Below are 60,948 nucleotides of genomic sequence, written 5' to 3' on the forward strand. Positions count from 1 at the left end.
CCAAATTGTCGTGTGAAGTCTGGGTCTCTGTCCCTTGCAAATTTCCAGCTTGACTCCACTGTGGTCAGAGATATTGTTTTGTATGATTTCGATCTTTCTGAATTCATTAAGCCTTTCTTTGTGGCCTAGCATATGGTCAATCTTGGAGAATGTTCCATGTGCGCTTGAGAAAAATGTATATCCTGCTGTGTTTGGGTGTAATGATCTATATATGTCTATTAGATCCAGCTCTTCTAATATACTGTTCAAATGTTTTGTTTCTTTAGTGATTCTCTTTTGAGATGTTCTGTCCAGAGTTGATAGTGGTGTATTAAAATCCCCCACTATAATTGTAGATGCATCTATTCTTTCACTTAGTTTTTCCAGCGTTTGCCTCACATATTTAGAGGCGCCCTTGTTAGGAGCATAAATATTTATGATTGTTCGATCTTCTTGACGGATTGTCCCTTTCACTAAAATATAGTATCCTTCTTTGTCTCTCACAATTGTTTCACATTTAAAGTCTATTTTGTCTGATATTAATATAGCTACTCCTGCCTTTTTTTTGGTTGTTGTTTGCTTGTATGATTGTTTTCCAGCCATTCACTTTCAACCTCCATGAGTCTCTGGGTCTAAGATGTGTCTCTTGTAGGCAGCATATAGATGGGTCATATTTCCTTATCCAGTGTCCCAGTCTGAATCTTTTGATAGGTGAGTTTAATCCGTTGACATTCAGTGTTATTACGTTTAGAGAGTTATTTATGGTAGCCATATTTTGGTTGGATTTGTGTTTGTTATATTTTGTTTGTATTATTTTATTTTCCACTTCTATTTTTGTCTTTCTTGTTACTTTTACACTCTCCTCCATCTCTGACTGTCCTGTTTTTTCCTTTCTTCCTGCAGAATTCCCTTAAGAATTTCCTGAAGGGGAGGTTTCTTGTTGATATACTCTTTCAGTTTCTGTTTATCTGTGAATATTTTGAACTCTCCATCATTTTTGAATGCTAGTTTAGCTGGATAGAGTATTCTTGGTTGGAGATTTTTTTCCTTTAGTACCTTGACTATATTATACCACTGCCTTCTTGCCTCCATCGTTTCAGATGAGAAATCAGCACTTAATCTTATGGAGTTTCCCTTGTATGTGATGGTTTTCTTTTCTCTTGCTGCTTTTAGAATTTTTTCTTTGTCTTGAGCATTGGATAATTTGACAAGTATATGTCTTGGGGTGGGCCTGTTGGGGTTTATGACCAGTGGAGTGCGCTGTGCTTCTTGGATATGTACATCTGTCTCTTTCAGTAGATTTGGGAAGTTTTCATTCATTATTTCCTGCAACACTCCTTCTGACCCCTTTCCCTTCTCTTCTCCTTCTGGAATGCCTATAATACGTATGTTTGAGCGTTTTGTGTTATCATTCAGGTCCCTAAGTCCTATCTGGATTTTTTCTACCTTTTTATTGGCCACTTCTACTATCTGTTTGATTTCCAATGCACTGTCTTCCACATCACTAATTCTCTGCTCTGCCTCTTCTAGTCTGCTGATATTTGCTGCAAGTGTATTTTTGATTTCTTGAATTGTGGTGTTCATTTCCATCATATCTGTTATTTTTTTGCGCATGTCTGCAATTTCCCCTCCGAGTGTTGTCTTCACGCTGTTAACCTCTTTCATTACTTCATCAAATTTGTCGGTGATAAATGTTCTGAGATCTTTCATTGCTTGTGCGAAGTCCTGCCCCCCTTCCTGATTTTCAGTTTGTTGATTGGATTCAGCCATGTTTTCCTGATTACTGGTTTGGTTTGTAGATTTTTGTTGCTGTCTTGTCAACATTTTTTCTTGACGGGTTTAATCAGTTCCTTAGCTTCTTTGTCTAGTCTTGGAGATTAATTAGCTGTTGTTTTTTCGTAAGTGTTATATCTTCTCTTTGTCACTTTGTTCTTCTTATTCCAATTTCTTATTGCTAGTTAAGCTCACTTTAAAGGAAAGTATTAGTGCTGGGGAAAGTCAATTGTGTAAGGAAGGAAAAAGTGTGAAGTAGTATTGGTGATATATGTTTACAAAGCAACAATATGAGTTCTGGGAGGATGGAGGTTAGATCATGTAAATTGTGTAGAGTTATAGTAGTAGGAAAGTACCTATAATGAGGTAGACGACTGAATATGGGAGGAATGTGGTACGTACTAAGAGGCTATTGTTTTCGTGAGAGGGGGAAAGAGAAAAGAAAGGTAATAGTTTCAGGGACGAATACCAGATGGAAAACTAAACAAAGGTATTAGAAATTAAGAATTAGACACTTTGTGGATCAAAGAAAGGGAGATGGAATATAGGAGAGATAGCAGATGGTGGAGGATATCAAGTTGTAGGGGAAAGGGGATAGTGTAGATAGGCTAAATCTATTCACAGAGAAATGAGGCAGTGGAGGGTGAGGAAACCCAGCAAATGTGAGGTATTTCCTGTAGGACCTATTGTATTGTTAAGGTAAAATAGTATAAGAAGAATATTGGGGACAAGAAAGAGAGGATTGAAAAAAAAAAAAAAGAACAACAACAACAAAAAATAAAAATTAAAAAAAAAATAAAAAAATAAAAAAAAAAAAGAACAGAAACCCCGCCGCCAGGCTCGGCTGGGCTCAGCTGGGCTCCGGTCCCCCGCCTGCCGCCCGCCGCGGCTCGGCTGGGCTCGGCTGAGCTCGGCTTTCCCGCCCGCCACCCTGCGCGGCGTGGCTGGGCTCGGCCCCCCCGCCCGCTGCGGCTCAGTCGGGCTCGGCCAGACTCGGCTTCCCCGCCCACCGCCCGCCGCCGCGGCGCAGCACGGCTCGGCTCTCCCGCTCGCCGCCCGCCGCGGCATGGCTAGGCTCGGCTGGGCTTGTCTCCTTCGCCCGCCGCCTGCCGCGGCACAGCGCGGCTCGGCTCTCCCGCCCGCCACCCACCGCGGTGCTAGCTGCCTCGGCTCCGCCTACCCAAGGAGGGAGTCCTCCACACGTAGCTGGGATCTCCGTGTATATTTCACAGATGGATCCTCTCTGTTACCTTCCCTCCAAATCGATGTCCAGACACCTCCGGACCAGGAAAAATCCCGAAACAGCTGGTCCCAAAGAGTCTCCAACGCCTCCCAGCCGATTCCCCCCAGGAGCTAGTAACCGGGAAGTTCACTCAGCCGCCATCTTGCCTCCCCCTCCTGAAAAGTCCCAAATTATATCTTATAGACCAGTCCTTTCCGTTACCTTCCCACCAAATCGATGTCCAGACACCTCCTGCCCTGAAAAAATCCTGAAAAAGCCTGGTCCCGGAGAACCTCCAGCGGTGCCCAGCTGCCTCTTCCCAGGAGCGACGGCAAGGCAAGCTCTGTGTTTGTTTTGTAAGTTCACAACTATTACTATTGTTTACATATGTTTATGTATGAGTGGTATACTTCAATAATTTTTTTTAATTTTAAAAATATATATGGTTACCATCATAATTCTATATTTTAAAAAAACACTACAGTGGCCTTGCCATGATTTTATGACTTTTTCCTTCCTTTTTCTTCTTAAACTTTTTATTTTGAAATAATTTCAAACTTACAGGAAAGTTGCAAAAATAATACAAACCAATACAAGAACTCCAACTCCCCACCTTACCCATTATTACCCAAATCCAACAATTTTAACATTTTGCTATACCTGGTATTCCCTTCTTTCATTCATTCTATCTCTCTCTCTATTTCTATTTTATAAACATTTGAGAATAAGTTGTAAACATCATGTTCCTTGAACATGTAATTTATCCATGTACATTTCCTAAAAATAATGATGTTCTCTTATATACCCATCCTAAGTACAGTTATCAGGTTTAAGAAATTAAACATTAATATAAAATTTATAGTCTATTTTCCAGTTTTTTCATATGTCCCAATAATGACCTATTGAGACTTTTTCTCTTCCATTAGAGCCAGTTCAGGATCACATACTGCATTTACTTGTCACTGCCTCTTTAACTCTTTTGGCACTTCTTTTTTTTTTTAAACTGTGGAAACATATGTACAACAAAGCTTTCCCATCTCAACCACCTCATCCACTCCCAAACATACCATCCAGTGGATTCATCTCATTCACAATGTTGTGCTACCCCTACCACCATCCATTACCAGAACTTTCCCACGATCACTGTCAGTCTTCCTTGGCATCTGGTAAAGCCGTGTTTTCTGAACAGTCCTGCCATGGTCCTTTATACAATGCATCATCAGCTCATGTTCTCATGAGGCTTTTTAGTAACTCTCAGGGTTTCATGGATAAAGTAGATCTTCTCATGAAATGCATTAGCTTTAGAATGATGGGAGCACATGTTCACTTGGAATTTACTTGCTTTGGTGAAAAAGTCAGCAATGTGCCACTTTTTGCCACACTGTTTGAAGACCTTGGTCATTGCTTCAGTCATTACAGAACCTTTGCGGGGATGCTGAAAAGCAACATGATCTTAAAGGAAAACAAAAGTATTCTGTCCATTTCTCTCCTCTGTGTACAGTTAATTTGTTTTTCTACCTGTGAACAAAACCCAGAAAATGGCTTTGGGCCAAGAATACAGAATGAGCAGGAGGGTGTCTGAGGAAATGAGATGAAAGCACAACCAAGAGGCACCTGAGCGCCACTCTCTAGGGCTTGGTGGATACAGCTGGACAGCCCTGAGACCACAAGTACACAAACCCCTCCAGAGAGTATTCTTTTACATGACTTCTTTTAAAAAGAAAAATATAACAAACCCCCATCTAATCATCTCCCAGAATCAATAATCACCAATATCTCACTATACATGCTTCATTTAATACTTTTCCATTTTTTTTAATATCACTGACCAAGTGACTTACAATTCAAGAATTTGCTTTTCAAATTGTGTCTTTAAAATGTAGCCATCCATGTATTTGGATTAAATTAAATTTATACATCAAAAACATTTTGCTCAGAATACTAAAGTATAAACCATAACTTATCAAAGCATCGTCCAAATACTATACAGTAATGCTACCATTTAGATTTACATGCTTCATTTGAAAAACTTTTCTTACAAAGAGGAGTTTTGCCCTGTTTCTCCAGAATAAACGTCCCTATGTCTAAAACGTTAAATGATAATCAAAAAAGACAGATTCAAAAGTCATGCTATGCAGTTTCCTTCATTGGACTTTGATAAAAACAGAGGCATCTGGTGTCGGAGCACCATGTTCCTTCTCAGGTACAGTCTCTACAGTCCCAGAGGCAGACACTATAATCATTGTTTTATTTGTAGAAGGTATCTTCTGTTTCTCAGTAATAACTGCACAAACAGCAACAATCTCATCACTTTCAAAGTCAGTGTCAGGAATTGACTTTGGTGAGAAATCTGTTACTTCTCACTGATGATTCGCTCTTTTTAATCTTCTGTGCCACTTTCTGCTGCTCCTAGAGTGTTCTTGCCCAAGAAAAGTCATCTTTCCCTATTTCAGGGTTCATTGCATAGATGGGAAGGGCTACTTGATAATTTCAAATTGCTTCATCCATTTTGTTCTTCGGCTCTCTGTTGTCATATTGTTCTATTGTCTGTCTTCTTACCCTGCTGAATAATCTTCATTTCTAAACTCTTCTCCAAACCTTTCACCTTTGTTTTTTTTCCTTTCAGGCTGCAGCACCACCTTTAGTATCTCTTATAAATCTGGTCTTTTGGTAACATATTCTATCAACTTTTGTTTGTCTGTGAAGACTTTGAACTCACCCTCATTTTTGAAGAACAGTTTTCTGGATACAGAGTTCTTGGGTGGCAGTTTTTCAATTTCAGTATCTTAAAAATATCATACCACCTTCTTCTCTCCCCATGGTTTCTGATGAGAAGCTGGCACTTAATCTTATCAAGTTTCCCTTGTATGTGATGCTTTGCTTTTCTCTTGCTGCTTTCAAAATCCTCTTTTTATCTTTGATATTTGTCATTCTGAATAGTAGGTGTCTCAGAGTAGGTCTATTCTTGTTTATTCTGTTTGTGGTGTGTTGTACTTCTTAGATATTGACATTTATGTCCTTCATACGAGTTGGGAATTTCTCAGTCATTATTTCCTCAAATATGCTTTCTGCCCCTTTTCCATTCTCTTTTCCTTCTGGGACACCAGTAATGTGAATTCTGTGCATTTTGCATTGTCATTCAATTCCCTGAGTCTCTGTTCCATTTTTTCCATTCTCTTCTCTTTCTATTCTTCTGTCTTTTCCAGCTCAAATGTTCTGCCTTCAAAGTCATTAATTCTGTCTTCAAGCAATTCAGATCTGCTCTTATGTGCCTCTAATGTATTTTTAATCTCATCCTTTGTGTCTTTCATTCCCATAAGGTCTATTACTTTTCTTTGCAGACTTTCAAATTGTTCTTCATGCTCTCCCAGTGTCTTCTTAATATCCTTTATTCCTTTAGTTACATTTTCTTTCTTTCTTTTGAAGTAATTTAGGAGAGCTGTGTGATTATCACTGATTAATTGCATTAAATCCTATATCTCTTCAGGATATTGGACTTGTTCTTTTGGCTGAGCTATCTCTTCCTGTTTCCTAGCATAGCTTGTAATATATGCTGATGTCTAGGCATTTGAATGTGTTGGTGTATTTACTCTGATGGCTAATTTCTCTCTCTTGCCAATTTTTTTCCCACTGTTCTTCTTTGACATTTGGTTCAATTTACCCTCATTCTTTAAAATTGCCTGGATTAAGTTTTCAAAATCAGGCCAGGGACTCACTAGCGGGACACAGATTTTCTCCCAGGAGTTGGATACAGAGAGCATGAATAGTTTTTGTCCATGCAGTTTCCAGACCAGTCAGCAGATGGACTAGTCAGCACACCTTTCCAGGTGTTTCAGTCTGGGCTTTCCTGTGTTCCTGTGTTGAGTCTCCAGATCAGAGATTCAAAGTGCTCACTGCCGGCCAAATTCACTGAAGAAACACACCCCAACCTCTCCCCTCCCCATTTCCCTTGAGACAGCTGACAGGGAGGAAGGTGTTTGTTCCTCTTTCAGTTGGCCACAGAGAGCCAGGGGTTTTACCTGCATAATAGCTTGGGGTGGGGGAGGGAGGACATTCCCGGCTTTCACTGGGGCTGGGTAACTCATGTTTGTCTTTTTGGCTTCTTCATCTCTCTGTCCCTCACCCTCTCTCTGGGAGTTGTGCAGCACTGTTCTGGTCTGCTGACCCCCAAAGCAGGTCCCTGGGACAGCTTTTGGCTCCTTCCCCATAGTTTTTGTGAGAGCATTCAGCCCTGCCTGTTTGTTGGTCGCCATCTTCCCACAATCCTCCCCTTTCATAACTTTTTAATTAAATAGTAAATAAAGCAGCCATCCACCTAAATCTTGCCATCCCTGCTCCTTGCTCTCCAATGTTTTGCCTGTAGCTGATATGTCGGTTAAACTGACCCAGCTCCTAAATTTGACAGTCTCTAAATCTGAGGGATATGGGACGCTGACTTGGCCCAATGGATAGGGCATCCGCCTGCCACATGGGAGGTCTGCAGTTCAAACCCCGGGTCTCCTTGATTCATGTGGAGCTGGCCCATGCACAGTGCTGATGCGTGCAAGGAGTACCCTGCCACACAGGGGTGTCCCCTGGGTAGGGGAGCCCCACGCGCAAGGAGTGCGCCCCCTAAGGAGAGCCACCCAGCGCAAAAGAAAGTGCAGCCTGCCCAGGAATGGTACCGCCCACACGGAGAGCTGACACAACAAGATGATGCAAGAAAAAAACACAGATTCCCGGTGCCACTGATCAGGATAGAAGAAGTCACAGAAGAACACACAGCGAATGGACACAGAGAGCAGACAACTGGGGGGAAGGGGAGAGAAATTAATAAATAAATCTTTAAAAAAATAAAAAAATAAATCTGAGGGATAATAAATTTTAACTTTGTCTGGTTTATTTACTGCTGTATCCCCAACACCTAGAACAGTGCCTGTCACATGGTAGGTGTTCAATCAAATATTTGTGGTTTGAATTCATAGTGACCTACAGAGCGAAAAGACAAAAAAAAGCTGATAGAGTTTAAGAACTACAGAGTCATTTTAGCACCTGTGGAAAAGGCTCTATCAGGGCCTGCATCCCTAAAAAGCAATAGGTATGTCTCATTTGGAGATCCTTGAAGTTCCAAATGAGAACTCTGAGTTAAGGTTCTGTTTCTTGCTGATTAAAGGAAAATATCCTTATCCTCCTAAGTGTTCCAGCCACAACAGCCAGAGAGCACAGTAATGATTTGGCCGCAGGGAGGTATGCAGCAGTGACTCACTAGAGAATCTCCATTGCATCCACAGGACATGCAGCACATGGCAGATGCTGGCTGTAATTACAAGGATCAGACACTAAAGCTAAAGATGCCTGCTCTTCCCCAACTCCACCACCCCTGCCACACCACCAACCACAAATCCAACAGGAGAAATTTCTACTCCTTGCTGTAGTTACCAGAGTCTGCACATAATTTACTGGTTTCCAGAGTGATCTCTTTATTCAGTGAAGAGCCTTACAGGACATTTTTCACAGCCCAGATAGTCAAAAAAAAATTTTTTTTTTTAATCTGTCAGTATCTAGTACTGGTAAATATATGGGGCAATGGGAACTGGTAAGTGTTTGACAAAACCGCATAAAGTTGAACATGTCCATATCCTATCACCCAGGAGTTCCCCTCCTAAGTATATACAGTGGAGCAACTCTATACACTAGTAAAAATGCACGAGAATTTTCATTGCAGCCTGCTCTTTATATTGAAATATTCATGGGTATTGTAAGCATTATTATCAGCATTCCTGCACCCATGATTGAATTATAGGAATGGCTAACATTTTTAACTACTGACCATTGAGTACTGCTCTGCATGCCTAAATGCATTATAGCATTAATTCTCACAAGAGGTAGGTGTTGTCATTTTCATGCCCATTTTTGAGGTGAAAAAACATGCTTTACAATGCAATTTAGTAAAATCATCCACTGTCACAAGTGGCAGGCATAGGCCTAATTATCTCCAAGCCCAGCCCTTAGCCAATAAGCAATTCTGCCTCAATAATTTGTTCCTTCTCCCACCAACCTCTCCACGTAGAAAACAGAATATACAAGAGTTATAGTAATGTTAAGCATTCCTGAGTGGCTAAGAGCATGGCTCTGAAGGCCAACTACCTGGTCCTAATTCTGCCATTTATACAGAGGTGTAGACTTGGACAACTCATTAGACTCTTTTCATCTCGGTGTTCTTTTTGACAATGGGGTACAAACAGTAGTGCCTATTTCAACATAGAGATTCAGTGAGCATTAAATAAAATAGGGCCAATGAAGTGCTTAGTACAGGTCCTGGTAGCTATGTCCTCAGTGTATACTTTATTACTACTGTTGAGTAATTTACAAGGAAGTTACTGCTGCCTTGGTTTGCAGAAAACACCACAGCTTTGTAGGAAGCTTGAATAACTTAGAGTTTTCATCTATCTTCTAAAAAGGTCCAAGAGAAAAAAGGAGTGGCATTTCTTATTTCGGATTTTGTCTCATAACTCCAACTAGTACCTGATTTGATCAGTGAACAAGCAGTTGCAATACTCGATAGAAACTGAAACTCAGGCATTAAAATTCAGATGGACTCCCTTCTACTTTCTGGCTTAAGGCTATAGATGATTCATGTTAAGCAGCAGCTAAAATGTTAAGTATTTCTCACATATTTAAGAGTACTTGTCACTGTTTGGTGAACCAACCATCAGAATTCCCCCACTCTTCAATGCATGTCAATTGTGAAAAAAATGTAGAAAAGGAGACAAAGCTTTTTTACAAGTATTAACGTCAAGAATTAAACCTCCAAATTCCACCTAGAATGAGTGACTCCATGCTTTGCGCTGTTTGCACGGGGTTTGCTGTTTTCGTGGCATTAGTGTAGAATGATCACAGTTACCTAAGTTTAGACTGTCGTGCAGCAGGTCAGGCCCTCCCCTGCGCGAGTAGATGTGGATGTACTGCCTGTACCTCTAGTAGAAGTGGCCTGCTGCCGTGGGGGAAGCAGTCTTGCTCCCGTGGGCGCTCATGCCCTGCCTGGAAGGGATGTGATCCGCAGCCTCTTCGCCTCCTCCAGCCGCCTGCCTCTGTCCACATTGCTGAATTAGATTATGTACACTTTTACCACATTATGTAAATTCTCAGTCAGTCTGTCTTGTCCTGTCTTGCTTGGACTATATATTTCTTTATATCTGACACTCTGGTAAAGTACTGTGTGATCAATTAAATTCCTATAAGAAATACTGCTTTAAAAAAAAAAAAAAAGCAAAGAACAAATACCATGCTGGGAGGGGTGATTTCTGTCTATTTGCAACCCTTTAAAAACAAGGACGTTTTTAATGAACTAAGGTACAAGGAAAAACTATCCCAAAAATACTAATTTACACTGAAATAATAGTTGCCATGTTTGTTTAGGTAAAACATTATTGATTTAGGTAAATCATTAGCACTTATTGATTTTTAGTATTTCAGAAACTAACCAGCAGAGATCATAATAACTACAATGTAGTTATAATTCAAACATCTTTTCTCCCTAAATGGCTGGCAAATGTGGTATGATCTGAAAAGAGTATGAAGGAGCATTTCATCTGAAATGGGTGTGCTTATGTGTCATCACCTTTTTTTGGCCCATGTTCTAATGCATATGAAAAGGGGGGAAAAGGCAAAGGAGAAAGGAAGAAGAAGACATTTCCTAAATAATGCACAAATAAGATAGTCAACTTACAAATCCATCCAAATTTATTCAAAAAATTTCTCAAGATCCGCATTTATGAGTGCCATCTACTCTTTCATAGCCCTGTGTCTTGTCCCTCAAGAGTACTTCCTGTGACTCGGTTAGATTGGCTGAGTACAAGCTGAAGCCTTGTCTACTTTAGGATTCAGTGAACTAAAGTCACAAGGGGTGTTACTAAAACCTGTGCCTACACCCAGTTTACTTTCTTGTCAACCTTGGCTGTCCTAGATATATACTATAATAAAAAACCAATAACCAATAATCAATAGAAAAATCAAAGCTTACTAAATTTTCTTTAAAACCCTCAGATTTGGTTGATTTATTTCAAGGCCCAAGTATATGTGTATAGGTCGATCAGATATTTGTTATTATGATGGGATTAATTCCTGCTCTCCGCCCCTCTTTTTTTATACTTTTCAACTCAATTGTTTTAATTCCTGGTTTACTTTGTTTTTCTGCTAGTGTTCCTACTTAGATTTTTAACTATAACTGTGTGCAGAATTATAATTATATAGGGAGGAGAGCTATCCCTATAGCATCTGCATCCTTAAGGGCCATGAATGGGGATTTGATTGACAGAAAGGATGTGACTTATCTTTGGGAAGGGAACAAGTCTATAAATTATTTGCTACATGTCTAAAATGGGAGAATGGTTAAGATCTAATAGGCAACTAGAATCACCTTAGTTTTTTGTTTTTTTGGTTTTTTTCTCTCCCCTTCTTCCCTCCCCACCCCCATGCCCCAGTTGTCTGCTCTCTGTGTCCATTCACTGTGTGTTCTTCTGTGACCGCTTCCATTCTTATCAGCGGCACCGGGAATCTGTGTTTCTTTTTGTTGCATCATCTTGTGTCAGCTCTCTGTGTGTGTGGTGCTATTCTTGGGCAGGCTGCACTTTCTTTCACGCTGGGTGGCTCTCCTTACGGGGCACACGCCTTGTGCGTGGGGCTCCCCTATGCGGGGGACACCCCTGAGTGGCACGGCACTCCTTGTTCGCATCAGCACTGCTCATGGACCAGCTCCACACGGGTCAAGGAGGCCTGGGGTTTGAACCGCGGACCTCCCATGTGGTAGGCAGACACCCTGTCCACTGGGCCAAGTCCGCTTCCCAACCACCTTAGTTTTTGACATAATAACAGCCAACATGGTATTTAATACAAATATCATGTTGCAGTTGTGTTGTAACATGGTATTTATATATAAATCTGAGTGTAGGCACAGGTTTTAGTATGATTTGATTATAAAAATGTTGGGGGACAGCAGATGTGGCTCAAGCAATTGAGCTCCTGCCTACCACATGGGAGGTCCCAGGTTTGGTTCCTGGGACCTCCTGGAGAAGGCAAACTGGCATGATGGGCAGGTGTGGCCAGCAGATGCAATAAGATGATGCAACAAAGAGACACAAAGAGGAAAGACAATGAGAGACACCAAAAACCAGGTAGCTGAGGTGGCTCAAGCAATTGAGTGCCTCTCACCCACATGGGAGATCCAAGGTTTGATTCCTCGTTCCTCATAAAAACAAGATGAGCAGACAGGGAGTGCAAACAATGAAAGGGAGGGGGGAATAAATAAATAAATCATAAAAAAAAGTTGGGGTAGCGGACGCAGCTCAAGCAGTTGCACTCCCACCTCCCACATGGGAGTCCCAGATTTGGATCCTGGTGCCTCCTGAAAAATCAAATCAAACAAACAAGCAAAACAAATGAAAAAACCATTTCAGGGAAGCCAATGTGGCTCAGCGGTTGCACACCAGCTTCCCACATACAAGGTCCCAGTTTCAATCCCCAGCTCCCAGTACCACAAAAAAGAAAGAAAGAAAAAAAGTGTTGGAAAGACTAGAGGAATAAAAGGGAAAGAAGATGGTATTATTTATATATCAAAAAACTGCAGGACCAATAAACACATGAAAAGTCACTCAGTCAGTAGCCATCAGGGAAATGCAAATTAAAACCATAATGAGATACCATTCCACATTCTCTAGAAGGGTTACTATTTTAAAAACAGAAAATAACAATTGCTAAAGATGATATGGAGAAATAGGAAGTCTGGTACATTATTGATGGGAATGTAAAATGGTACAGCCTCTGTTGAAAACAATTTGGAGTTTCTTCAGAAATTAAGTATAGAATTACCATATGACCCAGCAATACAACTTCTAGGTTATATCCCCAAAGAATTGAAACCAGGGACTAGAACAGATATTTGCACACAGATGTTCATAAACGACATTATTCACAGTTGTCAAAAGACACAGGCAACCCAAGCGTCCATCCATGGAATATTGGAGTTTTATTTGGCCTTAAAAAGGAATGAAGTTCTGCTACATACCACAACATGGATGAACCTTGAAGACATCATGTGGAGTGAAATAAGCCAGATGCAAAAGGACAAATATTGTATGAACTCACATATATGAAAAAAGTAGAATATGTAAATTCATTAAAGCAGAAACTGGTAACTAAGGGGTGGGGAATGGGGAGTTAATGCTTTAGTATGGAGTTTCTGTTTGGGGCAGTTGGTGGTAGTAATGGAGGTACAACTTTGTGAATGTAATCGACATTGATATATTCAATTGATACTACTGAATTGTATATATGAAAGTGGATAAAATGGGAAATTTTAGGTTGTATATAAATTACCATAATAAAAAAAAAACCATAAAACTGTGTAACACAAAGAGTTACATCCCTAATGCAAACTATGGTCTATAGTCAATAGCATAATTAGAATAACATTGTTTCATCAATTGTAACAATGATACCACACTAATACAAAAGTCTAATAATCAAGGAAACTGTGTGTGAAAGGGATATATGGGAACTCTACTTTCTGCCAACTCCCCCATAAATTGACTTTTGGTTTGTTTTTGTTTTATCTTTTTTTAATTCATTTTTCTTTTTTTTTCCCATTTTTTTGTTTGCTTTCTTTCATAAATTTATTTTTAATTCTCTCAGACAAAATAGATTAGAGATTCTGTGGTGTTAAAATTTTTACACTGAAGGGAAGTGGGTATAGCTCAGTAGTTTGAGCACCTGCTTACCATGTACAAGGTCCCGATTTCAATCCCTAGTAGCTCTTTAAAAAATTGTATATTGATATTGGCCAAACAAACTCTAATACAAATCCCCATTATTGAAAATGTGTAATTAATTAGTAACTCAGAAAAGGTTTTAATATGACTGCCTATGAAATCTATATTTAAAATTGCTCTGGGAAGCAGCTGTGTCTCAATGGATTAGGCTCCTGTCTACCATACGGGAGACCCTGGGTTCACGTCCCACAGCCCCTTTGTGAAGGCAAGCTGGCCCATGCCTGGGGAGAGCTGCCAGCCCGCTCCCTTGGAGAGCTGGCACAGCAAGATGATGCAACAACGGGAGACAAGCAGACAAGCAGAAGAACGCACCGCAGCAAACAGACACAGAGAGCAGACAGCAAGCAAGCTGCAAGGGGGGGGGGCAATAAATAAAAATAAAAATAAATCTTTAAAAAACATGGCGTTTTCTGTGATCCATAGATCTTTTAAAAATATATAATAAAAATAATAATAAAATTGCACCTTGCAGAACAGATGTGGCTCAAGCTACTGAGCACCTGCATCTCAGATGGAAGGTCCAGGGTTTGATCCCCAGTGCCTCATAAGTACAAAAAGCAAAGAAACAAATGAAACAACCAAGTCAGGGGAGCGCTGCTTCCCACATACGAGGTCCTGTGTTCGATCTCCAGTCCCTGTACTTCAAAAAAAAAAGAATGCATTTTTACCGAGTGTTTGGTTTCTGCTTAGAAATTTATATCCAGATATTCAAAAAGGAGCAGACTAAACACTAACTACATAAATTCCCCAGAATTTTCCCATTTAGACCACAAAATAACTAGTACTTTATAAGAAGGAAGGCAGTGATCCAGAAAGAGGAACACTATTCACAAGATGGTGCTTTCAGTCAAGCTCCTTCACGACATGGAAATATAACTGGAACTTCCCAAACTGACTTGAATTGCTTGATAGTCTTTAGAGACAGATGAATCAGTGAAAGTGAATCTTTCAACTTTAAGGACTCCAGTTAACTCCTTGAATTATATTCAGAAGTCAACACTCTTTCAGCTAAACATTCATGTTCTCATTTATTAAGCCCCAAACATGTGTCCTAACCAGCACAGCAGCAGGCACTGGAGCTATAAAGATATTCATGGTCCAGTGACGCAAAAGACAATAATCAAATTATCTTACAGCATTATCACTGCCTGCCAAATTTCTATCCATCCTGAAAGCCCAGTTCAAGTACTATCTCTTCAGTGTATCATCTTCCTGTTTGCTTGTGTAAGAATTAGTCTTTCCTCTTTCCAAGGTGGTTTTGTGCCCTCCTGGAGATCATTCTCTACTATAGCTAGATATCTCATTGCATATCCACCTCCTACAGCACAAAGCGTAATGCCTACAGCAAGAGACAGAATATAACTATGATACTGAACTGAATGGCAAAGGCCTCACCTTCGCAAGTAGAAACACTTTCTTACCACTGTTGACTGGAGTGTAAATTGGTGGAGTCTCTGGAGGAAAATTCAGTGCCTTTCTTTTTTTTTTAATGGAAACATCTTTTATTTAGGTAATATGTCCCAAAAGAAGTCAGTTAGTAAAAGAGATTCTAGATATTATGGTCCTTATGCACAACCCTCCCTCCCCAAATATAACCCCAGGGTGGGCCTCCCTTTCCCCCTTGGGCTCTTCTAGTATAAAAAAACATCTTGGCAGCGCAGTGTTTATCGTCTGGGCCGTGGGCACCCTGTTTCGTGTCCCCAGGGTGCCGGATTGGTAGGAGGCCGCAGTTCTGCTAACCCTCCCCTTACCCAGCCCAGAAAACACTTCTGCCCTATTCCAGGATCTGTGACCAAAATCAAGAGCAGACAGGCCCCTGCACTGAGGGGCCAGGCAGGGCTCAGTGCCTTCACTGTGTTTGGAGAAAGGGGAGGACTCTTATTTGGCTCTTTACAATTAGAGGAGTGAGAAGGGTTTGAGAGACCAGAGAAGGTACCAAACTTACAGGGAGAACCACTTGGCACTAACCCCCTGGGAGAAAGTACCTTTCAATCATCTAAATCCACATGCTCTTTGATTTAGCAATTCCAATTCTAAGAAACTATTTTACAGAAATATTCACAGATATATAAAATACAAAAGCGCCCATGAAAGCATTGTCTATAACAGTATGTTTTAAGATTTATTGATTTAATCTCCCCACCCACAGCCACACCCCCGTCGTCTGTTCTCTGTATCCATTTGCTGTGCATTCTTCTGGGTCTGTTTGTCTCTTTAGGCAACACTGGGAACCGATCCTGGGACCTTCCAGGGTGGAAGAGAGGTGCTCAGTCTCTTGCACAATCTCAACACCCTGATCTGCTGTGTCTCTTATTGTCTCTCCTCTGTGTCTCTTCTTGTTGTATCGTCTTGCTGCACCAGCTTTCTGCTCGCGCCAGCTTGCCATGTAGGCCAGCACTCCCACACAGGCCAGCACTCCACATGGGCCAGCTCACTGTACGGGCCAGCTTGCCTTCACCAGGAGGCCCCGGGAATCAAACCCTGGACCTCCCATATAGTAGCCAGGAGCCCAATCACTTGAGCCACATCTACTTCCCTGTAACAGTTTAAATTTAGATAAAAAATGAATACCCATCAATGGCAGAATAATTTATTAAATTGAATAATAAGGAGTATGATATGGACCAATATGTCCTGATATTGAAAAGATAAGTTTAAAAAATGTAGAATAAAACAGTGTGTGTAATGGGATTACATTCATGTTTAGGAAAGCAGTGAAAGCAGGGTAGCTAAGTGTTTTATTTATTTTTTCACTTTAATCCTTCTATACTTATTTTTTTACCATGAGAATGAGTTGCTTTTTTAATATACACACAGTAATGCTGTCTATCTTTTGGATTCTTTTGTATTGCTGCTTTCTCAATGTCTTCATTATTCAATGTTTCCAAATATTGGAGGGGAACTGTGATGGTTTGAGGCTTCACGGACCCCAGAAAAGTAGGTTCCTGTGGGATTTGGACCCATTGTAGATGGGAGCTTTTGGGGAAAGGGGGAGGGAACCTTCTGATTAGGTTACTTCAGTTAAGGTTATGCCCAGGGCAGTCTTAATCCACTTATCAGAGTCCTTTATATAAGAATGAAATTTAGACAAAAGAGTAAGAAAGCCATGGAAACAAGAATCTGGAAACAATGAAAGTCAGAAGAAAATGGAGAGATCAGCAGACGTTGCCAAGGGCCTTGCCAAGTAACAGAGGAGTCCAAGATCACCCGCAGCCAGTCTTCAGAGATAAAGCATTGCCTGATGATGTCTTGATGTGAACGTGTTTCTCAGTCTCGAACCTGTTAGTTTGTATATTATTAAATCCCCCTTGTAAAAGTCAACCCATTTCTGGTTATTGCACTCAGCAGCCTAGTAGAATAAGACAGATTTTGGTACCAGGAAAGTGTGACGCTGCCATTGCAAATACCAAAAAAAATGTTTAAATTTTTTTATTTTTTTAGGGTTTTTAAATTGACTAAATAGTAGAGGGAGGAAGAATTGTGACATGCTATAAAAGGCCTAGATTGTTTTGAAGAGACAATTGGTAGAAATATAGACGATAAAGATACTTCCAGGGAGGCCTTACACAGTAACGATGAATGTGTCACTGCAAGCTGGAAAAAAGACAACCTTTGTTTTGAAGTGTGGAGTACCTGGCAAAATTGTGTTCTGATGTTGGATGGAAGGCAGAATTTGAAAGTGGCAAGGTTGGCTATTCAGCTGAGATTTCCAAGATAAATGTGGAAAGTTCAGCTTGCTTCTCCTTGTAGCTTATAGCAAAATGGGAGAGGAAAGGGATATGCTGAGAACTGAACTCCCAGAAAGAAACCAGAAATGGATGGTTTGGAAATTTCTGAGCTTCTGGAAAACGAGTCTCCAGAGACTAGTGCTCCATGTGAGGATTTAACTCACCGTGGAACCAGTCAGCCTCTTCAGTGCCAGTCAAGTTTGGAGGTGCGGATATCCAGGAAGGAGCTCTTGAAAGCCTTAATGTCTGAGAGGTTGGACCCCTGTGTACTACATGCAATACTAACAAGGTTTTTGTGAGATCTGTATGAACAGAACCACTGCCAGTCTGGGCTAAAAAGGGCAGAAAAGGGACAGACTGAAAGAAAAATTACTTCAAAGGCAGAACCGTGGATGCTGAGGTCTGGACTGAAGATATGTTGTTGGGCCAAGAGAGCCGACCCACCCTGGTACGTGGAAAGGGTGAGTATGCCCTAGAGGCTGGAGAAGAGGCACCTTCTGCCCCATTGTTCAGGAAGAATGTTACACCACAGGTGTATTCGTCAGCCAAAGGGGTGCTGATGCAAAATACCAGAAATTGGTTGGTTTTTATAAAGGGTATTTATTTGGGGTAGGAGCTTACAGATACCAGGCCATAAAGTGTAAGTTACTTCCCTCACCAAAGTCTGTTTTCACGTGTTGGAGCAAGATGGCTGCTGACATCTGCAAGGGTTCAGGCTTCCTGGGTTCCTTCCTTCCAGGGTCTTGCTTCTCTCTGGGTGCAGGGTTCCTCTCTTCCTGGGGCTTGCTTCTCTTTCCTCTGTGAGCTTACTTCCTGGGGTTTAAGGCTTCAGTTTCAGACTCCAACATCAAAACTCCAACCTCAAAACACTCAACGCTGTCCTTTGCCATTATCTGTGAATCCCTACACACCGAAGTGTGGGGACTCAATGCCCTACTGGCACAAGGGTTTACCTAATTACTTAATCAAGTAAACCTATGAATCCAATATAATCTAATATGCCCAGAGGAAAAAAATCAGTTTACAAACATAATCCAAGATTTCTTTTTGGAATTCATCAATAATATCAAACTGCTACAACAGGTTTCTCAGATACTTGAGGGATTGAGGGGAGACTGGATGCCACCCCAATGTTTGACAAGGCTGTAGCCAAGAGCCTGGCTGTCTCCCCAATGCCTGAAGATGTTAGAACCTTCACCCCAATGTTTGGGATGAGCGGGCCTCTGTGCAACCCATTGGATAGGGCGAGGCTGCCTTCATCAGGCATCATTCTGTAGATGAGTCTCAGACCTCAAAATCCAAAGGAGTATACCTTGCAGGGTTTTGGAATTGTTTGGCACCTGTGACCCCTGTTTTCATTCCAATTTTTCCCCATGGAAATGGGAACATTTATCCTATGGCTCTCCATCCATCTTATATTTTATTTTTTTAGGAGGAACCAGAGATTGAAACCTCATTTGTGGGAGGCAGGCACTCAACCCCTGAGCTCCATCTGCTCCCCTCCCTCCATTTTATGTTGCAGACAGATAACTGTTTTCTAAGTTTCACAGTTCTACAGTTGGAGGGGAATTGTGCCCCAGGACTGAAGACAGCAATAACCAATTTTGATGAGACTTTGCAATTTATATTGTTACTGAAATGATTTAAGGCTTTTGGGATATTGTCATGGAATGAATGTATTTGCATATGGAAAGAATATGTCTTTGGGGGACCCAAAGGGTGGAGTGGGATGGTTTGAAGCTGTATGAACCCCAAAAAATTATGTTCTTAGAGTAAATCCATTTCTGTGGGTGTGGACCTGTTGTAGGCAGGGTCTTTTGATTAGGTTACTTCTGTTAAGGCATGGCACAGGGCAGTCTTAATCCTTTTACTGTAGTCCTCTGGAAGCAACAAAACCTGGAAGAGAAGGGAGAGGCCAGCAGATGCTACCATGTGTCTTGCCATGTGAAAGAGGAGTCCAGGATCACTGGCAGCCAGTCTTTGGGATGAAAGCGTGGCCTGTTGATGCCCTGAATTGGATGCTTTCCTCAGCCTTCAAATTGTAAACTTGTAAACTAATAAATCCCCATTGTAGAGAAGCAGATGTGGCTCAAGCAATTGAGCTCCCATCTACCACAAGGGAGGTCCCAGGTTTGGTTTCCAGTGCCTCCTGGAGAGGGTGAGCAAGACAGCGAGCTGACACAAAGGGCTGGCGTGGCAAGATGATGCAACAAGATGACACAACAGGGAGACACAAAGAAGAAACACAATGAGAGAGACGACAAAGCAGGGAGCAGAGATGGTTCAGGCGATTGAGTGCCACTCTCCCACATGGGAGCTCCCAGTTTTCGTTCTCCGAGAGAGAAGATGAGCAGGCACAGAGAGCACACAGCAAGGGAAGCAGATGTGGTTTAGGTGAATGGGCTCCCACCTACCACATGGGAGGTCACTGGTTCGGATCGCGGTTCCTCCTAGAGAAGATAGCAAGCTGGCGTGATGAGCAGGCATGGCAAGCTGACACAACAAGAGACACAAGAAGAAAAAACATAATGAGAGATACAACAAAACATGGATCAGAGGTTCCCAGTGCCTCCTAAAGAAGACATAAGCTGATGCAACAGGTAGGTGCAGCAAGCTGACGCAACAGGATGATGCAACAAGAGGGACACAACAAAGCAGGGAGTGGATGTGGCTCAAGTGATTAGGCACCTCCCTCCCATATCAGAGGTCCCAGATTCAGTTCCCAGTGCCTCCTAAAGAAACAAGGAAGATGAACAGACACAGCAAGTGCAAAAAACAAAGGGGTGGGTGAAATAAATAAAATAAAACTTAAAAAATAAAAAAGAAAGCATGCAGAGAGAGGACACAGACAGTGGACAGTGAGCACAAATACGTGGGGAATGGGGAATAAATAAAAAAATAAATTAAATAAAGCTTTAAAAAATCCCCATTGTAAAAGCCAACCCATTTCTGGTAAGTTGCCTTCGACAGCCTAGCAGACTAAAATAGGAATAGAACAGAAAATAATTAATAGAATTATATGCACTAATATGGAAAATGTTTTGAAATATTAAGTTAAATGCATCATAAAATTACATGCTCATTATAAGCCCAGTTTTGTTCAAAACTATTTTTAAGTATGTGTTCTATGTGTTAAAGTATAGGAAGAATGCACACTAATCCATTTAAAATTAGTTACTTCTATTGAAAAAGAAAATTGAATTGTGGAATTGAAAAAGAAAATTTATGTTTCTTTACCCTTCATAATTCAATTTTTCTTTAAAAAAAAAAAAAGCAGTGAATACGGACTAATTTTTGTAATTAGAGAGTGCTAAATAACTAAATAGGAACACTCAAACTTTTGGCAGTTTTCCTTGGATCTTTCTACCCAGTAACTATTTCACAGTGACTTAACTACAAATAAAGGGAGCAGATAGTATTGTTTGGACAAGTTGATTAATATGGACTGAAGCCTCTGCCAGAGACAGCAGTCTTCGACAACATCTACCCCAAATAAACTTTACACTATATGCATATATGTAAAAAATAACGTGAGTGGGAATTCCTTATAATGTTTCCCTCAGACAGGAATCCTTGCTCAAGTCGCTCTTCAACCTTCTGCCCTTCCTCCTGATAAGATACCCAGCCTAACCAACTAGACTCCTGCTCCTCCTCCAATGCATCCTGCACGCTCCCACCTACCTACTTTTTTTTGTCTTTATTTTTTTTTAACGTTACATTCAAAAAATATGAGGTCCTCATATATCCCCCACCCTCCTCACCACTCCTCCCTTAACAACAGCCTCCTCCATCATCATGGGACATTCACTGCACTTGGTGAATACATCTCTGAGCACTGCTGTACCACATGGTCAACGGTCCACATTATAGTTTACACTCTCTCCCAGTCCACCCAGTGGGCCATGGGAGGACATATACTGTCCAGTAACTGTCCCTGCAGTACCACCCAGAACAACTCCAAGTCCTGAAGATGCCCCCACATCGCATCTCTTCTTCCTACTCCCTACCCTCAGCAGTTACCATGGCCACTTTCTCCACTGCAATGCTACATTTTCTCCTATTACTAATCACAATAGTTCGTGAATAGAATATCAGTAAATCCACTCTAATCCATACTCTATTCCTCCATCCTGTGGACCCTGGAATGGTTATGTCCACTCCACATCTATATCGAGAGGGGGCTTAGATTCCACATGGATGATGGATGCAATTCTCCTGCTTTCACTTTCCTATTTTGACAGCGCTCCACTCACACAGCTTTTCACCTTTTCTGCCTGTAGAAGGTCTACTGTCCTTTAAAAACCTGTTCAATCTGCTTTCTACCTTAAGGCTTTCCTAGATTGTCCTCAGCTAAAATACCTATTCTACTATTTCCACCATTCTACTATTTTCCTTCCACCATTATATAGAAGTATGTTCTACTAGTCTGTTACTCTTATTTTCTGCTCATTTACTTCTATATTATATAGTCTAGGTTGTCTTACAGTTTCTTGTGTATGGGTGCATAATTCCACTAGATTATAAATCCCTATAGATCAGAATATAGTCTAATTTATCCTCATATTTATTATTTATTATCAATTCTTTACACATATTAAGCACTTAAAAGATGTTATCTGAGATTAATTAAATGGATATTCACAGATCTTTCCTTCCCCAAATAGTCCCCAAGCCCGTCCTAACATACTGTAAGATTTCTTTCTTTTTTCCTTTCTAAAACAAAACAAAGCAAAAAGTGAGAAGTTTATGCACAGAAGCACTTTCTCCCTGTTTTCTGTGCTCTGCGGAAAACCTCCCAGAATTAGACCTTCCTATTTCTGTTTTTCTACTTTTCTTATCTGATTGTCAGATTTAGAAATGACTCACTTTGAAGCTTTTCCGGTGAAGCCAGATATGATAAAGAGCATGGACATTAATTTAGAGGAGAGGGAGTGAGAGGAGGACAACTCAGCAAATTTCTGAAACCTACTTCACTTTTTAATTGTTGGTCAGTGTGGAGACCAGACAGGACCCTGAAGGAAACCTCCAGATCTGTGTGGAAGCCTTGAGCTACTCTCTCACTTTTTTTGGTAAGAAAACCTAGATCCACCTGATTTCTTGTACCTTGCTTAACTTGTTCATTATAGATAGAGGTTCTGAGGTGATTATCTTCCATTTCCTTCTGTTGCTCCTCCAACTTTGATTTCTTTTGTCTCATTCCCATATCCCATATCCCATATTTTCCTCAGTATTCCACATTTTATCTGTCTTTGCTCTTGTTTTTCATTCTGAAATGAATAGTGAAATTTAATTTGTATTTAATTTTTTCCCCTGACTTAAATTGGTGACTTTCCTCCTTCTGACCTTTGATGCCAGCTTCCCTCATTACTTTTGCTTTTTGTTTTAGAATTTTGCTTTTCTTTTAAATTACTGTCGTGTCAATCAATGCTGAGAACTGAAAAATATTTCTTTACTAATATTAAACATAGAGGCATTGAGCCAAAAACAACTTGGAGAAATGTAAAAAGTAATCTAGTTCTGCAGTAATCTAGTTAAGACCCTGACTCATATATGCTTTCATTTTAAGACAGATAATGCTATTTAAAATATAGCTAACTTCCAATTATATGACATTATGGAAGATGAAAAATTACAGAGATAGTAGAAAGATCAGTGGTTGCCATCTGTTCAGCAGGGGTGGAGGGCAAGGATGACAAGGTGGAGACAGGGCATTTTTATGGCATTGAAACTGCTTGTACAATACCATAATGGTGGATACACGACATCATGCATTTTTCAAAACCCATGAACCCTAATGTAAGCTATGGGCTTTAGTTACCAATAATGTATCAGATTGGTTTGTTAATTATAAAAAATATACCACACTTAATAGTCTTATAATCTGTAACAAATGTTCCACCAGGATGTGGAGCTGTATGGGAAATCTACACCTCTGTATGATTGTTTTGCAAGTTCACAATATCTGTAACAAAAATGTATTTTAAAAAAATAGTATGGGTTGGGGGGAAAATACAACAAATGTAAGATAAGGATTATAGTTTGTAGTAATATTCTGACAATGCTCTTACATAGTTTGTAATACATGCTTCACACCAATGCGAAGAGTTGGTGGAGGGGTGATGTATGAGACTCCTGTGTGGTGTTATGTATGTTTATTTTGTAAGTTCACAATCTTTACACTTATTGTTTGTGCATGTTCATGTATGAATAATATACTTCAAGAAAGAATGAATTTAAATATATATATATATATATATATATATATATATATATATATACCACACTAACACAAAGAAGTTAATAAAGGGACACTGTGCATTTATGGGAACTCTACTTTTTCTGTAAACCTAAAACCAGCTGACTCGATTTCTTCAAACTGGAATTTTGCTTTTTCAGCCTTATTACATCACTTTGTGCAACTCTCAGTCTCTTCCCCTTTATTAGCAAAACCATAGACTTTGCAGTAAAGTTACACGATTCTTCATGGTGAATAGAGTAGTGACCTGAGAGTCACTGGACGTGGGATGTGACATCTCTCTCTAGTTGTGATTTCTGCGAAAATTAATTTACTGCATTTCAGTTTCAATAACTGAAAAACAAAAACAGGAAGAAGGAAAGATGGCCACTAAGTTCCCTTCCGGGTCTAACATTCTAAAGGACCTTACTGTTTACCTTGTGGATCTATGCACGCGTGTTGGTGAAGGACAGTGGGTAGCTACATACACAACACGAAGGCTTCCTGGTAGGACTTGAATATTTGGAAAGCTAAGGCCACAGAAAAGGGAATAAAGTCATTTCTTCTATTATTTTGTTGACTCAGGTGTTTTAACTTCTGCTAATCACATAAGACCCTGTGGCAACAATTGGTCGACTCAGCAGAACTACTTCCAAGTTACTGAATTATTTTGGACCTCTTATAAAAGAACCAGGGAGCGGATGTAGCTCAAGTAGTTGAGTGTCCCGACCGGTTTCAGTTCCCAGTGCCTCCTGGGAGGAGGAAAAGAGGGGGGGCGGGGTAAGACTCAGGAAAGCTAATGTGACTCAGTGGTTGAGAACCAGCTTCCCAAATATAAGGCCCTGGGTTCAATCCCCAGTACCTCCTAAAAAAGAAAAAAATAATAAAAAGTGCTATTATATCCAATAAGAATTAGGAACTGAAAAACATAAAGGACATTAGATGGGTCAGCATAAGAATTAATGAAGCAACACAGGTAGGGATTAAATTCAAAAGAATATGAAGTTTAAATTTAGCTAGAAAAGGGGAAAAAAAGAGTTATCCTCCCCAAATGATCATTCACCCATTCAAGGATACTTTAACCCGTAGGTCCTAAAAGGCACTATGCTAAATTCTGTGGATTAAGTATTAATGAACAAGAGTCATTTGTTACTATCATGAAATTTAAAGCCATAATGATAGATAAGAGAGCCACAATAATAATTGTAATAGTAGACAAAATGGGGCATGTCATGGAGGATACAAAAGGAGGCTCAACCATACACAAAATAAATTTAAAAGACTGAAGAGCTAATTTCTAACTGGGATCATTAGAAAAGGTTTCAAGGAAAATAGAGTTTTTGAGCTGGATCTTGAAGAATGGGTAGGATTTCAACAGATGAAGATGAGGAATGGAGGAAAGAGTTTACGGTGAAGGACACTTTCCAGATAGAAATAAAGAGCCTTAGCTAAGGCATAGATAATGGTGTTAACTTGGACTAATGAGTTGTTCTGGCAAGCTATTAAGAAGGGTTTGTTTAAGCGAGTGTTCAGAATTAGGGATGGATAGTGTCAGATGTCAACAGAAGAGAGCATGTAGGTGTCAGTGCATCAAAAGATGCATATTAGATTAAGGAGGATAAGGGCAGAGAAAAAGATATTTGGATTTGCTATTCAAGAGTAATTTTTTTTTTTTGAGGTACCAGGCTGGGGATTGAACCCCATACCTCCCATGTGAGAAGCTGGTGCTTAACCACTGAGCCACATCTGCTCCCCCGAGTTGATTTTTTCATTTGTTTTGTTGTTTGTTTTTGTTTTTAGGAGGTACCTGGGACCAAACCCAGGACCTCCCACGTGGAAAGGAGGCACGCTATTTGTGCCACATCCGCTCTGTAAGAGTAATTTTAGCAGAATGATGGGGAAAGAAGATAAGTTGCAAAAGGCTAGAGAGTGGTCACAGCAAGAAATTCTTAAGCCATTATCTTTGACAAAGAGGAACTACACTAAACTAAGACTGAAGAGACATAAGACTCTGACACATGTGGTCTTAGATTGGATATTGTTGTGGACAATATAACTGTAAAGGCTATTTTGGGGACAGTCAGTAAACAATTGGATGAGAACAAGTTATCTGTGAAAGCACAATCTTACTGTGTAGTGTGGAGTTTGCTAATTGGGGGCGGTGAATTTATAAAACAATGTGCATAATATGATCTAATTTGTTAAATTTGGCAATAACAAAAAATAAAAACATATGTATGCTTATATACACATACATTTATACATCAGAAAAGATCCAGAGTCACTGGTTGCTGGGTAGATATTTTTAATTTTCTTATTTTTGCTTACCTATATTTTCCAGCTTTCTTCACAGGTATATTCTGCTTCTGTGATAGTACAGTTATTTTTCCCAAGTTAAATTCATTTTTTAAAAAAATAAGAAAGAAATGAAGAGTAGTGAGGAAATAAGTGCAAAGAGAATAAACAACTCTTGGAAAATTTGATAATAAAAGGAGCAAACAGGTTGGATCTAAAAGAATCTAGACCATCTATCTGTGATGATGAGTCCCTCTGAAAATCTGAAGGAGGATATTGACAGACCTTCTGCTTTCAGAAAAATGAAAATATGTACAGTTAAAATTTTATTTAAGGGAAGTGGATGTGTCTCAAACTGTTGGACACCCACCTACCACATGGGAAGTCCCAGGTTCGGTTCCTGGTGCCTCTTAAAGAAGATGAACATTACAGTGAGCTCACATGATGGGCTAGCATGGTAAGCACAACAAAATGATACAGTGAGTTGACACAACAAAGAGACACAACAAGGAAACCCAATGATAGACACAACTCCTGGGAACAGAGGTGACTCAGGCCATTGGGCACTTCCCTCCCGCATGGGAGATCCCGGGTTCAGTTACCAGTGCCTCTTAACAAGAAGATGAGCACACAACAAACACACACAGAGAGCAGACAGGGAGCTCAAACAACAGGGCAGGTGGCGGGGGCAGGGGGGGGAATAAACAAAATAAACCTTCAAAATTTTTTTATTTATTAGGTTGCTTGGGGAGTAGTGTTCCGGTTATTCTCTGCCCACAGTGCACTGGGCTAGTGATTGACAAGGACCTCCCACTCACCCCCAATCCAGGAGATGCTGGTGTTCTTCATCAGTGTGCTAAACAGAAATCTGAGATAAAAATTAGAGAACTGGTGGGAATTGGAGCAACAGGTGACCTCACTGCAGTCCTACACTAACAAGAATTACAGCCACCCAATGCTCACTACTGAGACTGTGATTGCCTCTGTACAGAGCAGCTAAAGAAAGAATTCACTCCTTTGTGGTCACATGCTCCAAGGTTTTATTCCACTTCAAATGCATTTGCTCAGCTTCTATCTCCAGAGCCCTTGGACATAAAGTCAACTGTGAAAATTGCTCAGTTCCCAAGGACATCATGTTCTTCATTGCGATCTTCAGATTTGGAAAAAGAGGGTAATGAACAGAAAGGAACTCTCTGAGGACAGAGTAAAGATTCATGGAGAATAATGTACTGGTGAACCACTTCTAGGAAGTATAACCTGAACCCAATCAAAGAACATTACCAGGGAGCAAGTGTAGCTCAGTGAATATTACCAACCTACAGATTAGGGAACTTCATAATATTTTCCCAGTGGAGTGTAAGAATTTCTATAGCCAAGTGACTTCTGGGTGCTTTCCATTTTCCAACTCTCCAGATGGGATGCTATACCTCATTGTATGCTAGTGTGAATAGAAACAGAAAACTTTTCTTTTTAGTTCACATGTCTCTGAATCAAGAGGGCCTATTACAATATCTGATGTAGAGACTATCACTAGATCATAGACTTCAAGAACAATAGCATGATCGGATGAACTGTGGGGGGTAATTTCCTTGCAGAAATAGAATGTTTTGCATACAGAAAGGAGAAAAGTAAATATTTGTGATCTAGAGAGCAGTGTTTGATGGATTGCATTCTTTTTCACAATTATTCACTTCTCTTCCTTCTCTATAAGAGGATTATACTTGTTCACTTATGGCTGGTGGTACTTGCAGGTGTCTTCTGTGGGAGGAGTTTACATCCCCAATCCATTTTCTTGGGAGTTTGTTCACATAACATGTTTCAGCTAATGGTTTGTGAGTAAACATGATGTACTCCACACCTCATCAGACACTCCTGCCTGCCCTCTTCTCTTCTGTCTTCTGGCATGAGAATGTACTTGGCCCACATGGGAGATGCTCCTTCAGCCTGGATCCCAGAATAGGAAAACTCAAAAGGTAAAGGTGAAGTATACCCACAGACCAGAGCAAAGACACAGCCTCCATGTCGGTGGAATAAAAAATAAACATTTAGGTCTGTAATCTGCAAAAAATGAAAATGCTCCCAATATAAAACCATTTTTCCTTCTATATTTCAATAGAAAGCATGATTTTTCCAGATCCACCTTTACAAAGGAAAGAAGCTTGTGCTATTTGAAATATGTGTGTGTGTATGGCGCCACTCCTGGGCAGGCTGTGCTTTTTTCACACAGGGTGGCTCTCCTTGCGGGGTGCACTCCTTGTGCGTGGGGCTCCCCTATGCAGGGGACACCCCTGCATGGCACAGCACTCCTTGCGTGCATCAGCACTACACGTGGGCTAGCTTACCACATGGGTCAGGAGGGGGTTTGAACCCTGGGCCACCTGTATGGTAGGCGGACGCTCTATCAGTTGAACCAAATACACTTCCTTGTCATTTGTGGTTTTTTTTTTTAAGATTTATTTATTTATTTATTTATTTATTTATTTATTTATTTATTTCTCTCCCCTTCCTTCCCACCCCAGTTGTCTGTTCTCTGTGTCTATTTGCTACGTCTTCTTTGTCCACTTCTGTTCTTGTCAGCGGCACAGGAATCTTTGTTTCTTTTTGTTGCATCATCTTGTGTCAGCTCTCTGTGTGTGCGGCACCATTCCTGGGCAGGCTGCACTTTCTTTCTTGCTGGGTGGCTCTCCTTATGGGGTGCATTCCCCTACGCGAGGTACACCCCTGCATGGCAAGGCACTCCTTGCGCCTATCAGCACTGCACATGGGCCAGCTCCACACGGGTCAAGGAGGCCCGGGGTTTGAACCGTGGACCTCCCATGTGGTAGACGGATGCCCTAACCACTGGGCCAAGTCCACCGCCTGTCATTTGTTTTTAACAGAGCACATTATATAAACAAAGGAACCAGTGAACAGTGAGAGATTGAAAGTGCAAGAAAGAGGGGAACTTTATACTGAAATGGTATTATTGTTTTGAGATACATTTAAATCAAAGCATTAGATTTTAAGTTGTCCATAAGAGAATATTTGTAATCCAGTGTGCAGTCAAAGAATACAAACTAAAACAATGTGAGGTCCTTCTGGTCTTGTAGTTCCACATCATTAAGTGTGTGTGGGGGGGTGGAGATTAGACTTCTAAAAATATGTTTTTTTAAAGTACTGTTAGTTTTAACATTTTCTTTCATCTTTTTGTAGAAGCTTAGCATGGAGTCTTTCTCTGCTGAGGCCAATTCAACTGATCTACAACTCTCACGGCCCTTGAATGAACCCCACATAATTCTCTCCATGATCATTCTCAGCCTCACTTTTCTGTTGGGATTGCCAGCCAATGGACTGGTGCTATGGGTAGCTGGCCTAAAGATGAGGCGGACTGTGAACACAGTTTGGTTTCTCCACCTCACTGTGGCGGACTTTCTCTGCTGCCTTTCCCTGCCCTTCTCCCTGGTTCACTTGGCTCTCCAGGGGCACTGGCCCTATGGCTGGTTCCTCTGCAAGCTCATCCCCTGTGTCATCATCCTCAACATGTTTGCCAGCGTCTTCCTGCTTACTGCCATTAGCCTGGACCGCTGTCTTGTGGTACTCAAGCCCATCTGGTGCCAGAATCATCGCAATGTGAGGACAGCCTTCACTATTTGTGGATGTATCTGGGTGGTGGCTTTTTTAATGTGTATACCTGTGTTCTTGTACCGGGAAACATCCACCATATACAACCATACTACCTGTCGCTACAATTTTGATCTCTACAATTCAATGGATTATCAATACTTCACTTATGACTCACTGGAAAGTGAATCTCTTGACAACTCCACTGATCGGCAGTCTGGGGAAATGGATGGTAACTTAAATTCTTCTTCCCAAATAAATGATCACCCTGCTGATGTGGTCTCACCAAGAACCCTTGGTTTGCCTGGATTTCCCAAGGAAGATGACAGAACTGACCCACTGTATAATTCTGATGTGCTTCTCTCTACTGGTTTAGAACTTTTCCCCAATGCCTCTAGCTATTCCTTACACACAACTGAGCTATTACAAGATTTCCAGAATTTAGACCAATCTACATATAACAATCAAGTGCCAACAGCCTTGGTGGCAATAACCATTACCAGGCTAGTTATAGGTTTCCTGCTGCCCTTTATTATCATGGTGGCCTGTTACACCCTCATCATCCTCCGAATGCGACGGAGCCGCTTTACCAAGTCTGGGGGCAAAACCTTACGTGTGTCTATGGCAGTGGTGTTTATCTTTCTTGTCTGCTGGACCCCATACCACTTTGTTGGAGTCCTATCATTGTTTACCAACTCAGAAACTCCCTTTGGGAAAGCTGTGTTATCCTGGGATCACGTGTCCATTGCTCTAGCATCTGCCAATAGCTGCTTCAATCCCTTCCTCTATGCCCTCCTGGGGAAAGATTTTAGGAAGAAAGCAAGACAGTCCATGCAGGGGATTCTGGAGGCTGCCTTCAGTGAGGAGCTCACGCACTCTACCAGCTGTCCACCAAACAAAGTTGTTTTGGATGAAAATAGTATCAGTACAGCTGTGTGAAAATATGGAGCTGCCACTGTAAGCAGAGGTTCTTAGGTATTCGCCCAGTGCAGCATGTTTCTTAAAAGGATAAGATATGATATGGTGAGCAGGAAACTTCAGAAACCATCAAAGAATCATGAGGAATATTTCATTCCTGTGCCTCTCAAAGTGGAGTCGCACACCAGTGGCATCAGTATCACCTGGAAGCTTGTGACAAATGCAGGTCTTAGAGCCCCACCCCAGATTTGCTGAATCGAAATCTCAGGGGATGGGAATCCTGCAAGTGTTTTAATAAGCCCTCATTTCTGATGCATACTAAATGTAAGAATCTTTGTAAAAATTAGTCTATTTCTGTCCGCAATTAGGCCATGTGAGATAAATTAGAATTTGGTCTGTTTTTAAATGTTTCTATCAACTTTTTTTTCTTTAGTATTATCAAAAGCCCCTTCCAGATTCCATTTAAGCCCATTTTTCTAGTTCTACAGGAGTGAAAGGTAACGGTTTATACTGGGGCTTTGTGGCTGCTGTGTTTTTTAAATAAAAAGAAATTGCAAAATGTAAAAAGTCTATGAAAATAAGAGATCAGTATGAGACTGAGTACAATGCCAGATGCCTGATACCTGGAATGCCCCTGGTACAAGACATAAGAATTCCAAGATTCCATCATTATAGCTAAATAAATAATTAAAAATTAAAAGAAAAAAAAAGTAAAAAACAAGCAAACAAAAATAAAGCAAAAAGTAAAAAAAAGAAAAAATAGCTAAGCACCTATCATGTAAAGACAGAGTACTAATGTATGTTAAAAACTTACTCATGAAATGTCATGAAAGCTGCATTTTTGGGTGTTCTCTATTTGGTTACTCTATTTGCTTACTCATAGTTATCTATCTTCATGTCTTTTCTTAAGCACCTTAATTTCTTTATTCCTCTCCTGCTTCGAAGTATTATTTTCTTCCACATCAGACTTTTTACCTCAAATAACCTCTAATTTCATAAGATGTGAATTACTCTCCTCATCTTCCTCTAATTAATAATTTCCAAGAAACTCATCTCAAGTGAAAGGAGAAAGAAGTTGGAGGATAGAGCAGCAATTCTTAATCCACTGCAAAATGACTAGGTACCCTACCAGGAATACAATCAAACTTTATAAACAGGACTGCAGGCATGCATCTTTCATGCCAAAATTCCAAGATGCATCTTTTGGGTTTCTTTAAAAGTTAATCTTTATTGTTACCAAAGTAGTACATGCACATAGTTTAAAAAGAATTCAAATTGAACTCAAAGTCTTATAATGAACTGTAAGACGTCTTCTGTTCCACTCTGCCTAAACATCCCCTCTCCTCTCACTCCCATTGCCCAGAGATAGCCCTTGCAGTAATTTTGGATGTTTCTTCCAGTCTCTGCCACGATGTTTATAAATTATGTGTTATGCTATTTTTTTAGACATGATAAAAAAATGACTTTTTGTTCTGAAAGGTGAAGATTTTCATCCAAACTCCTCAAATTTTAATTCTTTATCCAGCATACCCAATATTTATTAATAACCATATATTTTAATCTTTACATGCCTAGGTTCCTATTTCCTCCTTAAAACATCCATTTTTCTTCTACATTGCCTATATATTACAACCATTTATATAGCTTTCCTTCTGTCCTCTCCAAGAAAACATTATCTAATTCTCCATCACCTTCTCATTTTTTCATATTTGTTAAACCTCTGAGATTTCAGACTTCTCCATATGGCAATATAGCCTCATGAAAGCTGATGAATACAATAACAATTGAAAAACTAGAAAATGAAAAGCATTTTAGATTTGCAAGTCACTGTTATTTGTTCAATAGATGGAAGTTAACATCTGGACTACTAATTTATTATAAGATTATCATGCAGAAAAATGTCAATCACTCGGAATTCCTTTAGTTGTAAGGTCATGATGTCTGGCATGATGTAGGTTTTATAGTACTACCTTTCCATTTTAATTACCTTAGATATTTGATGTGAATAAATGCATTTTTTTCTCCTGGTTTCTTATAATGCTGAATTTTGTGGATTCTTTTTTTTGACACAGAACATATCGTAACTTCAAAGTATGCAGCAAATAAATCTCATCGTAGCTAACTGTAAGCCTGCTCTAATGGCCATCAGCCAGGCTTCTGAAAACCCCACATATCCCACAATACATGGGTGTAAATCCCAAACTCCTGAGTTAGTGTATAGGAAGAATACTCCTATATTTATAACTATATTGGTATAGTTATAAAGATTTGGGAGAGGTTATAGCTCAGTGGTGGAGCGCCTGCTTCCCATGTTCAAGGTCCTGGGTTCAACCCCTGGTACCGAAAGATTTTTAAAAATTTTTAATTAAAAACTTTTTAATTTTTAAAATCCCTGGTAGCTCCTTAAAAAAAATTCAATGCACAATGAATAGTTGGCATTTCTGGACTCTTTCAAAAACTCCATTTATCTTGGAAATATATTCTGAAGAAATCCCTACAATTGGAATTCTCTCATTTCTGATGAAAATCTGGTGAGTACCTGTAATTATTTTGTACTGTCTCTTCCTTAGAAAGTCCCAAGTGGTTACCCAATTCCACCCCAAGGGGTAATACCTTAAATCTTTAAAATATCCCAGAATGCAAGTAGAGTGTCTCTGGTCTACACACCAAGCTACAATGGTTAACTGACTTCCCAAGAATATTTCACTACATTTGATTGCATTTGAAAAGAGGAATGTTGAAGGGGTGGCTTTAATTCTTCTTTCCCATCAGTCTTACAAAAAAACTCAGGGTCAATGAATTAATCCCAGTGCTGGGGGAAGGGGGTACTGGAGGAGGGAACTAAAGGACAACTGAAAGCAAATGCTTTCTCATTTTTCCCTTTCTAATCCAGCAAAGAGAAACTTAACACCAGCACCAGTCAAACTATAAATGTTCTTTTTGTTTTTTATTAAGAAAGCATGCAAAAAACAACAACAACTTGTGAGACCACATACCCCTTCCCAGCCTGCACCAACGCAAAGCATTATGGGTGGTATGAAGGACTCAACAAATCCGAAACATGGGGGTTGAGGAGAGGAAGGCAGAGAGGGGTGGATCTACACCAAATAATTGTTCCTTCTGTCCCTCTCCTCCACTTTCTCCCTTATTTCCTTTTGTAGGCAGTAAGCTCCTGCAATTTTGCACACATCACCCAATACAACAACAATGACTATACTTCACGTCCAGCAAGCGCTGGACAAATAAGAAAAAGTAATATTCTTTCCATTTCATGGAGGGGAGGGGAAACTGAGGCCCAAAGAAAGTCGGGTTTTTCCTGTGCCATTTAGCAGGCAGAGCTGGGCGGAGAGGAGCTAGAATCCTAGGAGGCCTGATGGGTAATCTCCAGGCCTGGCTCTAAACTTCAGTTACCCTGGCTGCTCACCAGGGTTCTCAATGAAATTAGTTTTCAGAAGATACAGGTGAATTACAAACAAGGGACATTTTCATGTATGTCTCAGTCTACCCTTGCAAATGCTGTATGGATCTGAGCGGGAATGAGGTTTAGAAAACAGGTGTGATAATTTGCAAAGAGGAGAATCTTGGAGAGAACTGATGAGAAGTTTCCTGTAAGAGGCACCTTGATTGGAAGGAAAAAGGAAGAGATGCCACCCTGTAACAGAAACTCTCCCCTCCCCAATGGGAAATATTATGTTGTACTTCAACCCCACCAACTACCCTCCAACACAATGGAGGATTCAAGCCATTCAATGCCCATTTCTTTCTTACAAAAGCGTCAAAGAGATAAAGTGCCCTTTAGTTAACTGCCATTTCTTGCCCCTTTACTCAGCTTCACTAGACTTCTTCAACAAACTCTCACAAAAAACTCCCTTCCACAGAAAGGAAAGCAGTGAATGAAAAGGAAAAAAGGCGAGCAGAAACCCAAATCTCTTGGAAATCATGAGTAAATAAAAGAATCTGAGCAAAAAGTTCCAAAGAGAAGTCAGAGAGAGAGAGCAGCCTTGTCCATTCCACCCATTCTGTCCTACAGCTTCCAGAAAGAGAAAATGCAGTGAAATGGAAACAGAAGTAAAACTATTTTCTCCCTCATAACTAAAATTCAACAGTGAACATTAAATATACACTGAGTGAGAGCTAAGTTACCCTATTTCTTTTTCTGGGAGTTGTCTTTGGCCCTCATCGGATTCTTGCCTCTAGAATTTACTCCCTTCTACCAATTTCCTTCACCACTCAAAAGCCTCATTGCAAAAGCTTCAGCCTCAATGATCTGGATTCCAAGACAAGCATTTGTCTATATATTTAAATAACTGAAATATCTCCTAGGCATGTCTATGCCAGCTCCCTTTACCTCTCCCCACTCACCTACCACCAATACTATAGATTTGATTCTGTCATGAGAGATGGGAAAAGAGATTCTCATCATGTCCTAGGACATGCTGAAAGAATTATAATGGTTCCTTTTTCTTTCTTAAGAATCCCAGAAAATAGGGGGAAAGATTAAATGGGTAGAAGATTTGGCCAAACAACCAAAGAAGAACAAAGTAATATTTGCTGAATGGGAAAAGGGGGATGGATGGATGAAAATTTATAAATACAAATGGAAGCCACAGTTAATTTGAAGAGGAAACTAGTTTTAAAAAGCCAAAATGGGTAAGTCAAACACATTTCCAAGTAGGTGAACCTATGTTATTAGTTGTCCTTATGCCCTACCATAGAAGCAGAATTCTAAGACTAGCCCTATGTCTTAGAGTAAATGGCTAGGAATAAGTCATTGGAAGCTTATTTCACATGGCACACCCAATTCAGACTGATTTATAAACCAGCACCCCTCTATGGTATTTTACTCCCCCCAACCCAGGCCTCTTATTTCACTAGGATTTTATTGTCATCCTCCTCCACCACCATCATCACCCGTACCCTTGATGGGGAATGAGAACTGGCAGAAGTAAGGACTGAAGGTATGAAGGGACAGGGAAGAGCTCAGAGGACAGAATTAGCACCATTGAGTAAAACCTGCAAATTATGGCTGCCAGGCAGTGTTTTAGACCTTTTACTTGATAGTGTGGCCTCTCCAGTCCAAGACTGAAATTGACAGGAACAGAAAATAATTTAGGGCCAAAAAGTCGGATGAGCGTTGCATTTCTCAAAGAGAAAGGTAAGTCAGGGTTTGGAACCTTTCTCATTCACTACCATGGCCTCACCTCCTTGCCTGATGTTTTAAATAAGCAAGGGGTGGACGTGGTCCATGGTGTAGGGCAGGGTCAGGAGACTGGGGAAAGCACATAACCAATAATAATAATAATAGAAGAAGAAAAGAATTAGGAAAAAACAGGAAGGAAGAGAAGAAGAGTGACGCAGGAAGGAAGGGCTATCTTCGGCAGCATTTTGCGGTGGCTTCTCTAACAGAGAAAGAAAAAAAAAAACAGGATATATATCTATACACAGGCAAGGGGGGTTATGGATGGGCCGGGCTGGGCTGCCCTCTCCCACTGCCAGACTTCACTGCCTGGCCCTGGGCTGATGTCCACACTCGATGACACACTAAGTGATCAAGTCCCAGTCGAAGTCATCAGGGATCTCCTCGCTGGCACCAGGAGGTGGGACTGGTGGCCGAGGGACCATATGGTGTGCTGTCAGAAGAAAGGAAGAGGTTAAATAAGGAACGTGGATGGGACAGTGTTCAGCCCAAAAGAATACCACATAATTTTTCCTTATCTGCCCAGAGTTATTTTTGTTGCAGGCCACCATTTCAGTGAGGTCTCAAGAAGTAAACTAGGGAAACAGACTTTGGCCCAGTGGTTAGGGCGTCCGTCTACCACATGGGAGGTCCGCGGTTCAAGCCCCGGGCCTCCTTGACCCGTGTGGAGCTGGCCCAAGCGCAGTGCTGATGCGCGCAAGGAGTGCCGTGCCACACAGGGGTGTCCCCCGCGTAGGGGAGCCCCACGCGCAAGGAGTGCACCTATAAGGAGAGCCGCCCAGCGCGAAGGAGGGAGCAGCCTGCCAAGGAATGGCGCCGCCCACACTTCCCGTGCCGCTGACGACAACAGAAGCGGACAAAGAAACAAGACGCAGCAAAAAGACACAGAAAACAGACAACCGGGGGAGGGGAGGGGAATTAAATAAATAAATAAATAAATCTTTTAAAAAAAAAAAAAAAAGAAGTAAACTAGCATCAGTGGTCACATGGCAATAAAATATTACAGAGTCATTAAAATTATATTCATGAAGATTATGTAGCAATGATGAAAAAACACAGGATGTCCTAGTATATGAAATAGAAATACAGAAATTTGCATTTATATTACATGGACAGGGAGTCAGATATCATCCCAAAAATTGACAACACTTGTGGTTCAGAAGGATAATGATTTTTCTAAAATATATTTAAATGTGAAGGATCTGTTCATTTTGTACGATTTATGGCAATTTAGGGTCTCCCCACTTCCCCCTATCAGAGAGAGCTGGATCCTAGACTGCTGATACTAAAGGTCAGGTGACAGGAGAACAGACACTGGCCTGAAGCAGGCAGGTTTATGTAACAAATCCATTTTATTTATTTAAGTACATTCTCCATCTAGACCCAAAGCTAGATATAAATGTACTTAATTACCTATCTTTTGCTTATACTTATGCTTTTACTTTACTTTCTTTCATTTTCATAGATCCGAGCTAATTTTCAAGTTAATCTACTTCTCCCCTGACAGACACCTCCCTAGCAGGTGGCCCACCCACCCACCTAGGGAATCGTGATGGGCTGCCCCGTACTGGCCGGTGCAGGCAGCAGGGCAGAGAATACAGACACAGAGCCATGAGGAAGTGAAACAAGCCATCAGGGAAGAGAGAGAAGCAGCTTCCTGGGTTTTACCTGGGCGATTGTATCCTGCTGAGTCCTGGGTGGGGATTGGGTACATCGGTGATGGGCCAGGGTAGAGGTGGGAGGCCTGTGGGTGCACATAAGAGTTCACTGCCAAAGAAAGACAAGACTTACTTGAGTGGGAGCACTGTACACGATGAAGCAGGGTCCCAATAGAGGAGGAAAACTATACCCTCCCTCTCCTTGATCTCCTTCTCCCTTCCCTGCCCTTTCCATAATTCCTGCATACACAAAGGCTTTCTGCAGAAGCTGTGAGTCTTCGCCACTTAGGGTAAAAAGGAACTGGACACTGGAGCTATGAAATATCCAAGATATTAGAAGGATGACAGATATAGAAATGTGACTACCAAAATCCCTCTCATTTCATTGGTTTGTAGATCACCCAAATGCAGAGCATCATGCTCCATCTGATACAAAGTAGGAGTTAATACTGAGCCACAAATTTGGGATGGGGGCTTTCCCGAACAAATCTCCTCCTTTATTTTAAATAATTCTGATCTCCCAAACCAAGAGTTCTAAAAAGGTATCCAATAGCATATTTCTTTTCTATTTTTTAGTATAGGACTTTGCTGATTCATTAGATATTCTATCAATGTACCTGACAAACCAGTCCCTCTGCTCAGTTTGGATCGGTGCCCTGGCATGACTTTTCTCCATTCCCTTTCACCTAACCCTCCCTTTCATCACAGTCATCTCCTCCTTGGCAACCTGCTTTGTGCAGTACCTTGATTTAAGGCCGGCTCCTGTTTGCCACTGGTGAGAGCACAGGAGTCAGCCATTCGGGCAGGGGCTGGCGGTCGATGGGAGCCCCCTTGGGAGGGCACGTGACCAGTCTGAGTAAGGAAGTGATTGAGGGAGTCACACAGATTGGCAATGTGATGCTGGTCAAGGCTCCAGTTCTTCTGCTCTGCCTGTCGCAGGCTCTCCATCAGTTCTACAAAGAGGGAGGAAAGTTGATGGTAACCCTGCCCAGGCATCACAACTCCTACTCGACCTACCCCAATGTCACTGTCTCAATCATATCATCAATCAGCCCCACTGACGATGTACATTAGCAGGTGTTTACATTTCTTAGAGTTCTACATTTTCAAACACTCCTTCTATTTCCTCTTTACTCAATTTTTATTATTATTTACACCTTACTGGTGAATAAAACAAAACTTCAAACCTATAGTTAGTACTAGAATTGATAGGTTTATGTCCAAGAGACTTAAATCTTTGGGCTGTCCATGTACCAGCTGGGCCCTGAATGTCAACAGAGTTGCAACACCTACTCTCCAGTTCACTGGACTCACCCAGGACAACTAATAAGGAGATAATGATGGCCAACAACCATCCCCAAGGAACACAGAGAGTCTATAACTACAAGCAAGATAGTCCCATCCATCTGCCCCATGAGATCTAGGCCCCCTCTAGAATCCTCAGGATTGAGGAATGAATGATGGACTAGAGTAGACTTACGGGTATTCTAGTACAGACTTATAGTTATTCTAGCAATGGAAGAACTTTTATCATTGAAGTGGAGGCAGTGGCCACTGGAGATTCTAAGGGGAGGGAGAAGGAAAAATAGGTGTAATATGGGGCATTTTGGGAACATTGGAATTATCCTAAATGATATTGCAATGACAGATACAGGCCATTATATATCTTGTCATAACTTACAAGATTGTATGGGAAAGAGTTTAAACTATAATGTAAACTATCATCCACACATAGTGGCAATGTTTCAATATGTGTTCATGAATTATAACAAATGCACCACACAAATGAAGGATGTTGTTAATGTGGGAAAGTGTGGGAGGGGCAGGGAGTGGGGCATATGGGGATCCCCCACATTTTTTATGTAACATGTAATCTAAGAATCTTAAAAAAAAAAGTTTTTTTTTTAAATACTAAAAAAAGAAAAAGAAAAGAAAGTATACCTAGGGAAGAGTAAAACAAAATAAAATAAAATAAATATCTGACAGGGAAGTGGCTGTGGCTCAATCAGTTGGGCTCCCGTCTACCATATGGGAGGCCCTGGGTTCACATTCCAGGGCCTCCTTGTAAAGGCAGGCTCACCCACACACTGCGGAGAGCAACTGACCTGGGCACCACGGAGTGCCGCCAGCCCACTGGCGCCATGGAGACCCGACTCAGGAAGGTGACAGAACAAAAAGGGAGATAAGCAAAAACACAGAAGTGTGTGCACCAAATGGACACAAAGAGCAGACAGCAAGCAAGCTGCAAGGTGGGAGGGGAATAAATATAAACAAAACAAAATATAGACACAGAAGAATGCACAGTGAATGGACACAGAAAGCAGACAGCAAGCAAAAAAAAAAAAAAAAATCAGTACCTGACAAAAAAATTTTCAAAGCAATAGAAGGAATTAGCCATGGTCACATTGTCATTAGTGGTGACAAAATAGAAAATCATGGTCTTAACATCTGAATTCCCAAGAGATTTTCCAATCCCAAAGATAACACTGACAAGGAAAAACCACCATCATATTTTAAGTTATGGCAAAATTAAATTGAAAACAATATTAGTATCACCCACCTTGTACAATATGGACTGGAAATAATGAAATCCTCAGTCCCCAAACTTCACTTAACCATCTCCCTCTGGTTCTAATTTCTACTGAGTTTTTCCACATGGAATTTATCATATCCCTCTTTTCTCCAGACATCATCGTTTGATCACTAACCTGAGAACTGTGACTGCTCTATGCTGGACCAATTGAGCCGATTCACCATCTTGAAGCTTTCCTTTAAGGAGTCAATATTGGAGCACCAGTCAGGAGGAAACACTGTAAAGAGGAGGGAAGAGTGAGTAACAGAGTGAAGTATAAGAGAGCAGTCAACTGATACTGGTCTGAACACAAGCAAAATCCTTGCATTTTACACACCAATGTTCATAGAAGCATTATTCACAATTGCTAAAAGATGGAAACAACCCCAGCGTCCATCAACCAATGAAAGGATAAAAATGTGGTATATACATACAATGGAATATTATTTGGCTCTAAGAAGGAATGAAGTCCTGATGCATGAGCCAACATGGATGAACTCTGAGGACACTACGTTGAGTGAAATAAGCCAGACACAAAAGGAAAAATATTGTATGGTATTACTACTATGAACTAATTACAATGAGTAAGCTCATGGAGTTCAAATCTAGAGTATAGGTTACCAGGAGATAGAATGAGGGTAGAGAATGGGAAGCTGATGCTTAATGTGCGCAGACTGTAAATGTTTAGAAATAGATAGAGGTAGCACATTATTGAGAGTGTAATTAATAGCACTGATTTACGAGTGTGATTATAGTTGAAAGGACAAGTTTAGGGTTGTATATATCAATAGAAGGAAAGCTAAAGGATACACTTCAGACTGTATAACATAGTGAGCCCAGTTGTGGATGATGACTGTGGTTAATAGTACAAATATAAGAATGTTCTTCCATAAACTAGAACAAGTGTATGTCACTAATACAAGGTGTTCATATAGGGTGGTGTATGTGAAAAAATACAACTAATGCAAATTATGGACTATAGTTAAAACAGTAATACTGTAATATTTTTTCATCAATTGTAACAAAGGTACTATACCAATGCTAAGAGTCAATAACAGACGGGGTTAAAGGGGCATGGGGTTTTTCTTTTAGGAGTCATGAAAATGTGTCCTAAAACTGATTGTGGTGATGAATATACAACTGTGATTATACTGAGGGTCACTGGTTGTACACTTTGTTTTTTTTTTTTTTTTTTAAAGATTTATTTATTTATTTATTTCTCTCCTCTCCTCCCCCCAACTGTCTGCTCTCTGTGTCCATTCACGGTGTGTTCTTCTGTGACCGCTTCCATCCTTATCAGTGGCACTGGGGATCTGTGTTTCTTTTTGTTGCGTCATCTTGCTGCGTCATCTCTCCGTGTGTGCAGCGCCATTCTTGGGCAGGCTGCACTTTCTTTCGCATTGGGCGGCTCTCCTTACAGGGCGCACTCCTTGCGCGTGGGGCTCTCCTACATGGGGGACAACCCTGAGTGGCAGGGCACTCCTTGCACGCATCAGCACTGCACATGGGCCAGTTCCACACAGGTCAAGGAGGCCTGGGGTTTGAACCGCGGACCTCCCATGTAGTAGACAGACACCCTATCCATTGGGCCAAGTCCGCTTCCCTGGTTGTACACTTTGGATGGACTGTATCATGTATAAATAAAATTGTTAAAAAAAAAAAAGTCCTTGCATCCACACAAGTTATTGGTTGCATTACCAAGATAATTTTGCAATCAAAAGCAATCTAAAACTTTCTAAGCTTTAGTTACAGTCCAGCCCATAGGCAAGGAGAATATGTAAAACAATTCTAATTTGGGAAGCAGACTTGGCCCAGCAGTTAGGGTGTCAGTCTACCACATGGGAGGTCCATGGTTCAAACCCTGGGCCTCCTTGACCCGTGTGGAGCTGGCCCATGCACAGTGCTGATGCACGCAAGGAGTGCCCTGCCATGCATGGGTGTCCCCCCGTAGGGGAGCCCCACATGCAAGGAATGCACCCCATAAGGAGAGCTGCCCAGCCCGAGAAAAGTGCAGCCTGCCCAGGAATGGCGCCACACACACAGAGAGCTGACACAAGATGATGCAGCAAAAAGAAAACACACATTCCCGTGCCGCTGACAACAGAAGCGGACAAAGAAGACGCAGCAAATAGACACAGAGAACAGACAACCAAGGTGGGGGAGAAGGGGAGAGAAATAAATAAATAAATAAATCTTTAAAAAAAAAAAAACAATTCTAATTTGACCAAGAATTCCATAATACAGGGCTCTAGGTAGCAACTTCCATTGGCTCAGATGACCTCTCATGGGGAGGCGAGGCTAAAACGTCCATTATTAGTGTCCTAACTGATGGCACCTCCATGCCAGGGTCATTCTGCCCCACCCCTCTCCTCACTCACCAAAGCCAGCACTGCTGATCGGAGCCTGGCCCTGTGCCTGTGGCTGTGGCGGCGGCTGCTGGGCCGCGTGGGGGTGCGGATGGTGCTGATGAGGGTGGTAGCCTCCGTGCTGCATTGGGGGCGGGTGCATGGCCATCACAGGGGCAGGCCCATAGCCTTCAGCACCGGCTTGCTTTCCCCCTGCTGGGGCACATCCATCGGGGCTTGGGGTGTGCAGTGGTGGGGCACCCCCGACGGCCGAGGGGCCCTGGGCTGGTGGTGGCGGCGGCTGCGACTGCTGAGGAGGTGGCTGTGGCGCTGGCTGCTGCTGCTGTGGAGGCGGCGGCTGCTGCTGGTACATGTAGTAGTTGTTAGAGGGCGGCATGTCCCCCAGGAGAGTCGAGAAGCCTGCGGGGCGGGGAGGAAGCCGGCAAGTGACTTGGGCAACAACACAGGTTTCACTAAACAGGACTTCCACTGGGTTGAGACAGGGCAGCAGCACACAGAAACCCCACAGCTAAAGGACAAGAGTGTTCTGGGACAGAAAGGACGCCCCAGCTGTCCAGGCAGGTGTAACAGACAGGAAAGTAGTCAGCTTAGGTGGAGCCTTGGCAGCGTGGCAGCTGCTGGGATGCCAGTGTCTACCTTTTTATGCCACTTTTTAGGGATTTTAGCATAGGCCTGGAATCACGGTTTCAAAAAAAGTCAAACAATAGAAGTTAAAAGAGTAAATTATAAATGGAACACGTCCATTGGGCACCTGTTCTCTCCTCCTCTTTATTGTCCCTACACTCCCCTCCCCTTATCTCTTCCTTCTTTTCCCTATCATTAGATGGAGCTCGGGTGAATGCCGGTGCAGGGATGGATTCCTATCTCAAGCAGATCAGGCAGGGATCTTTCTTCTTTCAGTGGTAATTAAACCTGAGTGATCACTTTGCTGTCCTCACTCAATCTAACCCCTTACATTGTTTCTGGAAGTCCCTCTTTATTCCTTACCTCTGATTAACCAACCTCCTGAGTTGGATTCATTCCTCAAGCAAGCCTACAATCTTGGAACACAACTCTAGATATTGATCCCCTGGTATATAAGAGAAGAAATTCATGGCAATCAATATGTTCCCCAAAAAGGGACTCCTAACCACTTTTTTTTTTTAAAGATTTATTTTTTATTTCTCTCTCCCCCACTCCCCCAGTTGTCTGCTCTCTGTGTCCATTCACTGTGTATTCTACTGTGACACTTCTCTCTTTATCAGCGGCACCAGGAATCTGTGTTTCTTTTTGTTGTGTCATCTTGTTGTGTCAGCTCTCCATGTGTGCAGCACCATTCCTGGGCAGGCTGCACTTTCTTTCGCACTGGGCAGCTCTCCTTACGGGGCGCACTCCTTGCGTGTGGGGCTCCCCTACACGGGGGCACCCCTGTATGGCATGGCACCCCTGTATGGCATGGCACTCCTTGCACACATCAGCACTGCGCATGGGCACTGCCCATGGGCCAGCTCCACATGGGTCAAGGAGGCCTGGGGTTTGAACCGTGGACCTCCCATGTGGTAGGTGGATGCCCTATCCATTGGGCCAAGTCCACTTCCCCTAACTACTTTTTATCATTCCATTTGGTTCCTGATGCCTACACTGCCACTGCACAAAGCAAGAATATCTGATGTCTCACCTGAAGTCTTAAACTCACCTAACTCTAATTTGTTAAAAGAAAAAAGAATACAGGAATTGCATAGGGATAAACCATATGATCTCTCAAGGAGATTCTCTATAAGGATGTATTTTCACAGAATACTTAGGGAAATTTAAATATGGAAGAGTGATTAGCTGATATTTAAGAAGTATGAGGGGGAAGCAGACTTGGCCCTATGGATAGGGCATCTGCCTACTACATGGGAGGTCCGCGGTTCAAACCCCAGGCCTCCTTGACCCGTGTGGAGCTGGCCCATGCGCAGTGCTGATGTGCGCAAGGAGTGCCGTGCCATGCAGGGGTGTCCCCCATGTAGGGGAGCCCCACACGCAAGGAGTGCGCCCCATAAGGAGAGCCGCCCAGGGCAAAAGAAAGTTCAGCCTGCCCAGGAATGGAGCCGCACACACGGAGAGCTGACACAGCAACGTGATGCAACAAAGAGACACAGATTCCCGGTGCTGCTGATAAGGACAGAAGCGGTCGCAGAAGAACACACAGCGAATGGACAGAGAGAGCAGACAACTGGGGGGTTGGAGGGGGAAGGGGAGAGAAATTTTTAAAATAAATAAATAAATAATTAGGAAAAAAAAAGAAATGCAAATTAAAACCAAGGTGCTATACCAAAACAAAAGAAGTCCTGGGAGGAAGCCGATTTGGCTCAACTGATAAAGCATCTGCCTACCACATGGGAGGTCCAGGGCTCAAACCCAGGTACTCCTGACCTGTGTGGTGAGCTGGCCCACACACAGTGCTTATGTGTGCAAGGAGTGCCGTGCTACGTGGGGTGACCCCCGTGTAGGGGAGCCCCACGCGCAAGGAGTAAGCCCCGTATGAAAAAAGCACAGCCTGCCCGGGAGTGGCGCCACACACACAGAGAGCTGACACAGCAACGTGATGCAACAAAAAGAGACATAGATTCCCAGTGTCGCTGACAAGAATACAAGCAAACACAGAAGAACACACAGCAAATGGACACAGAAAGCAGACAACTGGGGGCAGGGGGAAGGGGAGAGAAATAAAATTTTTTAAAAAAAGAAGTATTGGGAAGTGGATTTGGATCAACAGATAGCACATTTGACTGTCACATGGGAGGCCCAGGGTTCAAACCCAGGGCCTCCTGACCCATGTGGTGAGCTGGCCCACGTGCAGTGCGGATGCACGCAAGGAGTGGCCTGCCACACAGGGGTGTCCCCCGCATAGGGAAGCCCCATGTGCAAAGAGTGCGCCCCGTAAGGAGAGCCGCCCCGCATGAAAAAAGCACAGCCTGTCCAGGAGTGGCGCCGCACACACAGAGAGAGCTGACACAGCAACGTGACGCAACAAAAAGAGACACAGATTTCCAGTGCCGCTGACAAGAATGCAAGTGGACATGGAAGAACACACAGCAAATGGACACAGAGAGCAGACAATGGGGGGGCAGGGAAGGGGAGAGAAATAAATTAAAAATATATCTTAAAAAATATATACTAAAAAAAAGGTATTGTGCTAAGAGTGATGATGGCATGAGGGATAGCTAAAAAGAAAAGTCTTCATAATTTATGGATGCTTACTGAAATACTATTTAAGGGTAGAATGACACAATGCCTGGGAATTGCTTTAAAATATTGCAATTTCTTTTTAAAATCCCAGGACGGCGACGGTGGAAGTGGTGGTATATGAAACAGGTTTATCAAAATATTGGTAACTGTTAAAGTTGATGATAGTACCTGGGGACTTATTACATTACTCTATCTGCTTTTGCATCTGTTTGAAAATTTTTATAGCAAAAAGTAACAAATACGAATATGCTAAACAAAATCATAATTGTTCTCACACTGAAACAGAGGGTAAAGGGTACAACTGCTGTCCCCTAGTGGTCATCTTCTAAATGACTAGCTCGCAGTCATAAAATCACTGCTCATAGTCTAAAACGGGTTCTTCCAACCCGATTTCTGAAACTAATAATCCAGACCCTCCCCTGAAATAACTCTCTCCAGAACTAAGTCACAAGAGCTTGACGCCAGATAATTTTAGATCAAGACATATTCGTCTTACCAGTGACTAGCCTGCTCTCAGGTCAAAAAATAAGAAAGATAATAATAAAAATAAAAAACACATGCCCACGCCTCCATGCTCACCATGCTGAGAGGAAGAGGATGACTTCTCCAGCATGGATTTGTAGAGGTTGCGGAAGGACCAGCTCAGATCCTGAAAGTTGATCTCGGAGTAGGAGAATTTGAAGTCATGGTTGGTGTTGTAAAGGGGAGGGGGACCCTCAGCGCCTTCTCGGCCTGGAGCCCCTGCTGCCACCGCACCGCCATCCACAGATCCTGTGCCCTGCAGAAAGAAGCACAAGAGACCTGACCCATGCCCTAGATGAGGGATAAATACCACCCTTCAGTGGGCCCCAAGGCCTCCTGCCTGTCCGCTTCACCCTCTCCTGCTAACTCTTCAATGATCCAGCATCATGTTCTCCTTTTCTCACCGGCTTTTACAGTACCCTGGCCTCTCTGTCCCATGCCTCTCTTCTTTAGCCATCCTTTCCCTATGTGACATGAATGGCCTTCTTTCCTTTCTCATATCCTTTTCAGCTCCGCTTTTCCTCTCCCCACTCCCCTTCTTTTTTTCCTGATCTTTCTCAGACTTCTGCTAAGCCTGTTCTCTCTTTGGGTTTCCCCTTCTTCCCCAACTTCTCTGCCTAACATATCACAAACACACAATACATAATTTTGAACAGGGAGATACCTGAATATATTCTACCATCCATCCAACCACCCACCGCCACCTCCGCTTCCCACCTGGCTGTAGCTGGCAATGGGCGTGGGGCTTTGAAGTGACATCTGAGGATTCCCTTCAGGAGGCAGCGAGGCTTCTCCACTCCCGGGAACGCCTCCCCGTGGGCTCTTGCTCACTTCCTGTTCTGGTGAGTCTTGGGATAGCTGAGGGTTGTAAAGGAAGAGAAATCTATATTCAGAGGCTAAATATCCTCCTGGTACCCAGGGTTTCACCTCTGTTGGCATTTCCTTCTTTACCCAAAATATAGGAAAGGCCGGAAAATACAGGCAAGGAGCTAGAAGGAGCAGCTGGCTCAGAAATGGCATCTCCCCATGGGGTGGACACTCACATCGTCATCTGGAGGGTGTCTTCTTTTTCGGGAGATGTCAGGGCAGGTGTCGATTGTCCAATAAGAGCCCTGGAAGGACAGCCCATTCCCACAGAGAACAAAATTGTTACACACAAAAGTATATATTTTCCTTTGGAAAAGTAGATATTAAGGAAGATTTTCACATAAAATAATAGTCATGTTAGGAAAAATGACTGGATATTTGCATGGACTCCTGAGGGTATGGCTATTGTTGAAAAATTACTTTGTCCTAAAAGCTCACTGAATTTGACAGAGGTACCCTGGGGTGTGAATATAAGCTCGATTGTTCTGGAGGGACAAAAAAATGGTATCTAATTAAAAGAATTGGAAATGTCCAAATGCATGCCCTCCCTTCCCCGTGTGACCTGAGGCATGACCTTCCTCAACCTTGACATCCACGTCCACCAGATGGAGAGAATGAGTCATCCCACTTCCCCTCTGAAGGTTTTGGGTTCTGAGGTTAAACTCAAGGGATCTGGGGAGAAAAAAGTTCCTACAAAGGTTAAATCCATTTCTCTACTTCTAGAAAGAGTGCCACACAAAAAAATGAAGGCATCAAAGTCAACCTTTTCATAAATATCTCTGTTTAAAAAGTCTATTTCACAGTTCTCCTTAGACACCCATTCTAGTTGGGGGGAGCACAAGCATGGCAACCAAGCTCTTCCTTTGAGGGAAAAAATAAAGCTGCTTCTCTAATTAAGACGATTTCCTCTTCTGGGTAATTAAAACAGCCACACGACTCTGGACTGTCAACTATTCATCTTTCCTTCCTGCTTCTCCCTTCTGTGCCTACAGCAGTATCTCACCTTCCCAGGGTCATCTCGAGGTCTGGGCACCTTCCGGAAACACTTGTTGAGAGAAAGGTTATGCCGAATTGAGTTCTGGGGAAGCAGAGAAGCAAGTCAGATCTGAGCATTGTGCAAAGCAGAAAATTTTCCAATAGGACACAGAGAGTCTGAAGAATATAATACACAACAAAGTTCAAGGATCAGGGTAAACTTTGCACCTCTTAACAATATTAACAGAGGAAATTATGTATGCAAGGGCAAGACAATGAGATAAGAAAAATGCGAAGGTCTTAAACTGATGGGAGGTAATAGCTACAGATTTGATTACAGGGTAATGTTGGAAATCTGACTATTTAGTTTTTCAGTCTTTCCACCCAACTAACAACAGTATATAAAGGCCTCAAAATCATATTCGCCCAGTTCTTCAAGCCCCTCTCTCTACAGCTGAAGTACAATGTTTTAAAACTGTTTATAAATTATGAGGTCACCTTTGTTTTCTCAATAAACTATAAAATGGTTACATCTGGAGGAAAGAAATGTTGCGTATATGCATTGGGTAGAGGTGTTGTGGTAACTGGCAGGGGTATATTTACAAAGGAAAAGCTGAATGGTCTCAATAGACTTAGGCTCATGATCTCCAGATTAACAGAGTTGAGGGAACTCCATTTAATGCCCATTCCTATGCAACAGTTGGCAAATGAGTCCTATTTCAAAAGACTAAGAACATCAGTCTTCCTTCTTTTGCTGGAAGAAGGGTACCCTTCTTCTTCACCTCCAGCCCAACGACATATCCTCTTATTACTTGTTTGGTGAATCTTTGGTGAAGGACCTAATTATACTATTCTTCGTATAAATTTTTCTAAAGAATATGATTATGTGCAATGGAGGTTATGGAAATCAGATGAGATTCCTATTTCTAGGTAGGAAGGAGCCACATCATGGCTTGCACAGTGACTTGAATAGAGCAGATTGGCAACAATAAATATTTGTGAAATGAATGCATCCTTTTTGAGGAATGAAAAGTTAAGAGGGTATGATGATCAATGTATCCTGCCATCCCCATAACTACACTTAGTGGCTTGGAATCGCTGGTGTTTTCCTGACGTAGCTTATGAAAGTTGTTCAATTCTGAAAAAAAGTAGGGGAGACGGGAGATTTTAAGTTCACACATCTTTGAGACTGGTCAGAATGAAATGGACCAGGTTACAGAAGAAACAAAAGTAGAGAAAAAGTTTGTTAAAGGCTAAACATCATTATGGAGGCAGTCCCACCTTCCAACCAATGCCAGCATTCTTGTAATAGGGGAAATTATCGCAGATCCAGCGGTAAATCTCACTGAGGGTCATCTTCTTGGCTGGAGAGGAGTTGATGGCATAGGTGATGAGGGTGGCATAGCTGTACCGTGGCTTGCCGTCCTGGTGGACTGCTGCTTCATCTTTGCTCAGGGTGGCATTTGGATCTGTGGGGGAGCCTGGTGGGCACTTTCGGCTGCCCCCTGGAGGCCCAGCCTGAGAGGCACTCCCAAGCTTCTCAATGGTAGCCCGGAGGGTCAGCTGGGGGAGCCAGTCTATGGAAGTGAGGCTACTCTCTAGGTCAGAAGCCATGGTACTTCTGGGTTCTGCAGATAAGAGGACAAAGAGAAAAGGGAAATAGAAGAGATGAATTTTAGCTCTGGTTTCTGGGCTAAGTAATACTCAAATCCTAGTCCTTGAAGGGAAGTAGACTTTCTTCCCACTAAAATTCCAATAGGAAACTTCTCATGAGACAACCCCTACCAACTGTCCCTAGAACCCCCAATCTGATACATCATCAATCATCCACCAGATAATGCAGGTTCCACCCTGCATCTCAACGTGGAACACAGACAAAAGGACTAAAGGAGAGATCAAGCCACCCACCAAATTACGCTTTTCCCTCGATTCTCTTTACTTACTGCAACGTAGTATTTTTGAACTATGTCAAAATAACATAAGAACACTCAGATACTAGGTAAAATTAGCCAAGGTCTATTCTCCAATTCTGTGACATCATATTTACACACAATATCCACAGATAGATCGCACAAATGAATATGTAAAGAGAAACAGTCTGATTAAACACAAATGTCTGCAAATGCAGCCCACCCCATCACTTGTAAAGATATTTTCTATCAGGTATATTATATTTTGAGCACTGGCCCTTTTTATCCCACACACATGTGCCTGTGAGGCATATCAGACTTAACCCAAGCATAAATTATACATGACAACCAGCAAAGGACAGATATGAGACCTACACCTATACAGTGGACCAGGCACAGAGATCACAATTAGATGTGCAGCATACATTACCAAGAGAGCACTAAGTCCCACACAGGTAACACATCCTGAGCTCACAGCTGCCCTCACACCTTTAAAGCCACCCCTGGCCTGCTCCCGCCCACAGACACCAACACCAGGAAGCACCAGCAGCAAGGACCTCCCACCTCTCCGCCCTGCTGGGCCAGGGAGACACCCAGCTGTGTGAGCACCGGTAACAATCAGATAGCCTGGCTAAAAATAGCCACTCTGGGGCTAAGAGCTGGCTCCCCTTCTCCCGCCCTCCTCTCCCGCCCTCCTTCCTTCCCAGCCCGGCACGGCAGGCTCACAGCACCTTCATGCAAACTCCCGGCGCTGCCAGACCGCCCACGCCTGATGTTTGCACGCCCTGCTGCCACCCACACAGCCTGGGCGCTCTTGCTGGCAGAGAGGTGCAGCCCGAGTGACGTCTTGGTGGGGGACGATAAGGAGCTATGGATGAGATCTGTATTGCAGGGTCTAGAAAGGCTGGCAGGAACCACTTGATAGCCATTTGGCACTCCCCTAGAGCTGATGCCAGCAACCCCCTAAGCACTTGCTGCCTAACAGGTTTGTGCCTGCACAACCCCCAGATTCCAGCTACATTTCTTCTTCAGTGCCCCTGCCGAAAGGTCCCACAGAGCGAGGGCTAGAATGCCTCAGAGTTGAGAATCCTGGGCAGAAACATACTTACGTGGGTTGTCTCTAAATCCACACCCAGGTATATGCACAAGCCTGTATATATGTGTACACACAAATCTATACATTTTGCAGTTAAAGGCTCAATCCCAAATATGATTGCATCCCCCTGGCTCCTGATCTCAACACATCTCAGCACACAGCTCATTCTGGCTAATGGTTCTTCTCCCCTTGACGCTTTCTCCGAAGGACCAGCAGTCTCACCAATTCCCTTCTCCCCTAAGGTCCCTGGCCCAGTAATCATGGCATGTACACACAGGTCTCCTGCCAGCTACACACCGACTTCACAATGCTCAAGGAAACACCTAAGTGCCCCAGGGTTGCAAACCAAGAATTGCTTGGCAGGAGAAAGAAAGAAAAAAAAAAAGTAAGTTTATAAATATTATCATGAAGGAGTTTTCCCTTTATCCAAAGCTCCTCTCCCCACCACCCTCATTTTCACCCCTCCACCATCTGGTCTATGTGAACTTGGAAAATAATGGGCATTTAATCATTTCAGGTAACTTCAGATCATCTTGCACTCTCTTAAGTCAAAGCACCACCACCTCTGCACTTGTGGGATACTCCTGTAGCCAGTGTATCCCAGCTAAACAGTACAGTGCCAATGAGCAGGTTCTCCCGGTATCCTCCCCAGAAGGGAAGACCTGTAAAGTTTTATGCTATACCCTATTATCTCTTGCTAAAGATCCCTAGGAGGGAAATGGACTTTGGCCCAGTGGTTAGGGCGTCCGTCTACCATATGGGAGGTCCGCGGTTCAAACCCTGGGCCTCCTTGACCCGTGTGGAGCTGGCCATGCGCAGTGCTGATGCGCGCAAGGAGTGCCGTGCCACGCAAGGGTGTCCCCCGCGTGGGGCAGCCCCACGCGCAAGGAGTGCGCCCGTGAGGAAAGCCGCCCAGCGTGAAAAGAAAGAGCAGCCTGCCCAGGAATGGCGCCGCCCACACTTCCTGTGCCGCTGACGACAACAGAAGCGGACAAAGAAACAAGACGCAGCAAATAGATACCAAGAACAGACAACCAGGGGAGGGGGGGAAATTAAATAAATAAATAAATCTTTAAAAAAAAAAAAAAAAAAAAAAGATCCCTAGGAAAGCTCAACTGAAGAGGCCTTCAGTGGATATTTCATCTGAAACTCTCCCAACACTAACACTAGACAGGGGTATCAGAGTGGATTGAAAGTGTTCAGAGGGCTTACAGAACCCATTTGGCACATGCCAATCACTACAAGTTCCTGAAAGGGAAGCGCTCTCAGCCTAGTTGGTGTTCTATGCCCTTCCCTTCCCTTATCTCAGCACCAGATTAGGCCACTGAGGTTCAACTGAAGCCTTCTTGCACCCTCCCAGGCAGCCCTCCTGATACTGCCCCAGCACTCAAATGAGATTCCAATCTTACAAGCTACATGAAGCTCCCAGCAGCCTGATCCTTCTGATCTTAGAGCACCATTCTCCTCTAACCCGTCCTACTTCCTCACTCCCTTCACTTCCCCATTCTTGAAGAGCAGCCCAATGTAGAACCTCAGCCTACCGAGGTTCCTCAGTTGTGTTCCCAGCCCTGACACTGACTCACTCAGGATCCCTAACCACCCCTTGCTCCCGAAGTCATGATGGTTGTTTCCCCCTTCAATAAATGCATGAGGTCATAAACCCCGCCGAAGCCTCTTCCCGGAGGGAAGTGAATGAAGCTTAATGAGCTTGTGGCTGCCACACATTCCAGGCTCCCCGAAATAATGGCATGAGGCTATTATTAGAAGGACAAACAAGAGGTACTTCCATTTCTCAGCCCAACCAACCTAGTTACCCAGACCTCTCTCCAGGTGGGCCTTGTGCCACCCGGCCTGGGGAGACCCTGAGTCAGGCCACATTCTTCTCTGAGTGCCACAAGACTGAAAGGAAATACCCATAAGAAACCAGCAAAGGCAGCCAAAGGGCAGGCTCCGTCACATCCACAGGACGTCTCCTGAAGACTACAGTACTGACGGAAACAGAGAAATTGATAGAAAGACATTCTGTAGGAATGGAAGACGGATCCTGGATGATACATGTAAGATACAAAATAACAGGCATAGTTTTCTTCTCATTTTATCTCAAAGGCCAGTAATTGTGCTCTGTAAGGTGTCAAGGCCAGGTATTAAGGAGTAAGAACTTCCTACTCTGTACAAAATGCCAAAACTAGCAGGGCAGAGGCTACGTGTACCACAGGAGGAGTCGGGCTGCCTGGGTTACAATCCTGGCTCCACCACCTACTGACTATGTAACCTCCAAGTTACTTAACCTCTCCATCTGTAAAACAGAGCTGGAAACCATACCTACATCGGAGGGCTGTTGTGAGGATTATCTTGAGTTAATATTTGTAAAGCACATTATAAATACTATATAAGTGTAGCTATTATTTTTGAATGGGGAAAAAAGGATCAAAATATTAGAAATTAAAAATTAGAAAACTGATAGACTGGAAGCAGTGAGCCTGCAATGGTTTGCATTGAAAGCCTGCACTAAGTCTGCAACATGATTTTCAGGACATCAGAACCTCAAACTTTTCCTTTGGAGACAGTATCATCCCAGTACTGACCAATGCCAGGAATAGGTGAATTCCAGGGATAAAGGAATGCAGGAATATTTTATCTTAACTCTCCAGGGGAGCTATGTCTAGTCATAAGCATGGTTTGGAAAATAGCACTTTCTAAATCATAGTGAATCTGATCCAACAGCCACCTGCTTCTAACTGATTCCACAGAGACAAGGAGAGTTGGGGAAACGGTGCAAACAGAGCCAGTTAAACTGTGTGGCAGTGGTATACCTGGAGGTGTTGTGACACAGTTCATCTGCACCATTTAAGAAGATGCATTCCAGCATCTGGCAAAGTACTTTGTAAGAAATGGGCTGCTGTTATATCAGGGTTGTCTCTTTCAAAAAGGGCAAGGAGGAGCTTCTGGAGTGAAGCACCAAGGCTCTCCATCGTTATGAGACCAGAGGTATTAGAAATGAAGCTCTCTAGGATAAACAGTCCCAGAAGAAGTCATGCTAGCCTGAGCCAGGGCTGCACTGCTGCTGGGGATGACTGTCATGCCTCCAATCCTGAGGGCTCCCACTGGTGAAGGAGACCAAGCCTTTCCCCCAAGCTGGGCATCCTTACCGCACCCTCTACAGGTCCTTGCATAGGGACACCTGCTTCTAGAGGCTACCAGAAGTATACGATTCTAGGTCATTGGAGGTTTAGTCTGAAAAACACTCCTGTACCTGCCTCCACACACATACCCACCCCAAACACAGAGATAGAGCCACGCTCACCTGAATTAAGGAACATATGCACAACGGTCTCTATCATAGCCCCACAAGCCTGTGGATTATAACCCTACCTCATACACCGCTACTGCTAACAGAGAGCTTCAGGACCAAGCAGATGTACTTACCGGCTCAGGTACCCACCCAAGGCCCAGACAGAAAGAGAAGGAGGAAACACAAAAGCCCACGTAAGGCAAAGCCTCCCACTTTGCCTTGCTGTGAGGTATAAAGTCCCTTGCAGAAGAAAAGGTACCCTGGGCAGGAATGGCAAGGCAGGAAGGCAGGTACCCAGCTAGTGACCCAAGGTCAAAAGGTAGGGCTCTGCTAAAAGCTCAGCCTGGGCTGAGAGGGGGGGCTCTCCTGGCATCTTTTTCTTGCTTTTTCAGAAGGTTCTGAGCTGTGGATGATTTCTGCTCCTATCTTACAAAGGAACACTTACACATAAAGTTCCAAGGACCCAGAACTGAACAAGAAACAGGAAGGGAGAAGAGGAGACTACTAAGAAAGAAATTCTAATATTATAGGCTCTTCAGAAGTCACATCTCCCTGATGGTCAACCTATTCAGATGGAAGACTGGAAGGAAGCTGCTCAGCAAGATTCCTCCCTTCCTGCACAAGAGCTGATTTCTCCTGAGGAACTGTCAGTGAGGACAGGAGCCGTACTGGCACCCTGGGCCAACATAAGGGAAGAACTTCAACCCAGGGGCTGGCGTTCCCTGCACTCTTTCAGTCTTCTTGCCTGGGGTCATGCAGGGCTTCCACTTTCCCTTCGGATTTTATGGGTAGGGGCACACATCCAGCCAGGAAGGGGAATGTCATGAGAAGAGGCCACAGGTTTCTGAAAGGGGGTGAGTGGGGAGCAGTCATCACAAGAGTGTGGGTTGGAAAGAACAGCTCTGGGGGCCATTAAGCTGACCTAGGTTACAGATAAGAAAAAGTAATCCTAGTGGAGGCCTAGGCAAGGCCCGGGCACCAGATAACATCATGAGGACCCACCTTCCGGGTCAAAATGGCCAAGGATGAACCGTGGTGTGGAAGTCTGGCCGGAATGTATCAATCATTACATACAATATGCATTGAGGACTGGAACAGCAACTGTTTTCTGATATCCCTTTGCCCTCAGCATGGAAACATCCACTTCCCAAGGGACCTTAGATGAACTCCACCCCCATAGTCCCCAAACACTACGAAACCATTTCTTACAGCCTTTACAGCAAGATGTGGGTTCGAATCCAGAAGCTCCCTCAGAACACGTTTTTCCAGAGGAGTCTACCCCAGAGGCACTACCCCCACTAGTGCCAAGAGATGGCAGAGAAGATGAAAGAAAGCACTAACCTGTCTCCAAGGCTCCCCCAGCAAAGGGAGGGAACCACCTGGTACTGGAGTTTGGGGTTGGAGGGATTCCCCTCTTCACAGGCACGTGGCGGGCCTCATTCTCAGTGGCTCTCCCAGTACTTGGCTGAGCCTTCCAGGCTGGGGAGGGGAACTGGGTCCCCTGAGGATGCGGAGCGGGATGCGGAGGTGGGGGAGGAGGAGAAGGAGGTCCTACCTGGGGAAGGTGGCACACCCCCCACACCCTGCCGGTTACCCTGGGGAGGAGGGGAGGAGCCTCTCCCAACCAGGAGTTGTCTCCTCCCCCTTGGGGGAGTCCCCCTCCCCCCCAAACTGGATCTTTCGGGGGTGGAGGGCTCTTTCTGTCTGCTGGAGGCCTGAGCGGAGGGGCTCTGCCCTGTTCCACTGTCTAGGTGCAAGGAAGTCGAGGCGGAGGTCTTCCCCGCTCCGAAGGGCGCCTCTTTCCTCGGAGTGTCCTCTGCTTCTGAATGTAAGGACCCCTCTCCCCTGTGAGTACTGGGTGGGATGGAGGGTGCCTACTCCATAGGCATGACCCCTTCTCTCTTTGCCGCAAAAGTCCTGAACTGCTGCGAGTGTGTTTGGAGGGGGCGGCACGCTGGGGTGGTCTCACTCTACTTCCTTTAGGAAAGATCGCCCCTTTCTACTTCTGGGGGTCTCCTCCCGGGCCAGTAAGGGGGGGTTCCCTCGCCCCTAGGAAGGAGAGACGCGTCCCCTCTACGGGTCTCTTCTAGCCCTCGCCCGAGCGGTAAGGGTCTTCTCTCCAACACAGGGAGAGGCGGTGCCCGCCCCCGCTCCCACTTCCACTCCTGGGGTGCCCCCGCGGGTGGGGCTTTCCTACTCCCCTCTCCCAGAGCTGGCCTGGGCAGCAGGGTCCGGGAGGCCGCAGCTCGAGACTCCCGGCACCGACTACTGTGGCGGCAGCGCCTCCTCTAGTCCCGTCCCGTCCGGGCCGCTCCCTTCGGCGCGTGGGGCTCCCCGCGCTGCCACCTCTGGGGCTCCCGCAGTCCCGGCTCCCAGGGAGCCAGAAGGCGGACGGACCGGGTCAGGGCTCGGCTCGGGCTCGGGCTCGGCTCGGCTCCGCTGCAGGCCCCGGCTCCTCCCCGGCCTCCGCGCCGCACTCCGCGCCCCTCCCCCTCCGCCTCCCCGCGCGGGTTAAGGAGGAGCGGGGCGGCCGAGACGCGGGCCCGCCGCGGGGCTGCGCGCTCCGCCCGATCGCCGCGCGCCGCCCGCCCGCGCCCCGCAGGACCCCCACCGCGCAGCCCGCAGCCCGGGGGCCGCGCCCCGCGCCCGGCTCCCCCCCGCCCCCGGCCGCTCGGCCCCGCGTCTCTTGCGGAGACAACCCTCCGCTCTCCAACCGGACAGTCCCTCCCGCACACTAGACAGCTGTCACCCATTCCAGGTCACAGACTCGGCAGCTCCGGCGCTCTGATCCGTTTTTCTCTCTGCTGTATTCTATGTGCAGATCAGCATCCCCAGAAGTTTTCTCAGAATGTCTGGTCTATTTCTGCCCCCTACCCCACCCCAGACCCACCTCCCAGACGGTTCGTACAGGGTCCTGGGAGCTGGGGCGAAGTTGATAAGTTACCCTGATAGCATGTGGAGTTCATTAAGTGCTTACTGAATGCATGAACGCATAAGATAACTGAGCGTGTAACGGAGAAAACTTTGGCAGTCCCTTGTTCAACAGAAGCCTGGTCAGCGAAGAGGGTACCCTGAGTCCTGCCTACTCAATAAACTGTTGCAAGGAGAAAAGGAAATTATCTATGTGAAAATGCTTTTAAAACTAGTTTTTTAGTATTAACAATTCCTGGAGTAATGAAAATGCTCTAAAAATGATTGAATCACAACTATGTGATTATGCAGAATACCATTGATTGTACACTTCGGATGGATTTATGTTTTATTAATATGTATCAAGAAAACGGATTTGTTTAAAAAACTGTACATTGCAATACACAAGCTGTACAATATACAAAATGCTTTTTATTTTTTTAGTTTTTTAGTTTTTTTTAGAATAGAAGGAAAGTAGTTTATTATTTTTTTTTGATTTTCAAAAAAAGATTATTCAAATCATCATCAAGATATTACTACTAACTATATTCTATGCTACATTTGGTGTATGTTTCCCCAACCCACTCTATTTTTATTTCTAATATATTTTTATTACAGAGGTTCTGAACTTACAAAATAATCATGCACATGTGTAGAAACCCCATACAACACTCCTTCACCAACACACCACACCATGGTGGAATATTTGTTGCAGAATACAAAATGCTTTTTAAACTGTACAATGTACAATATACAGACTGCACAATTTAATATTCAGTTCACTTTACCAGAGAATAAAATGTTCTCACAGTACAACCCTCTGTTCCAGGCAGGCCCTTCCAGAATAATCCCCCCTCAGAGTTAGAAAAGGTCACCAGGAACCCACCTCCACTTTTCCTTCTGAGGTCATACTATTTCCTTGCAAATTCTTATATATTCCACCTGTTGCCTTATTAAATTTTTCTCCAACCATTCTACTTTCTATCACACAAAATAATATGAGGGCAGAAATGTCCGTGAAATATTTGAATCATTCAAAGACAGACTGCATACTTAAAATTACAGCTTGACGGGAAGTGAATGTGGCTCAAGCAATTGGGTATTGGGCACCTCGCTCCCACATGGGAAATTGCAGTTTGGTTCCCATGCCTCCTAAAAAAAAAAAAGAAGAAGAAGAGAAGCAGACACAGAGAGCACACAATGAACAGAGAGCAGACAGCGTGTGCAAACAATGGGGGTGGGGTAGAAATAAGTAAAAATAAACCTTTAAAAAAAATACACTTGATGATGTTTCACCGACAGACAGTAAAATCTTTTGTCTTCTGCCTAAGTATATAATACCATATTTTATTTCAATTATGTGTCTATATTATAATTACATTATATTTACAATATGCTAGGCATTGTGCTAAGCACTTTGCATGTATTATCCTATTTCATTCTTGTATCAATCCCATTAGGGACTGTTTTATACCTATCTTACGGATAAGAAAACTGACTTATCTCATGAGCTATTGACTGTGTCCAAATTTTCATACTTGATAAATGACTGTAAAGCCCCAGCTCTTAACCTCTGTACCATTGTACAGAGCTGTCAGAAGCAAAAGTCATCCTCAAACTAGAAGCCCATAAAGTCCAGCTGAGCCATTTCTTCCTGCCAATGTTTCCAATATTTAGGTATAAAGCTGTACTTTTTCCCCTTTGTGAGGCATTAATTCATTTTCCTATGTGCTGCTACAGAGAAAAATAATTTGGCAACAAATTTTTGTTGCTACACGTTGGATGTTTTATGAGTTTTTTTCAACCCTTTTTGGACATTTTCTATGTATATAGAATTTCAGGTCCCGGACCTCGTACATGGAAGCAAGTGCTCAACCACTTGAGCTACATCTGCTCCCCACTTATGTAATTTTTTAAATGAAAAATTCATAAGCATGATTTGGCTTGGTTTAATTGCGCCCTAAGATGGGGGAAGCACTTGCATTCATTCTTCCCTTGCTTTCTTTTAAGAAAGGTAATATGTAGCAGCATAAAATACAGTCACTGAAACATGCAAGGAATCAAAATATAATGATCCACCCTGACATAGACCAACAGACAAACGATTTGTTTAGGAATATTTATTAAACAAAAACAGCATTTTTGCACATCAAAATATTCTAGCTGTTATGTCAAGAATGTATAATTCTTCTTGAATAAAACTCTTCATCATAATATTGGTGACTAATATGATACAATACACATTTTTGGAGTATTTATTGAAGACCTAAATATTATCTGATACATAATATAGCGAATAAGAGAACACCCTACAGGGATTCGAATACCATCTTTAGCATTCAATAACCGTGAGACCTTGGGTAAGTCATTTAACTGCTCTGTAACTCAGTTGCATCATCAGAAAAAGGAGGTAATAAAGGTATAATCATAGCATTATGAAGGGATTGTGTGACTTTATACATCTAACGCACTTAGATAAATGTCTGAGAGAGGGGGAACCTCCTCTTTAAAAGAGGTTTAGAAGACATGGCAACCAAATGCGATAAAAATGGCACAAGAGACATCCATCAAATACAATATGCAGACCCTTTTGGATCCTGATTTGAACAAAACAACTGGAAAAATATTACAAGACAATTGGTGAAATTTCAGTAATGACTTGGGTAATATTAAGGAATTATTATATTCTAGATATGTTAATAGTACCGTGTTATTATTTTTTACAGATCTTTTATCTTTTAGAGATGCATACTGAAGTATTTAAGGGTGAAATGCTGGAAATTTGCCTCAAAATAATAGAGATGAGGGAGGGAGTGCAGAGATGAAAAAAGATTGCCCGAGCGTTAATTATCACAAAATGGGTTTTAAAAAAATATTAGTTGAATTAATTAATTAGTTGAAATTTTACAAAATAAAATTTTTAAAAAGTGCCTGGAACATAGTATGGACGATGTCAATGTTTACAATTATTATATGCTTTGTATGCATATTATCTTTTGTTTACATCTTTCAAATTACAACGTGTTTGTGCTCACACTCCTTGGTATTTTAGTACTCACACTAAACCTATACAGTAAGTATTATTAGCTTCATTTTACAAAAAAGAAAAGCGAACCGAATACAGGATGCAAGGCCATGCAATGTGACACCTCCACTCTTTTCAGCTTTCCGGGACGGTGGTAAAGAGCGGGAGGTGTCCCATAGCCCAGGGACCTTGCTTCCTCTAATGACAATAGCCTGGTCCAGCGGGGAGAGACAAGACCAATAGACAAACGATTCGTTTAGGAATATTTATCAAACAAAAATAGAGCATTTTTGCACATCAAAATATTCTAGCTGTTATGTCAAAAAGATCATAGAGGGAAGCGGATATAGCTCAAGCGATTGAGCGCCGGCTTCCCACATACAAGGTCGAGGGTTCAATCCCAGGCCCTGGTATCAAAAAATAAAAAATAAAAAAGTCTTAGAAGAGGTCAAATCATAAAGGAAAAGTTCTCTGCACCCTTCACATAACTTTATGATTTTAAGTTGTCTAAATAATTTTTGTTCCCCCTACTTCATCTTTCATTCCTCCAAAAAGCAAGGCCGGAAGTGAACTAAGGTTAGGGGACTAGAGATGCGAAACCGCGGGGCGCGAGTTTGGGAGCCGGGAAGACGTGATCTCCCAGTCGCGCAGAGGCCCGGACGCCCGGAGTTCAGTTCCACCTTAAGGAGCGGCAGCCGCTCCCCAAGCCGACAGGCCCTCGGCTCCTCCCACCCCCGTGTCAGCAACGGCCCGGGAACGTGGGGAAGGGAGGAGAGACGCGCTGAATGGA

The 60,948-nt window shown here is 42.9% G+C and overlaps 2 protein-coding genes across 3 annotated transcripts; one reads left to right on the top strand and one right to left on the bottom strand.

The window, feature by feature from the left end:
* The first annotated feature begins 22,490 nt into the window (after positions 1-22,490).
* On the top strand, positions 22,491-32,593 carry C3AR1 (complement C3a receptor 1). Its single transcript, XM_004455265.5, has 2 exons — positions 22,491-22,576; positions 29,230-32,593. The coding sequence occupies exon 2, from the start codon at positions 29,239-29,241 to the stop codon at positions 30,574-30,576; it is 1,338 nt and encodes a 445-aa protein (XP_004455322.1). The 5' UTR covers positions 22,491-22,576; positions 29,230-29,238; the 3' UTR covers positions 30,577-32,593.
* An 894-nt stretch (positions 32,594-33,487) lies between these two features.
* FOXJ2 (forkhead box J2) lies at positions 33,488-57,068 on the bottom strand. 2 transcript variants are annotated; one of them, XM_004455266.4, is made up of 12 exons: positions 56,991-57,068; positions 55,565-55,778; positions 49,207-49,553; positions 47,954-48,028; positions 47,127-47,195; positions 46,801-46,941; positions 46,141-46,339; positions 42,361-42,747; positions 40,119-40,220; positions 38,154-38,363; positions 37,421-37,519; positions 33,488-36,185 (listed from the first exon to the last, which is right to left on the bottom strand). In XM_004455266.4, the coding sequence occupies exons 3-12, from the start codon at positions 49,537-49,539 to the stop codon at positions 36,097-36,099; spliced, it is 1,704 nt and encodes a 567-aa protein (XP_004455323.1). In that variant the 5' UTR covers positions 49,540-49,553; positions 55,565-55,778; positions 56,991-57,068; the 3' UTR covers positions 33,488-36,096. The 2 variants fall into 2 exon arrangements, with proteins under 2 accessions (XP_004455323.1, XP_058138710.1); XM_058282727.1 differs by lacking the exon at positions 56,991-57,068 and adding an exon at positions 56,621-56,703.
* Positions 57,069-60,948: the final 3,880 nt, after the last annotated feature.

The sequence above is a fragment of the Dasypus novemcinctus genome, chromosome 20, assembly GCF_030445035.2.
Source record: "Dasypus novemcinctus isolate mDasNov1 chromosome 20, mDasNov1.1.hap2, whole genome shotgun sequence".
Classification (NCBI taxonomy): Eukaryota; Metazoa; Chordata; class Mammalia; order Cingulata; family Dasypodidae; genus Dasypus; species Dasypus novemcinctus.

Excerpts from the sequence above, each read along its gene's own strand:
- C3AR1 (XM_004455265.5), top strand. The coding sequence starts at position 29,239 with ATGGAGTCTTTCTCTGCTGAGGCCAATTCAACTGATCTACAACTCTCA.
- FOXJ2 (XM_004455266.4), bottom strand. The coding sequence starts at position 49,539 with ATGGCTTCTGACCTAGAGAGTAGCCTCACTTCCATAGACTGGCTCCCC. Across the intron at positions 46,942-47,126 it reads GACACCCTCCAGATGACGAT|CTATCCCAAGACTCACCAGA; the intron begins GTGAGTGTCCAC and ends TACAACCCTCAG. Across the intron at positions 37,520-38,153 it reads GGAGCCGGCCTTAAATCAAG|TGAACTCTTATGTGCACCCA; the intron begins GTACTGCACAAA and ends TTTCTTTGGCAG.